This window comes from Mchenga conophoros, linkage group LG3 (assembly GCF_057382185.1).
Source record: "Mchenga conophoros isolate Kocher_MC1m ecotype Shallow Benthic linkage group LG3, M_conophoros_male_GT1.1, whole genome shotgun sequence".
NCBI lineage: Eukaryota > Metazoa > Chordata > Actinopteri > Cichliformes > Cichlidae > Mchenga > Mchenga conophoros.
Window position 1 is genome coordinate 18561656 of NC_140528.1, and position 71262 is coordinate 18632917.

At 43.8% G+C, this 71262-nt stretch overlaps 5 protein-coding genes and 1 long non-coding RNA gene across 6 annotated transcripts; 3 read left to right on the top strand and 3 right to left on the bottom strand.

Annotated features, from left to right (window-relative positions):
* Positions 1-1370: 1370 nt before the first annotated feature.
* Positions 1371-7117, bottom strand: LOC146577534 (uncharacterized). The gene is made up of 3 exons (XR_014891439.1): positions 6990-7117; positions 1548-1679; positions 1371-1463 (listed from the first exon to the last, which is right to left on the bottom strand). It is a non-coding gene; the product is annotated as an uncharacterized LOC146577534 (long non-coding RNA).
* Positions 7118-24722: 17605 nt separating this feature from the next.
* LOC146577535 (uncharacterized) lies at positions 24723-33530 on the top strand. Its single transcript, XM_085267669.1, has 4 exons — positions 24723-24850; positions 26543-28706; positions 30129-30239; positions 33354-33530. Exons 1-4 carry the CDS (start codon positions 24723-24725, stop codon positions 33528-33530), a joined length of 2580 nt encoding a protein of 859 aa, XP_085123795.1.
* A 4-nt stretch (positions 33531-33534) lies between these two features.
* LOC146577536 (protein AF-9-like) lies at positions 33535-43821 on the top strand. Its single transcript, XM_085267670.1, has 3 exons — positions 33535-33926; positions 43648-43717; positions 43808-43821. The coding sequence occupies exons 1-3, from the start codon at positions 33585-33587 to the stop codon at positions 43819-43821; spliced, it is 426 nt and encodes a 141-aa protein (XP_085123796.1). The 5' UTR covers positions 33535-33584.
* Positions 43822-46239: 2418 nt separating this feature from the next.
* LOC146577537 (uncharacterized) lies at positions 46240-54085 on the top strand. The gene is made up of 5 exons (XM_085268437.1): positions 46240-46444; positions 46735-46826; positions 52348-52542; positions 52631-52707; positions 52964-54085. Exons 1-5 carry the CDS (start codon positions 46294-46296, stop codon positions 53937-53939), a joined length of 1491 nt encoding a protein of 496 aa, XP_085124563.1. The 5' UTR covers positions 46240-46293; the 3' UTR covers positions 53940-54085.
* A 223-nt stretch (positions 54086-54308) lies between these two features.
* Positions 54309-55649, bottom strand: LOC146577538 (uncharacterized). The gene is made up of 2 exons (XM_085268423.1): positions 55575-55649; positions 54309-55292 (listed from the first exon to the last, which is right to left on the bottom strand). The coding sequence occupies exons 1-2, from the start codon at positions 55647-55649 to the stop codon at positions 54540-54542; spliced, it is 828 nt and encodes a 275-aa protein (XP_085124549.1). The 3' UTR covers positions 54309-54539.
* A 367-nt stretch (positions 55650-56016) lies between these two features.
* LOC146577539 (uncharacterized) lies at positions 56017-56729 on the bottom strand. Its single transcript, XM_085267671.1, has one exon. It carries the CDS (start codon positions 56620-56622, stop codon positions 56017-56019), a length of 606 nt encoding a protein of 201 aa, XP_085123797.1. The 5' UTR covers positions 56623-56729.
* Positions 56730-71262: the final 14533 nt, after the last annotated feature.

Below are 71262 nucleotides of genomic sequence, written 5' to 3' on the forward strand. Positions count from 1 at the left end.
TGAAACATAAGAGCTCTGGTAAAATAACAAACAGGGCTGTGAGAGCAACTGAAGTGATAAAAATACTGTTTAAAGATAAAAAACACTTTGATGTTCTCTCGTCACCTAACAAAGTCCAAACCCTGTGAACTATTTGAGCTTTAATAATTGTGGATTCAGGTATCCTGAACCCATCTTTGGACATTTGTAATTAAATATTTTAAAACTCCATCAGAGACTCCTGATGTGGCTGTTTGGAGAAGGAAAAGAGGGACAAAGTGCAGCGTCGAGCTGAGGCTTCATTCACTGCAAACCTACAGTTATGTTTTCTTATTTCTGCTGTTTGCATGTTCACAGCTGAAATAAAGCTGCCTCTTTGACTTCATCCTGTTGTGTTTGGGTCCAATCCTGCCTGCCACACAGCGCTACAGGACAAAGTCTAATATTTTTATCTTTTTAATGAATCTTTGGTCATATTTATCCAGGAAAACACAAACATGTAAAGGAGTCATCACAGGTCTCTGACCTCGTTGGTCCAGGTTCACCACTGAAGTGTGGAGGTTGACCTTTGGACCAGTCACTCCTCACAGACGGACAGCTGGATCCTGCAGACTGTGACCTCTGACCTCTGCAGACACAAACATGTTTTATTCAATGATCAATTCTCTGATAAAGTGATTGAAGCAGCTGTGATCACACAGACTGCAGATAATGCAGCTGTTTCCTGTCAGTAACAGTCCTCTTAGATTAGAGTTCAGCTTTTTACAGGAAAACAAATGTCCCTGAATGCAACAGTGAGACACAGTCTGCCTGTGTGGCTGTGATAGCTGCCGTTAGGAGCGCTCATGTGTTTGCAGTTAGACGAGGAGATGTTACCATCATGGACACGTTAACAAATCCTGCAGCATCACGTGGCACAAACACTTTGTGTTCCTGTCATCTGCAAGCAACAGGAAGTTCATTAATAAAGGCGGGATGGAGATGCGACTGTGATGGTTCTCCTTCATCCAGCTGTTACACACATCTGGGCTCACAGGACGAGCCTTTGTCTAATACAGCAGCTGCTCTCTGAACACTTTTCTGAAGAGGAGCTGCACAAACCTTTGTTTGCTTTCTAGAGCAGCGTATCAAAGTCAAACTACCCACTGCTAGCAGCTGTTTCTATCATAGTTTAGGATCCAGATGTGTGAGGTCTAGATTTACACCTCTGATTAAAATACATAGTTAAAAACAGCCAATTGAGTCCAAATGTGTCTTAAACCAGATAAACTGACAGTTACAGCTGAGCCTGTGTGTCCTTGGAGACACTGCTCTGCTACAGAGATGCATTTTAGAAACCAGGAAACATCAAAATAATTTAAATCAGAGAGTTCATGTTACTAACAGCTCACCTCTCTGCAGCAGAGACTTTGAAATTAATGAAGTCATCTTTAGACGCGTCACTCTTACAGGACACAGAGCTGGGTGGAGGTCCAGGCTGGTTCCTGTGAATAATGATGGAGCAGTGATGTGAGTGCTGAGCTGTGACATGGAGAAGAGTCATGGACAGTTAGAGATGGTCATCTCACCTCTGAGCTTTGGTCTGGCTATCATGTTCCCCACACAGAGTGCTTTTAGAGGGAGGGGCTCCCTCCTCTCTGTCCTCACACTGATCCATGCTGCTCAATTCACATCAGCTCACACACACTTTCTACCTTCACCTGCAGAGGAAACACAAATCAGCCCAGCGACACACTGACTGACCCACTCAGCACCCACTGATTGATTCAGACACGTTTTAATCCCCAAAAGTTGATTCTGTTCATCTGGATGTTTTCAGTGGGAGAAACGTTTCATGACTCATCCAGGTGACTCCTTCAGTCTCAGCTGACTGCAGGCTTCCAACCTTATAAACAGGACATTTGCACAATGGCTGGGAAGTCATGACCATTGATCAACAACCACTGATCAATGGCCATGAGTCCCATTCACAGAGAGTTGGGGAATGTCTGCAATCACAGCATTACTAACCTAACCCTTACCTGGATGATTGAGCATCCAGACACTTTTTAATATTTTACTAATTTCTGAAGCTTTTTACCAACTTTGATCAAATTGGTCTGCTGTCATTTTATTGTTGACAAAAAGAGATTTTGAGTTTGACTGTTGACGTTTCCATGTGGGACTGTTGCTGCAACACCAGGATGTTACTACAGAATACACTTTATATTGTGAGCACTTGGATGTTAGTCCAGTGGTCCTAAACTGACACACCTGCACCTGGATTCATTCTGACCAGATTTTAGCCCAACAGTGTTTCATACTTAATACATCAGACACAAACTCTGCAGCTGTCATTGTCATCAACTGCTACTATGTAAGGAGTTGTTTTGATCGAAACTATATGTGACGTAGCAGAAATATATATACACATGCAGCTTGTGATTTTTTTTCAGAGCTGTGGGTGCATGATAGCGCCTAACAGTTCTCCGTTCCCGGGAATGTAAAATAAAGATCATTTTTTGAGTTTGACCACTTTGAGCCCAGTTTTTCTTCGCCGCCAAAAGAATGCAAAGAACTGAATTTAATAAGACGATCAACTGCGCCACAACATTCACGAAAGCGAAAGTAAAAGCGACGGAAGGAAACGCCCAGAGAGGCGTTTGAGGGACAGTCAGAGTCAGGAACCTCAGAAACGCATCAGGCTGGAGTTTAATTCTGTTTTCATCTTTAGAAACATCTGGAAATAGTTATAAAAACGCTGCGTAATAAAGAAAAATAGTGTAGATTAGTTTGAGTTGTGTTTAGCTGAGCTGTGTCTTTAATCTGAAGTTCATTTTGTGGAGGAGCAGCAAGACTTTCAGTGTTACTCTCAGAGAAAGCCTCCCAAATGTCTGTTGTCTTAATAGTGGAATTATCTGGAAAATGAACCAGTTCTTATGAGCTGCTTTTCTGTATGAGCAGTCAAAGCATTTTATACAGCGTGCTTCATTCACACAAGCACTTCTTTTTCTAACAATGACACTATGATGGATGCATCGGAGAGCAAGTCGGGGTTCCACATCTTGCCCAAGGATACCGTGGCGTGCAGACTGGAGCAGCCAGGGATCAAACCTCCAACCTTCCAGTTAGTAATTCTACCTGCTGAGCTACAGTCTGTACTTCCTGAACAACACACCCTCCTTTTGTTTCTTTATTTCCAGTAGCAACCAGGACCATAATGAACCCTGACTCCAACAGACACTCAGGATCCACCTGCCCAGTAAGTCACCCGCTAACTGCAACTACCAGAGCCCTGACCTTCTGCAGAGACGAGTCACACTGAACACAGCAAGTGTCCCTGCTCTCAGATACAAAACCCGCCTTTAAAAGTTCAGAGTAATGAAATCAGCAGTTCTGATTCTAGAATCTGTAGTCTCACACACATGTGCAGAGCACTTTTGTTGTTTTGGTTCACATCAGGTGATATTCTGCTGCAAACAACTAATGAGAACATTTTATGAAAGCTTTGAGTGTCCATCAGGATCCTGTAGAAACAGCTTCCATGTCAAAGATCAATATTCTGAATTCTGTTTTGAAAGAAAAAGATTTCTAGAAAATTCTCTAAAGAATTCACCATCTGTTTTGTTTTCTAAAACAGATGGTGTTTTAGAAGCTACCTGGTTTCTCCACCGGTTTTTCTTTATTTTTTTTTTAAGGAGGTCTGGTTTCCCCACCAGTTTTTTAATTATTCTAAGGAGGTCTGGTTTCTTCGCCAGTTTTTAAGGAGGGTTAAGGATGGTTGCTCCACCGAAAGGAGGTTTTTCCTCTGCCGCTGAGGGCGTTGAGTGTTTGGTTTATCCACCAATATGTAAGGAGGATAGAGCTCTCATTGGTGGGTAAACGCACGTGTGAGCGAGTGCGGGCCAGACGTGGTCTGTGTGAGTGTGACTGATTGTTGTCTTGTAATGGGGAATAAACTGGGTAATTCTGCCTTGAAAGGGGATGGAATACATTGCAAAGTATTCACTGGGCAGCACGTAGTATGTAGATCATTGAAGGAAGAAAGTAATGAATTTGTGCACAAAGCAGATGGAACAGTGAGTGTGACTGTGTCTGACGTCACTGTGTGTGTGAGACACAGAGAGGTGTGAAAGACAAACATCCAAACTCAGCCTGCAGTTCTGTTCTGTGATTCTACATTTGACTATCCGTTGAGTTTGGTGTGCACTTCTGCTTTGTTCAGATGCATTTAGATACATCACCTCCACTCTGGGTGGCTGTAGCTCAGGTGGCAGAGCAGGTCAGCCACTAATCAGAAGGTTGGTGGTTCGATCCCAGGCTGCACCCTGGCTGCATGCCAAATATCCTTGGGCAAGATACTAACCCCGTGTTTGCCTACTGGTGGTGGTCAGAGGGCCCGGTGGCGCCTGTGTCCGGCAGCCTCGCCTCTGTCAGTGCGCCCCAGGGCAGCTGTGGCTACAATGTAGCTTGCTATCGCCAGTGTGTGAATGGGTGGATGACTGAATGTAGTGTAAAGCGCTTTGGGGTCCTATGGACTAGAAAAGCGCTATACAAATGCAGGCCATTTACCATCTCCTGTCTTTCCTTCTCTACCATTGCCTCCTAACTGTGGATGGGCACCGGTATCTGATGTCATTATGGCACCGGGTCTGACATAAACGGTAGTAACCAGACTGAAAAGCAGTGCACATTTTGGTGCTTTTTTTCCTGAGATGTCATACACTTTGGATTCTAGCCAATCATTTTACCTTTCCAAGGATAGTAGGCGGGCCCCGGTACGTATGTTCTTTTAGAGCAGAGCGACAGATTAAAAATGCCCAAGGCTAAGCGGTCAAAGTCTGGCTGTACTTCACAGCAAAAGATGCAAACTCAGCAGCCTGCAACAAGTGCTTTAAGCTGATACTGTGCAAAGGAGGTAACACCTCGAATCTGGTGAAACAGGGAGGCTGTAGCTCAGGAGGTAGAGCTGGTCACCTACTGGTCGGAAGGCTGATGGTTCGATCCCAGGCTCCTCGTGCCAAGTATCCTTGGGCAAGATACTAACCCCAACTTGCTCTCCACATTCGGAGTGTGAATGTACTTAGAAAGCACTGAGTACAGATAAAGTGCTGGTGTGATTGGGTGAATGTGGCATGTTGAGTACTCTGGGAGAGTAGAAAAGCGCTATATAAGAATCAGTCTGTTTACCATGAAACACCCGGCGACGCATAGTGTTTTTTTTTTAAAGCCGAGAAATGCACCGTATTTGATAGCTTCCTGCAAGACCTCACACCGAGCACAACTACTGCGGGTGTGGTGCCTGTTATCGGACACGGAGTTAGCAACATCCCCCAAGAACCTGAAGAGGAGAGTCCTGGCCCCTAGCCCTGCCAGAGGAGCAGAAATGATGAGGATGATGACGGCAGCAGCAGCCGTTCTTCTCTGCGTGTGTAGCTTAATGTTGTTTGTGTGTAATTTACGTTGAGTAGGCTAACCACGTTATTACATTAATGTAAGGTGAACAAGCAAACACCGTTGTAGTTACATGCTGCTGTCTTCTTGTTTGATAGAGTGATACCATATATGCCCTATAGCTGCACAAAAGGCTAACATTGTTATCTTTTTACAAAAAAAACAACAAAACATGAGCGGTTTCAGGACAAAGTTTGTGTTCTCCATTCTTTAAGCACCGGTTCCAACCAAAGGAGGTATCTTGTATCAACAGAAAAGGCTAACTTGGTTATCATTTTGCAGAAAAAAAGAGACTGCTAAAAATAAAAACATGAGAGGTTTTTGGACAAAGTTTGTGTTCTCCATTCTTTAATCACTGATTCGAGCACCGATTAAGCACAGGCACTGTTTCAAAAGTACCGGTTTGGCACCGGTATCGGATAAAACCTAAACGATACCCATCCCTACTCCTAACATGCCTCCTTCCTCCTCTTCCTTTTCTTTCAGCCATCAGTAGCATGACAGTCTTATTCATTATGATCCACGCATTTTATTTGGTAAAGCTTTAGTTCAGAAGGCCCTTACTAATGCAACACTCCCCATTTACCCAGGCTGGCACTTGGAGTACACTGGCTTGTGGCCCCTTGTGCCAGCATTAGTGCTTTCCTCCTTTCTGCTGCTCACAATTCACCGATCACACTTTGACTATTACCATTAAAGGCTGCAGAACCTGCGTCTGAAGCCTCTGGTTTAAAAGAGTTCAAATAAATAATCCAGCTATAGTTGTCAGTATTTCCACTGCTGCACAGGAAAAAACTTTATTATAAAATAAATAATAAGAAATAAACTTTATTTTTCAAACACAAGCTTTACACAACTTGTACGTTCACACAAGCACTTTTTCCATGTGTCTAAGTGTTTCCTGTCGAACATTCACCAGGACACCATGCAGTCTGGCATTAAACCACCAACCTTCTGGTTAGCAGGTGACCTGCTCGACCACCTGAGTTCCAGCCACCTCATCAAAGTGACCAATCACATTAGAATCCTGTCCTGCTTTGGGCTCCGCCTCCAAACCATCCAAAGCGGGTTTATTTGCACCATGTATGCAGGTAAACTTAAACATCCATTCAGCTGCTTCAGAAGGAAAATGTCAGCTTGTGGTTTCAGTCACAGGAAACTCACAGGTTAGAGTCCAGCCAGAGGGCTGCTGTTGTTTATCTGTAAAGTCTTTACATTTACAGAAATAAATAATTATGTGGACACATCTGGATCATCAGCAAACATGAAACCAGGTGACCACCAGGACCAAGCTGACTGCTGACACAGAGTTCATACTCTAACTGCTAGCTGCTCTGCTAGCTAAGTTAACTGATGTTAAAGGTCAGAGTAAAGAAATGACGTGATGCTGCTGGGAGTGACACCACAGACTAGCAGCATTTAGTTACTCAGCATTTAATGCAGTTAATCTGAAATCTCTTTTTCTCTCTGAAACAAAGTGACAGCAGACTGAGTCAAAGACAGAAACCTTATTTAAACACCAAATATTCACCGGCTTCACTTCCTGATCCAGGATTCAAAGAGGACATTGCACTTACTCAGCTTCTTCCCATGAACGTCTTCCCTCTGCAGCTCTGCTGTCTGGACCAGGTCTGTGTAGAAACAGAGACAATCTTCTGCTTCATCAGTCCTCTGTGTCTGCAGGCTGAAGTCACATTAAACACTTCACACCAGCAAAGAGTCTGAAGCTCGCAGGTCAAAGGTCAGCTGCCACACTGTATATAATATTTCAATATGTATACAACCTGACTGTGGGTGTGTGTGCAGCCATAAACAGTTTAAACATTAAACACTGAACCATAAAAGAAGCTTAAGCTGCAGCTCACAGGTCAAAGCTCAGCTGCTGCAGCCAGTTATGACTTTACATAAATCATCATGTTTTCCCTCTCAGCACTTGGGCTGTTTTGACTCAGCTACACTATGGCAAATGGCCAATGGTTCCACAGCTGTTCTTGTTGTGTTAGGGCTGAAAAGCCCGACTTGTTCTCCTCTGCAGGTCATCAAATGCACCACAGAAGTTTGTATTTGCAGAAGCCTGTGTATGTTTGATGGCTTTATTATTCTCTGTTCAAAGACAATAAATGTGGAAAATGTCTCATGTAGTATCAGCGTCATTTAAAAATGACTGCAAACATTTAGAGAACATGTGCTGCTGTTTGTCCTTGTAACAGGGCGGCCCTTAGCGGCTGGAAACACAGTGAGACAGACCAAGGCAAGTGTAGTGGAACAAAGTATTTATTTGCTATATGGCTCTCCTTACAACAATTAACTTGTCGAGCTTCTTCACAGCACAAAAAATCCACCTCTAATGACAACTGGCAGCCTTAAATATGTTCAGCTGTCACAGACTTAACCATTATTCCACTCTCAGGTAAATTCTTAAATCCCAACCTTCCACCACAGTATACAATATATTAATTAGAATAAATAAATACATAAATACATTTCCACATTTACATATTAATAAATATTTCACACTTAATGTTACACCAAACCCAATATTATAAAAACCCAGAAACCCAAGCACAAAAAGATTCACCACACTCTCTTTACCAATGGTCTCTCCCGGAACCTTTAAATGGTGTCTGGACCCCCGGGGAAACATTTGCCCAAACACCTTGAAGAGGACACAGGCAAGAAAGGTGAGTAATCATTAACTTACAAACACTTATTTGCACCACTTTTATCCCTAGATTTCACACACACGTTTGCATTAGTTTTCCTTACTGGTAAACCTTAATCACAATCTCAATCACCATTCTTCTCTCCTGACAGACAACCACCACATTCCTTGATGAGGAGCAGCTGTGCAGGATCTGAAATAAGGCTACCAACTGATTTTAAAATTCCCAATAAATAGTCAATAAATATTTAAACTTCTTGTGTGCAAATCCATGCTTAAAGTGCAATGCTCATAAATTGCTTGATAAGGTGCTTTTAATAAAGTGAAAGGTGTGCTCTAAAGTGCTATACATATAATATAAATAAATACAGTCAAGTCTGTCCCGTATTCAGTAAGTGAAAATGAAATGAACAATAAAAGGTGAATCAAATGGACCATTACGGCAAGGCTGGGATGGTCAATTTGGTAAAGTAAATCCGTTGGGCATCTTTCTTTGCCTTTAGACAATAGTTCTGATGGCAAAAGAGCCAAACGGGACAGGCACAAAAAAAAAAAAAAATACAGTAAGGGAGTCCTCTTCCTTACATTTCCTCCTCCCTCTCTTGAGCGCGAAGTGCTTCAGTCCTCTGTCATCCTAGATAAACAATCAGCAACCACATTTGACTTCCCTGGCCTATACTGGACCGTAAAGTCATAAAGCTGCAAAGACAAGTACCATCCTGCAATGCGGGCATTTGCATCCCTCATGCGGTTCAACCACTGGAGGGGACGATGATCAGTCTCCAGAGTGAAGTGACGTCCCAGAAGATAATACCTCAAGGCCTCAATAGCCCATTTCATGGCCAAGCACTCTTTCTCCACCGTCGAATACCTCGTCTTCCTGTCGAGTAGTTTCCGACTCAGAAACACCACAGGCCTTCTTTCACCATCCACCTCTTGCTGAAGGACAGCACCAAGGCCAACTCCTGAAGCATCAGTTTGCAAGATGAATGGCTTGTTGAAGTCTGGACTGTGTAGAACTGGATGTGTGCAAACTGCTTCCTTGAGGTCTCTGAATGCTTGCTCACAGTCTTCTGTCCAACGCACTTTGTTGGGGGCTGAGCCTTTTGTGAGGTCATTCAGTACAGTGGATCGCTCTGCAAAAGGAGGTATGAATTTCCAGTACCAGCCTACTAGACCCAGAAAACCTCTCACCTTCCTTTTTGTTGTCGGAACTGGGAAGGACTGAATTGCTTCAATCTTTCCAACCTGCGGCTTTATCTTCCCAGAGCCAACTACAAAGCCCAAGTACTCCACTTCTCTCTTGGCTATGGAGCACTTCTTGGGATTGATAGTCAGTCCAGCCATTCTGATGGAGTGTAGCACCTTCTGTAGGTGAATGACATGCTCTTCCCAGGACTGGCTGTTCACCACCACGTCATCCAGATATGCTGCAGAGAATGCTGACACATCTCTCAGTACATGGTCCATTAATCGTTGGAATGTCGCTGGTGCACCTTGAAGCCCAAATGGCATGACTTTAAATTGGTACATACCAAAAGGAGTTTTGAAGGCTGTCAGCTCTCTCGCTTCTGGTGCCAAAGCCACTTGCCAGTATCCTTTACACATTGCTCAAACTCTTATAGCCTCTGGTGCCTCCACCTTATCATAAAAGCCTAAACATTCACATCCTTTCTCTCACACGGCGCCTAAGCTACGACCTTGGCTCCCCGTTTATCTGCTCCTGCTGAGATGGGGCAGAAAACTCCAGTATGTTCTGTTCTCTTCTAATCAGACCAATAAGGTGATGACTTTCTGCAAACAGTATTTCTTATAACTCAGCAGTATAATGCATCATAAAACAATATCATTCATCCACAATAAATCAGCAGTCTAATGTAATGCAAATCAGTTTAACTAATGCAATAGTTATCATCTTCTTCTAATTCAGGAGAATGATGCAAACTAAAACTACATAATAATTCACAATCTTTAATTAGGGGTATAACATGGCATAAAATAATATTATAATCTAACAATTCCCCCTGATGAGCTCGTTAGAATAATGAGCTCACCAACACCCTATAATCCAGTGTCGCCGGGTTCATCTCTTCTCACTCCTGAGGCCCTTTGTCCCCCTGAGGGGCGAACCATATGTGAGATGACCTCTGTGTTTGCGCAGTTCAGATGCAAGAAAAACTATTATTCCAACAATAGCAGGTACAGATGACACTCCCCAGTTCTCCCACAGCTTTATTTTGGTGCTACCTTATACCCTTCCGACGTACTCAGACTAGAACCTCTGTCCAAGGAGCTTTTAGCCTTTATTTTATTGCTGCAGCTACCAGTGTCTTCCAGTTGGGTGATCCTCTGCTCTTCATTCTTCAACCTCAGGGGTTAGACAACCCTTCAGTCGTGGCACAGATCAGGGGATTATTCTGCCCCGATTTCAAACAACGATCTGTGTATCCTCCAGAAAAAGATCAGGAACGCGTCCCCCTTTTTGCCCAAGAGCCTCTCGAACTTCGTTGGTCTGGTGTTCCTGGATTTCCGCCAACCCCTTCATGGTTATTGCTGTGTTTATGGGATCCATCCTTTTGTGGTGACTAGCTGGAGCCCAAACGCCATGACACTTGGACCCAGTTGATGTCTCGGCAGTCACTGTGTCTGTCTCTGCTGCGGAGGATCCTCGCATATCTGTGACCTCGTCTGGTGTCTGTCCCTTTCTCTGTAAGAGACAGAAAACCAAAACACCTCTCTTCCTAACCCTAATAATCTAATGTTGTTATCTACTGACCTTCTAGTGATTCAGAATTGGTCTAAAACATTCAGAAGGTCCCAGGGACTTATTCTAATCATATCCTATGTGTGTGTAAGCGTGTTTGCATTTAGCCCTCTGCACTCAAGGCATTTCCTACACTTTATCAGTCCGGACCATCACGCCGAACGAAGCTTATGACCTTCAAAAGGCCGAGTGCCAACTCATCATAAGCACATTTGCAAGGTGTGTCTGAAACTTATTGAAACCACTCTTTTTAACAAAAGATAAACAAATTGACAAATCTTCTAAACGCTATTCAGTTCATTTCAATGATTGATGCTTACACATGGAAATAATGATTTATGCTTCTCACTGATTCTCTACAAAAGACCGGAAACTTCTCGGGCCGCTATTAGCTTAAGCTTTACCATTCCTAAGTTATTAAAGACACAAATGAAGTTATAAAAATGTTCAAATAATCCTTGTTTGATGTTAAAACTCAACTTCCCCCCCCCCCCCCCCCCTTTTTTTGACACATTCCAATGTGTCAAATCAACGGAGCTAGAACATTCAAAGAAAAGGTTAGGCAGCTACAAGGTTTCCCAGATTGTTAAGTTGATCTGCGTATGATGCTCTGACTCAAGTATATAATCTTAAATGAATGTCATTTAATTAACTGCCACTATTTAAAACTTAGCTTAAAGACATAATTGAATAAAAATCACAAAGAATAACATGATATCAATGTTATGTAAGCGCGTGCGGCCCTCTATGCTCGAAGTCACTCCACACCATAGATCAGCCAAACATCGCGTTGACTGTAGCTTTTAACCCTTATTAACTTGAGCACAACTCTATAATGAGCAACAAACTGCAATATGTCTGAAAATGATCATGGTTACACCTGCAATAGAAGATCGTATGATTATCCTGACACCTGTAAATAGAAAATTAACCTGCGGTTATAACAATCACTGGAACACAAATGTTAGTACAATGTCAAAAACTTCAATAAATGTTTAATGCAATGCTAGTTATATGATTCTGATGCAATAATAAAGCTGATGCCAAAATAAGAGTAAAACACCCCCTTTTATCCCGTTTCACTTGACACATAAACGTTTATAAATGCCTCTTTTAAATCTTATTTCCCCCTGATCTCCCCTTACTGACCACAGCAGGGGAAACTCCGCTATGAGTCAACCATGAATGCAGCTCACCTGATTCATCACTGAGCTCCACCGTCACTGGCGTCTGACAGGGTGGCGCTGCATACTCTTCCTTTAATGTCACTATTTTCAACCTGTTGATTAGAGTGCTTAAACCTGAAGTCGACTACGTCCACAACAAGTCAATACAGCTGTAAATGTGGCCAATTATCAATCTATTACCAATCAATAACAACAGATAAATTTTATTTTTTGCATGCTTTCAGTCAACCACTCACCCAGAGGATCTCCAATCCCAGAAAATTCCTTCTCCTCAGTCAATGAGTCTGTCCTCCTTCCATGGCCTGGTAACTGGTCCATCCAGAGCCATATGATCTCAAAATATACATACAACAAGCCAAACCACACCTTGGTCACACCAACACTTTTCCGCCCTGAAGATGTTCAACGCCATCTTAGTCTGGACTGTCAAAGGTGACTTTAACGCTGGCTGTTCCGACAATCCATTTTATAACATTTCCTGGTCAGATTCGCCAATCTCTGCACCAGGGTTTTAAACGTTTTGCCATCTTCATTAGTTTTTATTTTTATTTAGCTTCGACTCCAGATTTTCAATTTTTACCAGTTGTAATCAGTTTTTACCAATCAGTCGCTAGTTTAGTCTAGTTTTTATTTTCTGAACATCCTTAATTTCAGTTTAGTTTTGATTAGTTTCAGTTATAGTTTTAGTTGTGTTTTGCAAAAATTAAGTGTCACCAAATCTCAGTTCCATCATATCAATCATGCTCTTCCGCTTATCCTTGGGTATTGAGACTATTAACTCTTGCAGCACCGGGTGTTCCTAATTTTGGTTCAAGTGAATTGATAAACTTTTTGAAGGCGATTGACTCACACAATTATTTAGATGTCCCAGTCCTGTTGTCTCGGGACGCATCACGCTGCCTTATCTGGGGTTAGCTGTTTTCTGGGGATGCTGGTTAAGTGGGGGAGCTCTTCAAGGGGGGGGGGGGGGGGGTGCTCCCCCTGATGAGCTCTTCAAGGTAAGCTAGGTTAACCTTCTTGTGTGAGCTTTTCAAGTGCACTTCAAGGTTTGTGGGATTTTTAGTTTTATAAATGTCCCTCATAACCCCCTGATGACCCAGTAATTCATTTTTGCACACTGTAGTACACATTTAGTTTTTTTCTTGTAGCTCTCATACTCTACTTGCCACTCCTCTAAGTCCTGATGTTTCTTAGAGAGGACAACAGTACCTTTAAAATTATATCACATGTGTGGGGGTGTGGCCTTGCCAATTGTTTTCCCACCTTTTCAAAATGGCTGGCATGCCCACCAGCACATTTTAAGGAAGAAAGAAAGGTAAGCTTGATATTTACATTTAAAATGTTTTGTTAAACTCAGATTTTTATTAATTTTCAAAAAATAAACATCTAGTAAATAATTTGAGGGGTCTTTAAGAATTAGGCTTATTGAGTTTCACAGAGAACATGACTAATTTATTAATGTGTACTCTAGTGCACGTCGGGACTTTGTACTTATATTTATTTCACTTTTTCCTAGTAGACAACTCTTTGACAAAGGCAGAGAGAATTCTTAACAGAATAATTGAGCGAGATTCAAACAGAGATTTTTCAGAAGATGAGAGTCATGTGAGCCAGATAGGAGAGGGTGAGAACCCAGGAGGAGCCACACAAAGATTATCGAGATGCAGTGGCAGATGTGATAGAGAAAAACACAGGGCCACCTGAAATCTGTCGTCCTATCTGGTCCAAAACCAACATGTAGGAGAATCTGGAATTTTTGCTTTGAGTTAAAAATAAAATATGGGTAAAATGCAGGAATGATTTCCAGTATAGTAAAAAATAAGAGTCGCATTTATAGCTGAATCCATGACACCTGATTGTTTCTACACGATCACGTCTTTGCTGAAAGTTATCAATGATCTCAATGTGCAAAAAGAACTCCCAGTATCTGGAGTTCAAGCTCCTCTTGGCTGAGAAACCAGGGACAAACATGTGAACAAGACCTGAATAATACCAGTAATGAAGAGTTCTCTCCAAAAATCAAGAAAAGGAGGCCCCAATCAGATGAGAGTGTAGCAAAATATGGTTCCCTCCACTTGCCTGAGATGGTTAACAGTCCAAGGCATTTCAGTTGTAGAATGGTTGGGTGCAACAGTAAAACATATGTGAGATGTGGGAAGTGCCAAATGTTGCTTTGTGTCTCCAAATAAAAAAATCACAGTACTTCCTCAGATATCATAAATGAATTGATTTTTGTGAAATAGAAAGCCCAGTGCAATCACTTGTTCCTGAACCAATGGCTTACAGCTAGTGAAGTGTCAGTGACTTCTAAGTTGGTCCCTGATCTACATTTTTATTATTATATTGTTATATAAATAAGTTTTAATATCCTGCTTTTAATTTTCTTAAATAGCTCTTGAATTTTGTTAGTTTCACATTCGTGATCAATGAACTCCCCTTGTGCACTGTAGTGCACATGTTGTAAAATTTAAATAAAATTAGTTAAAAACAATTTTGTTTTTGTAATGTGTTTTTTTTACCGTCCCAACACTTGATTTATCTGAAAAAGAAAAAAAAGAAAAAGGAAAAAGGAAAATGCTTTTCCTTTTTTTCTTTTTTCTTCCTCCCTGGGTCTCAGGAGGACATTGTGTCTATCTTACTTTTAAATTGCTGACTATTTCAAGAAAGCACCCAAAAGACGGGGACCAGTGTTTATCATTACATATCTCCATTTTGAGTGTGGCAAGTCTATCATTCCCCTGTTATTCATAGACCTCAGTGGAGGTTTTTGTTTTTTTTACCTCTATAAAAGTTAATTGACTCTTTACAGTGACCTGCTATGGTTAATAATAACCTGCTCCGTCATGAGTGGAATCAAACCTTTTCTTCACTTTAGCATTTAACATTCCCAACCATATAATATGATACATTAATCGAACTACAGCTACTAAAAACACAATTTTCTTAATGCAAACATCAGTAACTCAAAATTAGCAACCAAAGGGTTCAGTCTGCAGTTCACACTCATGTGAAGCTACAGCCTCCCCCCTTAGTCTCTATCATCCTTCTGTTCTTGCAAAAACAAAACAAAGCAAGACAAAACATCCACCCTTCTTTTACAGGCTGGGTGAATTGTTGTGGACATTCACTAATCCTAAAGTCGGTACCGTTTTTGTCTCAATATCAAGTCAGTTAAACTTTTAGTCGTCAGTCCGTCACAGTCCAGTCACATGCATACATCCACACACATTCATACCAGATATTGCTGATAATGGAGTCTCACGCGCAACCTATTCGAGCCTCCATCACCAGCAAGATGACGTCATCATTTTGAAGGAAACAGTTCCTTGTTTTTGGACTGGATTGACTCGCTGCAATCCTTTTAGGCTCGGGACTTCTCATTCGATCAGTGTCCCATATAAGTGAATTACTCCCAAGCTCATTATAATCATGGAGAAAAATACTTTGCGACTGTTTTCAGTAAGAATATTTTATAGCGCTTTAAAGTTCAATCTCTCAGGCCTGGATTAAAGAGCTGATTTGTTAAATCAGGAACTCACAAAATACCAAAATATCACCACCGGTGGATCATACAGTGGGGCAAAAAAGTATTTAGTCAGCCACCGATTGTGCAAGTTCCCCCACTTAAAATGATGACAGAGGTCAGTAATTTGCACCAGAGGTACACTTCAACTGTGAGAGACAGAATGTGAAAAAAAAATCCATGAATTCACATGGTAGGATTTGTAAAGAATTTATTCGTAAATCAGGGTGGAAAATAAGTATTTGGTCAATAACAAAAATACAACTCAATACTCACCAAATACCAAACAGGTAAGGTGTAATTGAGCCATAGTGCTTGGTCTCTTTGTCCGATGTAAATCAATTGCAGTTAGAGGCTACATTAATTTTCTTTCTGTAAGCACTTATTGAAATCATCTGAGCACATTACAAGTACATATTTGCTTACTCTGTATGCTCAAATGTGACCCGTTATGGCCACTAGAAAAAAAGAGGAGGCCCGAAAAACAGGTGGGGGTCCTCCACCACCACCACTCACAGAGCCTGGCCACTTGGCTTCCACATTTGTGATAATGTTGGCAGCATCACATATGATCTTCACAGTGCAGAGAACACAAATTAGCATCCATTACTATAATGAAATGATTTGTTAGTTTGAAATGCTACAGGGAACTATGTACCTGTACATTAATGCTGTGGAAAGACTTCCTGTTCACATAGTCTCCTTCATTTACTGAAGGAGCAATGATTGGAATGTGAGTGCCATCTATACAGCCAATCACGCCTGGGAACCGTGAAAATAAATGTACAATTTAAGTAGTAGTTCAAGTATCACCACATCATGAATTAAGTTTTGTTCATCCTGCTACCTGCAATTTTGTGGCATCCCTCTTTGATAAATCTTGTGGGTCTATGACCGGGGAACACCACAAACGAGTACAGGAGACGTTTCAGTGCAACTGTAACATTCCTGACTGCCCGACAGATGGTAGCCTTGGAAACGTGCTCAGCGTCACCAATATTATACAGAAAGCTCCCGTTTGCAAAAAACCGAAGTGCAATACAAATAATATGTACAGAACTGAGAGAATGTCCACGATGTGTCACATGAGCAATATTAGGCCTGAGGATGTTATTCAAATAACTTATAGATTGTGCTGAAAAACGGTAACGTTCACACAGGAAATCATCAGGAAATGATAAAATGTCCAAACGCGCTCTCATCACTCTCTCCCGGCGGAGAGCTCTGCGGAGAATTTGGGCTTCAACATCTACTGGCTCTTCAAGGAAGGAGCACGCCATGTCTGACACTTCCTACAGTCAGGTTTCCAACACAGAGGCGGAGAACGTCAGGGTTAGTTGAAGTAAACCTGCTAGGGAGCAGGTTAGCTTCACGGAGTGTGTCGTCATAGTAACTCACTCAGGATTAATCTAAACTCGCTTTGTGAAACCGAAAAAAACCCAGAGTTTTCGTTAACTCAGGGTATACTTACTCAGAGTTTGCACTAAACCGGCTTCCTGAAATAGGGCCCAGATCTAAATCCAATCATGAATCTGTGGCAAAATCTGAAAACTGCTGTTCACAAACGCTGCCCATCTAATCTGACTGAGCTGGAGCTGTTTTGCAAAGAAGAATGGGCAAAGATTTCAGTCTGTAGATGTGCAAAGCTGGTAGAGACATAAGGCAAACCGGATTATAAGGAGCACTGTCGATTTCCAGAAAAATCAAAGGACTGATTTTTAGAGTGCCTTATTTTCCGAAAAGCACAGTAATAACATAATAACAACGGCCCGCTAGCATGCTCTTGGTTGCTGAGGGCTATGCTGTGGCTGAGCTGCAAGATTAACTCTGCAAAACCAACTTTCATCAAGTAACAGGGCTCTAGAGTGCAACCAATTTGGTCGCAAATGCGAATCCGTGTAAATGAGAGCAGGTACACTGATTCCACACAAAGACGTAAACACAGAACGGACCGACGCATCAGAATCAGCTTTGTCTTTCTCGGCTTTCTCACCCGACGGCTCGTAGACGGACACGCTGTCGGAGCTTAGCGATCCTGATGCGACCGGTCCGCGCTGCGATTACGTCTTCTTGCGCTGATTCTGAGCTGCAGGTTTTGTCTCTCCAACCAAAATTCAGAGCCAGCAGCAAAAGAAGCAGCAAACTGCGCTTCACATTTGATCAATGTCATTAATTTTGCTGTTTTGCTTCCACGACTATTAAAATCACACTCCATGCACAGCTAGCTCTCTCTCTATCTGTCTCTGTACTTCAAGAACAGTTTCCCGTCTCCAATCTCTGTTTTCTGTATTATTCATTCGCTTATTACCCACCAGTCTACCGTTGTTTTTTCCCTGCTAATATTAGCATCACACGGCACAGCTTCTGTATCACGTGGTATAAGGCTCCGCCCTTGTCATTTGTTGAGCAGGAAGAGTGAGCACTTGGCTTCATGCAGAGTACGTCCTGGATCAAAATGCGGTACAATCGTCGTCGTCTTTTTCTTTTTCTTTCTTTTAAATCGTCATTTGGAAATGAGATCGCACATAAGTATGAATCGAGATCGCGATTTTCTAACGATTAATCGTGCAGCCCTAATCCTATTAGTCGACTAATCGCAAAAATAATCGGTGACTAGTCGACTATCAAAATAATTGTTTGTGGCAGCCCTAATGCACACAGGGAAAAGTTAGAGAGGAAAAGAGAGAGCAGGAAATTACTCTTACTCTTAGGACGTATATGGCCCAACAGGCCTCGTGATACAGATGAGCTACATCCTCCTGGAAAGCAGCTGCCAATACAGTCTCCCCCATCTGCTGGAAGGCAGATGCTTCAAAACAGAGTGAGAAGTAAAGAGAGAGGGAAGGAACTCAAACAAATTAACACTATATTTTATCTTTAATAATCATATATATTGCTTTACCAAAACAGCTTGTTTTTGTGTTTTTTAAACTACCATCTCTCTTAAACCAACTTGAATTGAACAGTGAGCACAGCCACTAAGTTCTATGTAACAAAAATACAGGGATGGGAGGGAGGGAGACGGTACCTGCACTGACGTTTAAAAAGAAGGAATAGGAGGAGGAGGGGTGGAGGTGGTGGAGCTCTCCGACAGGGGGAAAACTGAGATTTCAGTAAAGCTCAGTCCAAAGCACTTTCCTAATGATTTCCCTGTAACATTAGTCCTCGAGGTCCCCGTCACAGCAGACTACTGTGAGCGCCACCAGACAGTTAATGAGACAAAAACGAGACGCTCTTACAGCCAGGAGGATGCTTCCAGATGACGCTTGATTAATTTGATTGATTATCTGTGAATAAGTCTTGAGCCTCTCCTCAGTTCTTTATATTTTGCCTGTACTGAGCCAGATGTTCTTCTTCTTCCTTTCTTTAGACTTTCTGAAGGTCATTTAAAGTTTTTCTTTGGACATTAACTGCTTTTTCACCCATTTTCAGTCCAGTCTTTGTACCTGATCGCTTTCAGAGCGATATTTTTGTTTTTTGGGGGGGTTAAACCACTTAACCTAACTCAAGGGGACAAACCCGAGTTGTCAAATACAATACAAAACACACAACTTAGCAAAGAACCAATTTTAAATTTTATCTTTAGGGACTTTGTTACTAGCAACCTGTCACAGAAACACACTATTTAATTTCTTTGGATTGGGAAAGTAGAAGACAGAAAAAAAGGGGACAAGCTGAAAAATCTATCTACAGTGGAGGAACAGTACCTGAAAGTCATGTCAAAAAAAATTCAGCAAACACCTGACACAGGACCTGAAAGATGCACTTGGTCCTTCAGTTGATCCATCTAGTGTTCACCAAAGCCTCATCTCATGGTGTCAGTGAAGGGTGGCTGTCAAGAAGCCATTATTAAGGAAGGGAACAGGGAGAAAAGGCTGAGGGATGCCAAATTACACAAGAACTGGACTGAAAATCAGTAGCAGCAGGTCTGATGGAGTGATGAACCAAAATTTGACAGTTCTGGTTCAAATTGTGGTAATATGTCTACAACCACCTGTAAACTACTGTACAGCTCTGCCATAGTTTGGGTCTGCATTTCAGCCAGGGTGTTGGGGATTTCGTCAAAATTGATGGAATTATGAAAAGTACCACCAGACTTTGATGCACCATGCAATACCATCTGGAAAGCGTCTGATCGGCAGCAGCTTACTAAACACATCGAAACACCATCATTCATGGACTGACCTGAGCCGTGTGGGATCATCTCGGCAGAGAATGGAACAAAACGGCAGCTGATATCGAAAGAAGAGCTCTGAATGTCCTTAAAGAAGCTCGGAGAACTATTCCTGAAGACTACTTAAAGGAATTCCAAAGAAATGTGCCTAAGAGAGTTCAGGGCGTGCTGAAGATAAAGATGCTCAAGCTCATTACCTCATTATATCAACTCTGTTTTTGCCTTTTATATTGTATTTTCATGTAAACTTTTCAAATTTAAACTGTTGCACCCGTTTCCCATTACCCAGCAAGTTATATGTTAGAATTAAGGTGTGGCTCAAACTTTTGCACAGTCCTACATTTCCCATCTATAAAATGATTTGACACCTGATGAACCTTTAAAAGCACTGACCTGCCTCTCCAACTATCTGTTTTAAACAACACGCACTTACCAGCAGTTGTGTTGCGTTTTCGTCAGGTTAGTGGCTCAGACCTAAAACAGCCCAACATTATCTCTAATTCAGGTCTGGACCCAAGCTGACCCATTAAAGTACGTGGTACTCCTTTTATTTGTACTTGTGTACTCAGGCATAAATTAGACTTTTCAGGTACAAACTAAATAACACAAAGAGGAGCTTATGAATAAGAATGAAACTGAGAGGCCCACTGCAAGAAGATACACACCCAAGTGCTGAGATTGTAAAGATGAAAAGTGAGCAGAGGAAAACGAGCGTTTCAGGACAACCAGGCGGTTTCCTCTTCTTCCCATCTGGCAGCCTCACAGCGGGGAGTTATGAGGTAGCCCCAACCTACCTCACATCTCCCCGCTGTGCAAGAACGAGCTCAGCAACACAAGCATCCTCTCTCTTTCGCGAGTGCATACGTGCACATCTACAGTGCTGCATGCCAATGAACCCATTTTCTTGGAGCACCTACACAAGCTGCAATCTACAGATCGTGTTTCACAGCGCTACAGCGAGAGGCAAACACCTCCCTCTGTTTGTGCTTCATTCTAGCTTCGCCCTTCTCTTCCCAACCACACACACCAACACCTTCCTCTTGTGAATTTTATTTTAATCCTTAACATAAAGACAGCTATAAATTAGGATAATCAAACTTGATTTATTACCTCCTGCACCCCCCCCCCCCCCCCCCCCACTGTGTGTTCAACAGGAAGCTAAAGACTGGTGCTGTTAAAGTGTTCAAAAAACAGCAGGAGCTCGGTGTGAGGCCACAGTGGGCCAAAAAACACAAGATGACCTCCAGCAAGGACAAAATGTATCTGGACGTCTCTGTGAGCATCTGTCTCACTGTGTAAGTGTAGCACAGTGTCTGTGTGTGCATGGCTGGGCAAGAGAGACAGCACAACTGAAAGCACTCAGACGAGGACCCGGTGCATCGTCTGTCTCATCTCAGCCAGTTTACTTACAAACTCTTTAAGTTTGAATTTTAAAGCCGACAATGTGCACAGGGCAGTGATATTTAAAATGAAGGTAAACTATTCCAATCTCTGCAGCCCCAATTGTGTATCTCACACACACACAGTCCTGAATTCATTACTGAAGTCTCATCCAGACGTTCAATGTGTACACAAAGGAATTCTTCTGCAGGAGGTGAAAGAAAATGGCCCACAAGTTAATCCAAAATGACGCTTTTATCAACAATGGCCACCAGCGGTGATTTTGGCACCTGTGACAAGGTTGAAAAGAACTGTGGGTAATTTGGTCTCACAAAATGCAGCGCGCACACACACACACACACTAAGTTCTCCTCCTGCCTTCAGCCCAACCGTTGAGCGCGATGACAAATAGAGTCGCAGAATTTTGCTGCTGTGTAATTAAATTGAGACGTGGGGTCAAAATTCCCACCTAGATTGAATGAGATGAAATAGAAATCGGCTCTCCTCTAACTGACTTTATAGAAATAATTACATAAGCTGCATTTATAACTGTTATTAAATAACAGCAGCACACGAGAACTAAAGTGTAATCCCAGCACATTTCGCTTCGCTTGCACTGATTCTTTAGAGATGACGACCGTGGTGGGTAATTAAGGGCAAACAATATACAAGTCGCGTGAAAAATGGAGGCTGCATTACCTTTCCAAAGCTTCCTTTCCCGATGGCCCGCAGTATCTGGAAGTGGTCAAAGTTTACTGTGGAGAAAATGAGAAGCAGTTAGTGAGAACGTGTCAGTTTGAGCTGAGCTATAAAACAGGGAACATGACATGTACAGCACTGTGCAAAAGTCTTGAGCCATCCCTCATTTGCTTCCAGGGATCCGGACTTCCCTGTAATCTTTAAAGTGGTATTAAGGAATAGCTCTCCAGGCTTTTTAAAGTGTTTCTGATTTTTAATCCAGGGCTTGTATTTGACCACTTTTTGTCTGTTAAGACCCTTCACACTAATCTCTGAAACATTCAAACATAAACAGACACCTAAGTCATGGAAAGGACCAGAAAACTTAACAAAGAACCAATTTTAAATTGTATCTGTACACATTTACTTGCAGCCTATTGCAAAAAAACAAAAGCCCACATCATTTGTTCTCACTTCTTTAGTTGAAGAATGCAGTTAATAACACCGTTAACACAGACTGACCTGGCAAAACACGAAAAAATAAGGGGGTGGTTCAAGACTTTTGCTCGGTACTGTATGAGAAATGGAAATGTGCACTTCACAATGTATCGCTGCACTTCGGCAGTACTGTGCAGATTAAATGTTTTTTCCTTCCCGATGCATGTGAAAGGTTAAGACTTACATCTCCAAATGTACTGGAACTGATTTGAAGCAGAGGACTCAGCCACACTGTTACTATGTACTGCATAAACACGTTTACCGATGAAGGTAAATCAGACGCTGTCCTGACTGTGTGGCTAAATTTTGTGCTGAAAGCATCAAATCAATTGAATATGATTAACTTGCTATGAGAGGTTTTTACTCCAAGTGTGACTTTTTCTGGCTTCATACACCTTTCAGGGTCAAATTCAAGCACTTTGTGAGCACGTTTAATGTCCATTTTCAACATTTTCCAGCACATTACCATAAAAAGGATGCATATTTCACTTCGCATCACCTGAATAAGACTACGTGAAAGGCCAAATTAATAAGTCTTCTCATCAGATATTGATGCTTCTTTCTTATGTGACACAAAAAACAGGAGGAGACAGATCTTTGCTTGTGTTGTTTTTTAAGTTCATTCATTCAAAACTAACTGTAAGACGCTTAACTACATTGCAGTCTGTGTTATTGTTGTAGACCTAATTATCACCTTTAAAGTGTTTGTGCTAATAACATCATGTAGAGTAAGACAGGCATAGAGAACAGCACTGACTGGGAGAGGCTTTGAACAGATGACATACTCAGATCAATTCAACACTTTAGACTTTAAAAATGCACAAGCGTCTTTCAAAAACCCATTTATTTAATCTATCATCATTGATATTATTATGTACAGTTATAATGTACTGTTCATCTCCCTTAAATAAACAGGCAGCCTTAAAGTGTGAAATAGTCACTTGTCTACTGTCTCAGTGGCTGATAGTGCCCCACAGGCCTCAATGTCAGCTTGAAGCCATTATGTTTCAATTGTTTAATGAGAAACAGATTTTGAATGAAAGCGAGGAAACTTCGGTAGCACAAAAAAGTGCCTATTCTTTGTTCCCATATGGTTCAGTCATATTACCGTCATTTCCCCCTAAGCTGTTCCCAAAGACACCAGGTTAATACTTGAAAAGGCTGCAGCGATACACAAAAATATCATCAATATTCTGTTTACTTGGTGACAACGTCGCTTTTAGCCTTCAATCAGAAAGCCTGACGTTGGCTAGTTAAGCATCGGGCTAACGTTTAACGCTTTCACTTGAGGGAAGTAACTCGTATTACTGCTACTGCTGTGTAATCTTGGTTCAATTCACAGCATATTCTACAAGTTACCCTGCAATAACTAACTGTTAGAATAGCGCCACCGTATTGTATCGCACTGAGTGCACTTCAATCCTTTATCCCGCGAGTTTGCTAGCTAGCAAAATAATAATACCAATTTTAAACAAATAACATGTGTAACGTACACACTCGAGAAAATTATTTACTAGTACTTACGCAAACTCCCCCGTTGTGAAAACGTACAAATCCTTCTTGTATTTTTCGTTTTCCAGCAAACACTCATTAAAACGGCCTCCAGGCACATTAGCGCACTCACCCCCGACTGATCAGGGAGGGGGTGAGGGGTCACACACTGAAACAGACTAACGTGCAGAGGTACAGCCCAGGCAGAGAAATGTTGCTTTTAGACTTTGCGACTCGTTTTATTTCTCTATCTGATAAGAAAACTATTCAATCAGATAGTTATTTGTGGTGAATGAAATACGGTTACAGTTTCAAGAAGTTTTAAGCACCAAATCCGAAATCCAAGCACTGCAATATTAAAATCCAATTCAATTTCTTGTTTGCTCCGAAATCTACGACATGACTATATACAGAAAAGCTTGACATGGTATGCAAAAAAACCCCCGAAGACAATACAAATACAAATACATGAACAAAAAATGTTTTAACTGTCAGTTATGTCATTTTAAAATTTTCCAAAACTAACATTTTCTTTGATTGACTGATATTAAATTGATTAGGGTCAAGTTTAGTGTGAACAATATTACACAAACAAGCACGTGTGTGCGCATGCGCACATATGAGAATCCCTTCGATCGCTTCTCATATGTGCGCATGCGCACATATTAGAATCCCTTCGATCGCTTCTCATATGTGCGCATGCGCACATATTAGAATCGCTTCGATCGCTTGTGACGCGGTAACTTTGCTTTGATCCTTTCTGACGTCATAACTTTGCTTTGATCCCAAAACCCATAAATAGGAGCGCTCACCTGTTACTTTATGCTTAACGGACGTTGACCTGCAGCAACTAAAACCCTTTCGAGAAGTTTTGAGAGCAATTTACGAGAGAAACCAAAACAAGTTCAGTTTTGTTTCTCACCAATCCACAGCGCAAACAGACACATTACACCATGTCAGCCAACCCATCCTTCGGCTCAGATGAGCTTGGAATATCTAAAGGGACCATTTTGGGAGATCACCACATGGTGGAGGCTTTCCTTGGAGAAGGAAGCTTTGGTGTTGTAACGAAATGTCGCGATACAAAAAACCAGAGGTGTGGACTCGAGTCACATGACTTGGACTCGAGTCAGACTCGAGTCACTAATTTTATGACTTTAGACTTGACTTGAAAAAATGTTCTAAGACTTGTGACTTGACTTGGACTTTTACACCAATGACTTGGGACTTGAATTGGATTTGAACCGGTTTACTTGAAAAGACTTGATATTTCACCCCAAATATAAAATTTAACATGCATATTATATAGAGATTGAAAATGTGACGTCATTCACGGGTAGAACCGCAAAGGATTCTGGGAACTCGTGGCAAGCGGTACTAGCGCGCGCAGGCTTTCAATTGAAATCAGTCACACAGCGATAAAAAGAAACACAAAAATGTCAAGAAGCTGTTGTATCATTAACTGCAATAGCCGGTCGCATGACAGCCACGGGAAGCCGACGGGTAAAGAGATCGGTTGTTATCGGATTACGTCGTTGAAGAGAAATTGTTCGAGCCATGTTTCCGAAGTAACAAAGATGCGACGGATGGCCTGGATTGCAGCCATTCAAAGACCAAATATAACGTCCCAGAACACTCCAGCTCACAGGTTAGTCTGCTCCAAGCATTTACACAAAGGTCAGTGTTTTTTAGTAGTTAATACGTCATTTTCATAACATAATTGGTGATATAGGTTACAAGCAAGTCTGGCGCTGAACAGAAATTGTCGCGCTATGCTCCTTTATTTATTGTGCATAAATAGTGAATTGTCCTGACACAATATTGCGTTTCGCTTCTGTTATTATGGTACATTGACAAAAACATATGCTTTTATTCACAGGATAAAACAGTTGTTTTGTATCACTAATTGCCCAGTACGATTACAGCATACAGTATTATTGTCACTGCTACATTTCTGTGATGGGTACCAGAAATTATTTCCACTACTAATTAATTACCGTTGAGCTCAAAGGTCCTATTAATAAACGGTTAACGAATGTGTATTTATGACGACGATTTGTGAGACTGGTAAACTTATGATATGTACGATGGTCTTTCGTTCGACACGGTGCATTTCAAGGTCCTGCACCCATCCGTCGGTAAACTGTACCTGGGCTTGTTGCAGTGACCTGAAGTTACTAAACTTCATGAGTGTGTGCACTCACTCCAAGAACCGTATAATTATAAATATGCATATAAATATGCTACGATGAGATAGCTGACTTCATCTAACTAGCAAATGTTTTCCAGGCTACGTTGGTGATACAGTTTTTTTTTAATGTGTATGATATTTTTGTCATGCGATTTTAAAGCCGGTCCTACAACCGCATCCAAGAATAACATGCAGCTTATCTCAGAACTGTCAGTGAAAATTATTCTTGGAGCTAAGTTTATTTGAGCTGCATTTTATAGAGGTGCAATTTCACAATTTGTGTATATTTTCTAAGTTCACTATTTTGTCATGTGTTGAGAAAAACACAGATTTTAAAATTACATGGTCTAATATTTACATTTAGCATAACTGCAACATTATTTTTTCGTTTGTTTTTTTTTAAAGACTCGAAAGGACTTGAAATTCAAAGTTTCAGACTTGTGACTTGACTCGGACTTTTACACCAGTGACTTGAGACTCGACTCTGACTTGCCTGACATTACTTGAGACTTGACTTGAGACTTGAGGATAAAGACTTGAGACTTACTTGAGACTTGCAAAACAATGACTTGGTCCCACCTCTGCAAAAAACAACAAAACTGTTGCTATTAAAGTCAACAAGAGCGACCCTGAAATTCTGCTCCAGGCAAAACTGGAAATTTTCATCCTGGAGCAGCTACGACGCTTGGATCCAGACAGGTGCAACATTGTCGAATGGAACGGCTATTTCCTCGATGGAGAGCGCATTTGCTTGAATTTCGAACTCCTCGACCAAAGCCTGTCAGACTACATAGGGGACCGGAATAACCAAGGTCTCCCAATGAGAGAAATCAGGCCAATTTTGCATCAGCTCGCAAATGCTCTGTTCCACCTGGGTTCTGTGGGAATAGTGCATGCTGACCTCAAACCTGTCAACATCATGGTTGTGAACCGCAGTGAGTCTCAAGTCAGAGTCAAACTTATAGACTTTGGCATCGCATGTAACACCTCTGCAGTGATTCCTGGTGACTGTGTGGGGACAATTGGTTATTGTGCACCTGAGATTATGCTTGGCACTCCATATGATGAAGCAATCGACATGTGGTCTCTGGGGCTGGTAGCTGTGGAGCTTGCTACAGGGGTGCCTCTCTATCCTGGGGAAGACGATTATGACGTTTTGAAATTCATAATTGAAACCCAGGGTCAGCTACCAGATCATCTCCTAGAGTCTGGCTTGTACACTGACAGCTATTTCATCGAGGATAACCACAATGAACAGCGCTGGACATTTAAGACCCAAGAACAATTTCAATACGAGACAGATTATCGATCCAAGGAAACTCGATCGATAAAACTTAAGTGTCTCGATGACCTCGAAAAACTGCTGAAAGTTAGGCGAGGACCGGAAAATGGCCAAACATTATTTGTAAGGCTAATCAAAGAAATGTTGGCCTTGGATGCAAATCAGCGCATAACACCCTCGGAGGTTCTGAAGCATCCCTTTTTCGACCCTGGCCTCTCAAGGAGAACCCCCTGCACGGACATGAATAGTACAGGGGGAGAACTCCTTGTGCTCTCTCAGCAGCCTTCAAGCTGGAAAAGTCATGGATCGCAAAAATTCAGCTGCAGTTTCCAAAACTCAGTTGAATTTCCTCAAAAAAGAGACATCAACATCTCAGCCAACCCATCTGCCTCTGAAGATGATCTTCAAATAACGGAAGGGACCATTTTAGGAGATCACCACGTGGTAGAGGCCTTCCTTGGAGAAGGAGGCTTTGGTTTGGTAACCAGATGTCGCGATACAAAAACCAACAAAACGGTTGCTATTAAAGTCAACAAGAGCGACCCTGAAATTCTGCTCCAGGCAAAACTGGAAATTTTCATCCTGGAGCAGCTACGACGCTTGGATCCAGACAGGTGCAACATTGTCGAATGGAACGGCTATTTCCTCGATGGAGAGCGCATTTGCTTGAATTTCAAACTCCTCGACCAAAGCCTGTGGGACTACATTGGGGACCGGAATAACCGAGGTCTCCCAATGAGAGAACTCAGGCCAATTTTGCATCAGCTCGCAAATGCTCTGTTCCACCTGGGTTCTGTGGGAATAGTGCATGCTGACCTCAAACCTGGAAACATCATGGTTGTGAACCGCAGTGAGTCTCCCGTCAAAGTCAAACTCATAGACTTTGGCCTCGCATGTCCTGCTTCTGCAGTGATTCCTGGTGACCGTGTGGGGACAATTGGTTATTGTGCACCTGAGGTTATGCTTGGCATTCCATATGACAAAGCAATCGACATGTGGTCTCTGGGGCTGGTAGCTGTGGAGCTTGCTACAGGGGTGCCTCTCTATCCTGGGGAAGACGATTATGACGTTTTGAAATTCATAATTGAAACCCAGGGTCAGCTACCAGATCATCTCCTAGAGTCTGGCTTGTACACTGACAGCTATTTCATCGAAGATAACCACAATGAACAGCGCTGGACATTTAAGACCCAAGAACAATTTCAATACGAGACAGATTATCGATCCAAGGAAACTCGATATATAAAACTTAAGCGTCTCGATGACCTCGAACAACTGCTGAAGGTTAGGCGAGGACCGGAAAATGGCCAATCATTATTTGTAAGGCTAATCAAAGAAATGTTGGCCTTGGATGCAAATCAGCGCATAACACCCTCGGAGGTTCTGAAGCATCCCTTTTTCGACCCTGGCCTCTCAAGGAGAACCCCCTGCACTGACATGAATAGTACAGGGGGACAAAACCTTGTGCTCTCTCAGCAGCAATCATCGTTTGGGTGGCCAGAATTCTAGGGGAGCTAGAAATTCTTGTGGAAAAAAAGCCCAAAACAATAACATCAACAAAAACAACCAGTGAATGTGGTCTTAAACTTGGGCACAATTTGGCTTGAAATCCATCAACTAATCTCTCAATATTCAAAGCGGAGCAGCAGACAACTTACCATCACATCAGTCCTTCAATCAGACCTACAACAAACGTCTTCCTTCTCTCACCCCAACCGGTCGCAGCAGATGGCCGCCCTGACCTGAGCCTGGTTCTGCCGGAGGTTTCTTCCTGTAAAAAGGGAGTTTTTCCTTCCCACTGTCGCCAAAGTGCTTGCTCATAGGGGGTCATATGATTGTTGGGTTCTCTGTATGTATTATTGTAGGGTCTACCTTACAATAATACATACAGCCTTGAAGTGACTGGTGATGTGATTTGCTGCTGAATGAATTGGGAACTAATTGGAAATCTGGATATTAATTAAATAAACCTGCTTTGAGCATCAATTAATTGTTGTTTGAAATTCTTTATAAATATATAAATATAGTGCCACTCTTCTACTGTTCTACCTGTTTTTCAGGTAGTTGTTTACATTATATAATTTATTGTGTTCTGTATACGTCACTACAATGTGATACCGACAACAGGCACTTCCGCGGCAATCTCTTCAATCGGAGGACCCTTCACGTCAATTCCCGACGCGAGAGGGGTACCCTGCGCGTCCATAAGTGAAGCAGAGGGAGCCTGACCATGCGTCACACGTTTGACGAGTTGGGAGTGAGAACGTGTTGAGTAAGATTTCAGACCACGTGAGACGTTTCATGAAGAGGGGCATGTGGTAGCACATGATGACCTATATAAGCATTCGTTTGGGGATTGGAGTTGCAGTTGGAGCGGTGCTCACTTGTTGTGCTTCAGGTGAACCTCGAGTGCAGCCAGTATAGTCTATGGTCATATGGTTTTGTGTGTGTTTGGTAACTGTGTGGCATTTATGTGTTACTCTAAATCTTCATGATATCCATCTTCACTTGTACAAGTGAAGAATCCTTTGTTGTTCTTTCTTTGATTGTTGTTGTTGTTTTTGATGCAGTTTTTTTTTATGGGAATGGGTTTGAGCCAAGTCAGTTACATGTACATGTGATGCACTGGTGTCACTGGGATGACTGGGATGAAATCGATGTAATATAGAACAAATATGTACAAAAGTGCTCACACAAGCTGCTTGACAGTAAAGCTGAACATTCTTTACTGATGTCCTTTTTTCTGGTACTTGACTCTACAAACACAGTGATATTACTCAGTAAATGACTGATTTATTATCAGCTGTCCTGGTAGAGACTGAACACTCTACATTTACTGAAAGCAAAGAACTCTGCTCATTTAAGCTGCTGATTTTCCTTTGGCAGGTGATGATAATGCAGGAGGGCTCAACCTCCCTGTTTGGCTCCCACCTCAAGCTGGCAACACTTCCCAACAGCTCTGACACAAAGAAAAGCAAAGGCTTTAATGCGTCCAAGGTCAGTGTCTCTGCTCTTTACCTTGTTAGCTTATAGCACTGCTGCTACAAAGGTCGCTCGTTTTGCAGCAAAGACCAGCTGCTGCAAAAAAGTTGTAGCACAAGCATGAAATTTTTTTTAAACCTCAGGGTGATTCCGGCTTGTACTGCACTAAACGCTTTGGCCTGTCAGGGCCTGGAGCCTCTCCCAGGGTGCACCGGTGTTTGGTACTAATTTATTTATTTTGTTTTAGATGAATCACTAAAACTACAATATTGTTAGTTGATATACTTAATTAAAAAAGTAAAAAAAATCAATCAATAAATAATAATATGGTGGTAAAGTTTATATATGCTAAAAGCTTGTTGCTAGGCAAAATGAATATGTCATAATGTGTATAATTGAGCTGTGGTGAACAGAACTGAGATGGTGTTGTATGTGGATAAGAGTTTTCTCTGTATCTGTTATTATAGGATATACTGTACAATATAAAGCTTGTTGTGATTTGGCTGTATAGATAAAATTGAATTGAACCGAGGTGCTTCGGCCTATTCTTAGCAGGAATGTGCCTGAATCATCAGAGCTGCTGTCATTAGACGTATCAGAAGGACTAGTTGTTTAATGTTAACGTTTTAATTGGTGCCCAATGGGAGAAAATTGTGTCTCCCATACGCAGTCGTCTGCCAGCAAATGGCAAAGCAGCCATCGCTTATAAAACTAGGCCTGTTATTGTTACTCACTGCTGAAGTGCAAAGAATGAGATCGCAGATGCAAGACGTGAGCTTTCTCTGAAGGTGGGCTTTTGCTTTGTGATAGGGTGACGAGTTCAAGAGGGACTCGGACTGCAGTCGATGTCCTTCTACATCGAAAGGAGGGCAATCGTGGCTCAAGAGTTGGGAGTTCGCCTTGTACTCGGAAGGTTGCCGGTTCGAGCCCCGGCTCGGACAGTCTCCATCGTTGTGTCCTTGAGCAAGACACTTCACCCTACTGGTGGTGGTCAGAGGGCCCGGTGGCGCCAGTGTCCGGCAGCCTCGCCTCTGTCAGTGCGCCCCAGGGTGGCTGTGGCTACAATGTAGCTGCCATCACCAGTGTGTGAATGTGTGTGTGAATGGGTGGATGACTGGATATGTAAAGCGCTTTGGGGTCCTTAGGGACTAGTAAAGCGCTATATAAATACAGGCCATTTACCATTTGAGTCAGCTGTCGCCGGGGTGAGGTGTTCAGGGCGTGGCCTTCTGGGAGGAGGTCCCAGGAGAGGTTGCTTCTCGGCTGGCTTGGGAATGTCTCTGTGTTTCCTTGGATAAACTGAAGAAGGCGGTTGTTGTGAGGGAGCTGTGGGCTTCTTCACTATATTTTCATTTATACTGTTTCTAGCACGTCCTTGGGTTTCATGTGAGGCGCTCTGCAAACCAAAGTCATTATTGATATATTTATTTTAATGCAACGACCCGTCAGAGGAAATGGATGATCATTTATGGTGTTTCTATGAATTGCATCAATGTGCATCATTAATAATGCACAGCACAATGTGCCACAGTGTATTCGTTTTGTCATATTTAATAGTGCATGAACATCTTTAGTAGAAAGTTATCTTCACATCATATTTAACCTTTAGATGAGAGACTGGACCCTACAGTCTTCCACAGGTGGGTCACAAATGTTCAAATCAATGTGTTTTTATGCCACTTGTGTTATTTTGGTTACTAGTAACCAAAATGTTTTGTACCATATTGTGCTTTAATGTTTGAAATATTTTCTTTTTAACGTTTTAAACATTTTTTTAAACATTTTTAAAATTGGAAAAAGGGAAAATAATTCCTCAGCAGCAAAGATGTCATCGTCCGTTGTGTGTATATGCATGAGTACATCAGTGTATGTGGTAAGTTTAAAATTTAAATGGCATGATATCAAAATCATGTTTTTATAGCTGGAACATGAAACCAGAACAACTGCTGTTAAAACCAACCTCAGCAGGTTAGTTTGGAGCCTCTGATGCAGCTGAGGGTTACCATCAGGTTACCTGTTTCTGTTCTGGGTTTAGTCTGGTGTTGGAGGATAACGTGTTCATCATGCACGATGTGAGACGCCACACAGCTGAGCAGCATTTACAGTGTTTGTCCATTATACAGCCCTCAAACTGAACCCACAGTGTGTTGCAGTGTTTCTTAGTTTCACAGCAGCCGTTTGGCTTTCCTCGTTTAGTCAGCTTAGAAATGAGTGGCCAGGAACATCCCTCATTTTTCTGAGATTGTTTGGATCCACTTTATAATATCTGACGTACATCAGAATGTCAGGGGCCGAAGATTTACCCGTGTGGATGTTTGTGGACAAAGAAACAGATATTTAGTGTTTTACAGTAATACAGCATCAGTGTTTCGCTGTACAGTTGATCATTGCAGTGTTTGTCAGTCAATATTGGGACACTGCGTGAAATGTAAATAAAAACAGAATGCACTGATTTAGAACTCATATTTACTCAGAAAAACTTGGTTTAAACTATGAAAATGTAGAAAGATATTAGCAACACATTAGCAAACAGAATCAGCTGATCTGTTCCACACTTTGTGTTTTTGTTTCGCCCAATCAGCTTTGGTTTCAACATCAGCGTGAGGGACAGGATTAGAGCCAATCACCTGTTCAGATTATGATCCCACAGACTGGGACGAAACCACACCTGAGCAGTGTGACTGCTTCCTTCATAAAGGAGGCATCTTGAAGCTGTACTATCAATAAAGGTTTTTGTACAAGTTTCAGTTAGTGTGTTCAGCACTTTTCCCTGCATTGTTTTTCATTACTATGCATAACTTAATATGTGCACGTGTATGATGTCTTTGCATGTGTGGACTGAGTGGGTTTCATGTCCACGGCACCTTTAAAAACATCTTTGCTTGTAAAATCGGTGGCGTGTTCGATACTGTATCAGCTGACAGCGGTATGGTCTCATTAGCGCCCTGACAGCGCGAGGAGCTTCCCTTTGCCTTGTGCCTGAACACTCTGAGCTTTACGTGTTTTTCCCGTGTAGCTTCAGTCTTTCTTTCTCTTTTGTTATTGTTTTGCTTGATGTCACTTTTCATCTACAGCTACTTAAATATCCGACGCTACTATCTGATCTCCTGTGTTTGTTTCAATCTGCAGGATGGCTCTACAGGAAACACTTTCCTCATCATGGCCACAACCACCAGCACTGACAACAGCAGCATCTCCAAACTCCACAAGCCATTTAAGGACCATATAGACAAGACCCCAAAAGATTTAAAAGACCCCAAAAGTGCCTTCAGGGACTCGGGCTGGGAACCCGGAAAAGCCCCCTAAGAATCTTCCAGGAAACCCAAAGAGAACCAGCCACTTAGAGAGATCAATCCTAAGATGGGCTTCAAGCAGCCCAAGTCTTTGTCTAAGGAGCGTAGGACTGAGGGGATAACTCATGCGTCGAGGTTAAACAAGCGCTTGTCCGGCCTCGAAGGTGACGATCACGGGACCAAAAGACGCAAAAAGGGGTTTGTGAATTCCTCGGAAATGCAGATTTCAGAGTTGGACGGTCCGTGTTTGGATAAGAAACTACTGAGAGACAGATCGCAGCTGCACAGCAGTAAGCTACGAGCAGAAAGCGAGGATGCAGACCTCAGGAGCGTGTCCACGCTGCCGCCATTCCAGAACCTGGTCGATGCTAATGACTCTGATATGGAGGACCAGTCTGCCAGATCGGATGTGAGTAAACGTGACGCTTTACTGTCGTTACAGCTGGGAATGAGCTCATCTCCTGGCTCTGCTACATAGGTACAAGTATAAGGCACATCTTCTCCTTGATGTGTATAAACTCAAACAACCACCAGGGATGGTTTGGGGGGGGGCACAGTAAACCTGGTGGAAGTTTAGGTGCGTTCGTCTGCTCATTGATTGGTTTGGGAGCAAACAGCTGATGATGATGTCGAGTATCTAACAGAGTGTCTGCGTCTTCTTCAAACCCGTGAGCCAAATTAGGAAAATGCTGCAGCTTCATGAACAGGCTGACATTTGACCTTGTTGCCATGCCCACGCTGGTTTGCAGAGAGCCTCCCCATAAAGAAGTTTTAAAGCCAAATCACAGACAAGAAAGATTTATGGTTTTACAGCACCTGAGGAGAAACGAGGGGCGTAAATAGCACAGCTCCTCTTTAATTCTTTTAGCTTTGAAAGAATCAAATGGCTGCGTGTTTGTGCTTCACAGCATTTCTTTCTGCAGCAGTTTTTATTTCTGTTGTCAGTGATTGTATGAAGTGCAGCTCTTTCATGCATCGTTCTCTGCCGCGTGGTTAGTCAAAGGAGTTCTCACAGAGTGGCACCGAAACCTGTGTTTTTGTCATGAAAGCAGCTTTTGGGGTGGGGGCTGCTGCTGCTACTGGTTGTAAAAAGCATGTGGGGTGACAAATTCCAGGCATTTGATTGTGCCCAGGCTAGCAACCTTGGTGGGCCTGAGGCGACACAGCCCAGCACTCCCATTGCTTCATCTTTGATCTCAGAGTTTGGGAGTGAGTGCTCGGATAAAAACGGCAGAGAAGGAAACGCGGACGAGGTGATGACATGAAGGAAGGGAAACTGGGTGTGGCCTCCGACCAGCACACGTCTGTTTAAAACGAATCAGTTTTATTTCCATGGCGCCGCATCGTCGAGGCGCTTTGTGCTGGATGGTCAGGACCCCACAGAGATGCTGGTGTCTCAGGCTGCTGACGATGTCACACTGGTGACGTTCTGGTGACAGATAAATTTAGTAAAAGAAAGTTTATCATCTATTTGATTTAAGTGTCTGTTGTGATATTTTGATACCATGGTAGCATTTACAGGATATTGTTTTATAGTGATATTATACAGGAAAACTGTTACTCAATAAGGCCCATTTACTAGTTGTTTTTCTCTTTCTCTGTGACCTAAGAATTAATGTGTAAGACTCACAGGATGGTACCTCAAGGTTGAAAACACCACAGAGATCACTTCCTTACTCCCATCTTCCCTTCTTTATCTCCTAGAAAAGGCTTGTTAAAGGCCAGGTGGTTTGTTTCAGAATTCACTAATGAAAGAACTCTGTATTCTATGTCTAGGAGTGTATTTTGCTGGGATGATCATAAATTGTAGCTGAACTGATAAACTACACAAAGGATACTTCTTTGCTCAGAAGGCAGGAAGACGTTTCCTTATTTGGTCTGTACCGGTTTGAACTGAGAACCTGCTGACACACGAACCTTTTTTTCCTCTATATAAACTGTTGTCTGATGAATAAACCTTTGAGTTGATTTTGGAAGAGCAACCTGAAGCAGTTTCTGTGTCATTTTGTTCTCCCAAGCTACTCCCGGCGCTGTAACTAACCCGCTGAACGGCATACCTGAGTGTTACTTTGAATAATTAGGAGTCTTATAAGGAAAGGACAAAACTCTGCTTATCGCTCACGCCACGGAGGAAACCCGGGACGGAAATTTCCTTCAATTTGGTGTCAGAAGTGGGATCCTGACGAAGGTAAATATGCGTCTTTTATATTTATATAAGACCGTATTATACCTCTCTCAGTGATCAACCTATAAAAGAAACGGGATATGCTGACGAAGTTTCACTTAGTGATCCAGAGAGATACACTGACGACTTCCTTAGTCCCGGAATAAAGTAAATTAAAAGCAGAAAGACACAGGAAGTTGCCTGTTGTATTGCGAGAAGCTGCTCGTTAAGTGAGAAGTTGCTCACCCAAACAAAAATTGCTAGCAATAAATTTAAAGTAACCTCAGCTGTGCCACAGCAAAATACTAACATAAATCCTTCAAAGCGTGTAAACCCCTCTGGAAATCACTGAACATGGGTCAGAATAATTCAAAGACCACAGACAGGTCCGAGAAAAAAATCGAAAGTACCTGTAAAACCAAAAAATAAATAAAATAAAATAAAATATAAAGCTACAAATAACGGCTCAGTACGACTCCCACTTCCGGTTACGTGTAACCCACGTCCGCGAATCGGTGAAGACTTCCATGATTACGTATCCAGAACATGTGGAAGTGCTTATGTGACTGACTTTGTTTACAACTTAAGAACTGTAAGTTCAATGCATTCTAATTTATTTCCGGAGCCCTATCCCGAACGATTATCGCCAGAAAACAGGTCAGTAGAAATGTTGAATATAATTTGTGATAAGAAAAGTAGTCTGCTTAAACAGTCCTGTAGAAAATATATGATAGAATGCCGCGACGTGATACATCGAATGTTACCGCTATGGAAAAAGGGACCGGAACCAGGTGTAGATGCTTTAACATCAAATAAAACTAGTGCAGGCTCTAGCATAGAAAATAAATCTACCGCAGGAAAAGCTAGTCTTGCATGCTCAGCCGTTCAGCCTACAGCCCCACCCCCTTACGAAGATGAGACCGGATTAATAGTCGCTGTAGCAGCTGCACGCACACAACGTCAGCATTCTGATCTAACCAGCTCACAAAAAAGTGACAAAAAAACCTGAATCATATGCAACGGATCTCAGCCGTCTCTTTGAACAAGATCAGGAAAATCAATATATACGCCGCGAGGAAGAATTAGCAGAACATAGAAAAAGAGAAAAACTTTTGAAAGAAGAATGTGAGGAACTTATGAAAAACAATTTAGACGACTATAAAGAAAAACTTTTGCATCAGGCAGTGTCCACAATAGACACCCACATGAAACGCCACGATATCGTAGCTAGAGGTTTAGAGGTAGCTAAAGAAATACCTGTTACCCGAACTTTAACAAAGCCAGAATGACAAAGGTCCTTACGCCAACACTCGCGGTAATAAACAAACAGAACCAAAATCTAGTGACGTCAATGACACTTACCCCTTTATGATAATAGGAGATCAGTGTTGTATTCAGCCCCCTAAAATCTCAGAATTAGTGGCAACTATTAAAGAGCTTCCCGATCCTCTTAAAAATCCTACAGCCTTTGTCTCCGCACTACAGAGAAGTACCAGATATCACCATTTGGGTGGTCCGGATTACAGGTACATATTGTGTCAATGCATTCCTGGAGTAACCGAGTCACAACTCATAAGAGAGATAGGTGAATTAGACCCAAAGCATGATAAAGCATCCACAACTGCAGAGTTTTTGTGGGTAAATAATGACAAAATCACCGATTTCTTTAAGAATCTAAAGAAATTCCTGCTAACAATGTCCAGAGACAAAATTGACTTAAATGCAGTAACTATGTGTAAACAGAAGCCTGATGAATCTATCCTAGTATTCATAAAACGCTTTATGCACTGTTGGACAAGCTAGAGGTGCAAATTTAGCTCAGTTTTCCAGCAGCCGCAGACACCCAGAGCAAAAATGAATTTGTGTATTTCATTTAACACAAAGGGTGAAATGTTTGCTGACACTGATAACAGCTTATGTTTTCTCTGCCCTATGTACCGACATGATGGAGAAGGAACAGCCTCTGTGTCAGCTGGATGCCTCAGCAGAGAATGAACTCAACATCTTTTTGTCCGGTACTCTATGTCACACACTGTGCCAAAAAAAACCGTGTACAAATACAACAAGCCACACTTTTGTTTCTCTCACACTGTTCAACAACATGATAACTGCTCACACAAGTGAAGGTCAAACAGTGGTTTTGTCACATAACTCAGACATAGGTTACGACATAACTAAACCATGTCGACACATAGATCTAACCTACCTTATATTGACTTTACACCTCATCACGCACAGCTCATGAAATGCAACAAGCCAGTATATGTCAAGCAATGTCCCATTTCTGCCGAAAAAGCCTCAGCCCTAGATGTCATTTCTTTGTGGCTATTCAGTGGTGACATTGCCTGACATAATACTAGAGGCTCACTCATTACCATTTCACTCAGCACAAAAAGCAGAGCTCATGGCTTTAATACGCGCCTGTGAGCTACATTTGGATAAGCATGTGGCAATTTACACAGACAGCCGCTATGCGTTTGGCGTTGTACATGACTTTGGCACATTGTGGAGACAAAGAGGATCTGGATCTGCTGATGGAAAACCGATTGCTAATTCTGATCTTGTGCAAAGACTTTTGCAGGCTATACAGTTACCATCGGCCGTTGCAGTTGTGAAAATGAAAGGACACAGTACAGCTGACACAGACGAAGCAACAGGTAATGCCTTAGCAGACGTGACAGCCAAGGCTGCAGCTGCATCACAGCTCCCACCTCCACAGGAAGTATTATCTGTGCCCCTACAGCTGCCACTTGTTAAACTCCCGGACTATTTAGAAACAAATGTTGATTTAAAATTCATACAAGAACAGGCCTCTGCATGTGATTACACCTATTGGGAGAATAATGACTGTACCTTAGATGACAAGGATGGCCTATACAAAATCTTGAGGGTTTGATTGCCCTCCCATATTCCCTGATGCCAGTCCTTGTCCGACATTTTCACTGTGTGAGTCATGTCGGACAAAGAGGGGTAATAGGGGCAATAAAATCAAGATTTGTAATTGAGAAAACATCACATGCAGTAAAAAGCATATTAGCAACCTGTCTAACATGTGCACGAACTAATATAGGGAGACCAAAAGCGAAACATCAGCATTTATCACAACCAGATTTCCCATTTCATACATTACAAATTGATTTTACACACATGCCAGCGCAAGGAAGCATCAAGTACTTACTAAGTTGATCCACTATTACCAGGATCAATTTAGTAAATGAGTAGAAGCTTATCCAACCTCAAAAGAAACTGCAGAAGTAGTCTGTCAAAAGTTGAGCAATGAAATAATACCCAGATTTGGAATACCTCACCAGATTAACAGTGATAGAGGACCTTCATTCACATCAGAAGTAATTCAAAAGTGTGCTAAAACTTTAATGACCTGGATCAAATTACTTCCTCAAGTCCTCTGTGAGATTAGAATGACTCCATCTGCAGTAACCAAATTATCTCCATTTGAAATAAGACCGTTTCCAACACCATGGTCAGCTTCCAGAGGGGCACCGCTATTAGAAGGTGATGTAGATATTGCATTGTCCGACTATGTTCACAATCTGGTAGAAACACTGAATAATAACTATCAGAAAGTTTGTCTCTCTCAGCCTCTCCCCTCCACAGTTCCACCAGTGGAGACCAGGAGATGCGGTGTTGGTGAAGCCGCTAAAACCAAGGACACTCTGGGAGGCCGCGCGTTTTCCAGCCCCCAGGCTGTACTGGCAGTGACGAGAATCAGCATCCTTACGGACGGACAACCTCAGTGGATTCATGCCAGCAGGGTTAAGACCAGCCCAATCGGACCATCTCAGGCGTCGGATCAAGCAGACGACATCTCCGGCGGGCCAGCGCCCGGATCCAATGTACATACACACACGCAATTACTGATTAACACACAACACCTGAAAGAGCCAAGGCTCAGAGCTCTTTGATCCTTCACGTGAACAAGAACAAGGTACTCAACATCCAGCAGGAACAGAAAGCCGAGAGTACCACAGGATGTCTAATCTGATAAAGCTAGACTCATTCCATCCTGATAATGGAGAAAATGAAATGCCCATTGTCATCACACGACGCTTATTCAATGTCTCTCGAACCTGGGACCAGGCCAGAAGACGACTGAAGAACTGTTTTTCCTATATATTTTCTTATATATTTAGGTTATTTATCATATCTATCGCATTAACTTTAGGATTTTTCTTTGCTATCTTGTATTGTAGACTGCAAGCATGTTCACATTTCTGCAGATCATATTTTGCTGACGATACCTCATGCTCTATTTTGCAAGACACCTACTTAATGCACTCCCTAAAATCAGTAAATGACAACATAGACGCCACTAATAAACCATTTTATGCACCCTCTAGAGCAGGAGTCAACTTCTGGTATGAAAATGCCAGAACAGCCGCTCGTGATTTAGGAAACAGTAACTGTTATGTCTGTTCAAAGGGTAATCCAGAACAGGTTATAGTAGGATACCCCATATCCGGTTTCCCCCTCACTGAGGGACTAGAGAAAATCGGCGGAGATAATGCTCTCCTTAAAGACACTTTACAGTTGACTCTGAGCCCTCTCGACTGCTTACTTAGACACACACACACACCAACTAACCCTGAGACCCCATTAGGCGAATTATTGAAGTTATCTAATGACACCGCAGGGACCTGCGCCCCAATGAAACGCCCCAAGAATAGGTTAAAGCCCTCACTGCCCTTAGGACAGATCCCTTTCCATTTTAATACTAGTATGATATGTCTGCGCAGACTAAAGTTAACTGGCCCAGACACCCACATAGATTATACAAAGGATAACTATACATTCTTCTCTGATTCCCCAGGTGCACGCTGTAATGAGACATGGCTAGCTGTCTCTGTGGCTGAAGTTTTATCATATCTGGAGGAACACACACACAGTTCAAGTTCGAGCGGAGAATCGATCATTGTTCCCCCAGAGGGTGTATTAAATGATACTGACTGGGGGGAGTTAGTTAAATCACACATGGTCACGCGCCTAACTAGAGCTATCCCTAACGGTTATTGGTTGTGCAATAATACCCTTAGATTAGCTTTACCTGTTAATTGGACCGGTACCTGTGGTCTAGTAACCGTTGATGTTTGCTGTACTTTCATTCCCAATAACACCGCCCCTAACGGTTCATTCACACAAGCTATGAATAGACTTGAAGCATTGAAGATAGAACTAATTGCCAATACAGGCCACGGTCAGTGGCTAGATAAGTGGCTACAGGACACGTTTGGAAAATGGAAGGAACTAATTGTAGCCTTTGTAACCGTTGCAGCATGTTTTCAATGATTATTGTCTGTTGTGTGATACCATGTATACGCTCTCAGAATTTTTGATATTAAGCTTGCTCGAAGGACCAAGCATGATTTGTTTCACATTTATGATTTGTCTTTATATTATGTTATTACATTCTGTCTTTATACTATGTTATCATTTCATGATAAAAGGGGGGAACTGTTGTGATATTTTGATACCATGGTAGCATTTACAGGATATTGTTTTATAGTGATATTATACAGGAAAACTGTTACTCAATAAGGCCCATTTACTAGTTGTTTTTCTCTTTCTCTGTGACCCAAGAATTAATGTGTAAGAATCACAGGATGGTACCTCAAGGTTGAAAACACCACAGAGATCACTTCCTTACTCCCATCCTCCCTTCTTTATCTCCTAGAAAAGGCTCGTTAAAGGCCAGGTGGTTTGTTTCAGAATTCACTAATGAAAGAACTCTGTATTCTATGTCTAGGAGTGTATTTTGCTGGGATGATCATAAATTGTAGCTGAACTGATAAACTACACAAAGGATACTTCTTTGCTCAGAAGGCAGGAAGACGTTTCCTTATTTGGTCTGTACCGGTTTGAACTGAGAACCTGCTGACACACGAACCTTTTTTTCCTCTATATAAACTGTTGTCTGATGAATAAACCTTTGAGTTGATTTTGGAAGAGCAACCTGAAGCAGTTTCTGTGTCATTTTGTTCTCCCAAGCTACTCCCGGCGCTGTAACTAACCCGCTGAACGGCATACCTGAGTGTTACTTTGAATAATTAGGAGTCTTATAAGGAAAGGACAAAACTCTGCTTATCGCTCACGCCACGGAGGAAACCCGGGACGGAAATTTCCTTCAGTGTCCACTCATCATCATCACACAGCACGAAGAGAAGAACATTTAATTATGGAAGAGTGTCTAAAAATTCAAACATGATAAAAATAATATCTTTATTTTGAATGACAGTATTCATGTTATCCTGAGTCTGTGCAGTGTTTTTCTACATTCAGCTGTTTTAATCACATCCCAGATTTGTTTGCTCTTCATGAGAGTGATGTCGTCTGCTGCTGTGGACAATCCTCTCACTCTTATTTTCAAACTGAAATGAGTGCCAGCCATCTGTTGTCATTAGCTTTGCAGGTTAGCGGGATTCATTATTGTAGGCTGAACAGATCACAGATGGGATATTGATCTGTGACAGTGGACGCGTGGAGGAGCGAGCGGGTTGCTCGCTGTGCAGAGCAGCGGGGGAACCGTAGCTGAACCCATTGTTGGGAACTAATCAGAGGAAATCCAGAGCAGATGAATCGGATGGTTCGAGCGTGAGGAGCAGAGCTGAGGCAGAGCGCTGCGAGCTGTGGATGTGAGAGCGGCTGCAGGCATCAACTTTTCCCATTTTGTTCCCCGTGGTTTCTAAACTAGACCGTCAGACAGTTTCCTGGATGTGCTGTCGGTTTATTGTCTCTTGATGTGATTGGGTTTGCTTACTTGGAGTAAAGGAGAACAAAAGCCGTAAACAGGAGTGCCGGTCAGATTTATGACACTTTGAAGAAGCCTGTAAACCAGCAGAGCAGCTGTGTGCTCTTTCTCTCACGTTTCTCCTCACCATGTTTTGCACTGTGAAGGTTTCCTTATGTATCTGTGCATGTACATTGAAACACGTTTAAACGTGCACTGTCATTGTTTAAGTCCACATCTCAGTCAATCTGAAAGAGTCAAACATCCTCACTCTGGGCTGTGTGAGCCTCTGCTGCCTGTGGGCAGATGCTGCTTCAAGAAAGGGTTTAAAAGAACGATTTTCATTTTTGGCTTTTATGAATCCAAACTACAGACGTGTCAAACACAAACATGGACATGAAGGGAAGGACTGTATGGAAATGTTAGCACACACTGTTTCATGTGAACTGTGTGTGCTGTTATAAAAGGTACTGCTTCAACCTTGAACATTTACACAAAAATCTAATTTTCTCTTGATGCTTTGCCGACCCAACAGACGATGGATGGCACTATGAAACCAGGCTCCTGTTGGAGCTTTTCTTTTTCCAACTAATGTCAGGACAGATAGTTCTGACATTAGTTGGAAAAAGACATCCAGTGCTCTCTGCAGCCTCGTTTGTTTTATGTTTGTATTTGTTGAAAATAAATACAAACCTTGATAAATAAACATATTTTTAATAAAGAGAGTCCCCCTCACTGTAACTCTTAATTCCTGTCCCTTGGAGGTGGTTTGAAAGCCGAACGTGTTCAAAGTGGGAACAGTGGTGAGTCCAGGTTGGTCCACTCCTGCTGGGTTTGGTCTTCTTTCAGCACATACATAATAATAACAGTAAATGGTAAATGGCCTGTATTTGTATAGCGCTTTTCTAGTCCCTAAGGACCCCAAAGCAATTTACACATCCAGTCATCCACCCATTCACACACTGGTGATGGCAGCTACATTGTAGCCACAGCCACCCTGGGGGGCACTGACAGAGGCGATGGTGTTGGACACTGGTGCCACCGGGCCCTCTGACCACCACCAGTAGGCAACGGCCCAAGGACACAACGACCGAGACTGTCGGAGCCGGGGCTCGAATAGTATTCATTTGCTTCTGTGTTTGCAGAACCGCCACATTCAGTCAAACAGCAGTTTGAGTCATATTTTTATCATTAATCGCTGCCTGTCTCTCTTCTTCCTCCCAGTCTGAGCAGCCCAGTCCAGCGGGTTCCAGCTCCAGTTCAAGCTTTGCTCCCACACCCCACAAACGACAAGGTAACCGACTTGGACCGTGCACACAAGTTACAAAGTTTAGTTTGTGCTGTTTGTTAGTGACACTAACATCATACGTGACACTTCGTGCAGTCAAAGCGATGTAACCAATAAACTGCACCGCTTTGATTTGTTTGTTTTTGTGATTAGATTTATATCATGAGTGCCACGTGAAATTAAACATAATCGTGAGCAAATGATTTAAACTGTACAGGCACATGTGTTCAGTGCCATTCAGCAAACCAGCAAACAGCCGCCTCGCACACATGCGTGTGCTCAGCAGCACCGTAGAAGAATTGAATTCACTTTTTAATGACTTTTCTTTTCAACAAATCAACAACAGCACAGGACAAAGGGGGGTGGGTGGTGGGGTGTTGAGATGTAATCAGATAAATCTGGAATATTAACTGTGATAACAACAATTATCCTAATAGATCTTCAGCTGCTTGTTGGGAGAATCTGGGAGAGGAAAACTAACGTGAGCACAAAGTGTCTGAATGTTTTCCCATCGTCACTTTCCACGATGCACAGAGGACAGGGCTGGGGTGATGTCAGGATGTGACGAGACTATAGTGAGTCCAACTGTTATGTTACACAGGTGGAAGTATTCAGTCTGGCAGAGTGAAGCTTAAACAGTGTTTTTAACATCACTTTAGGTCCAGCTGACATAAACTTATCACACTCACTGGTAGAAATCAAAGAAAGCAAAATGATGCGTCCAACAGTCTGTTGTCATGCAAGCGTAACACCAAGTACACAGTGGTAGCCTAACACTTATTGTGTGCCCTGTAGAGACTGTGGTATGGTTGTCATAAGGTTGCTACACTGTTACAAATTAAAACTAACATTTCCTGTTGGATTAAACGCTGCTTAGCAGCAGGATCGATATTGAACAGTGTTGTTTCACCGCCTCCAGCTGACACGCAGCACCCCTGCACACAGGCAGACACACAACCTCTTTCCTCACTACGACACATGTAGCTGACATTCACAACAATGCACAGCACTCAGCAAAACTCCAATGTAAAGAAAACTGAAGTGTTACACAGTTACCATAATCGTTAACCTGCTTGGTGGGAATTTAACATGCTCACGATTTGAGATAATTAGCTGTTATCATTAAAGTGGACATGAAACTCTACATGTATGAAGGCTAATTTACACCACTGAGCCCTGCTCTCAAAGGTAACGCTGTCTGTGCAGCTCGATTTAAGAAGTAAGTGCTTAAAGTTTAAGTTTATATAACACGTTTACCGACATCAGCATGTGATGTCACTGGGTTGGTTCGTTTATGTTAGCTTACTAGTAACAGTAACACTTTAAAATACAGTCGGTGCTAGTGCCTATGGCTGATTACAAAACAGTAACAATACTGTGGCTCTATGTTAATTACACATGGAGGCGTTTGCCTGAAAAATGTTATGCTCATGTTAACCTCCTAGGACCGGGCGTCCACATATGTGGACATCACATTTTGGGTTGTTTAGACCAAAATACTAAATTTTGCTCTACAAGGGCCTGATATCCACTTACGAGGACATTATACTGCTGCTGTTCTATCAAAATTTTATCAGATGTGGCTGATATTTTTCTTAAAAACAAAAATAAGGTAAAAAACCAAATCTGGTAATTCTTTGTTTTTACATTCATCGGGCCCCAATGTGACCAAATATCAAAGAGAAAGTCTGGAACTGAAGTTAAGAAGTACCCACCGAAGGAAGGATGAATGGCTGGATCATGAAAACCTGACATATCTCTGCATGTTGTGTTTTTCCTCTCGGCTGTAAAAAGGCTGATTGTCATCACCCCGCTGGTCGGATGGTTGGGGTGGAGAGCCAGGTTTGTGCATGCAGTACCTCAAGAACGAGGCTACGTAGGATTTAAGCTAACGACGTCGACGAGTTTGAATCTCGGTGACCTCGAGGTCTCTGGCAGTGGACCCGGTCATGTGAGAAATGTTGTGCCTGGCTCTTCCACTTTAGGGATTACAGCTCCTAACGCGTTCATTCCTACTGGGACCACTTCGTTCTTGACCTTCTACGTTGGCTCCAGTTTTTCTCCTGCTCCCCTTCCTGACATGCTCTCTGCTGGGACTGCCACATCTATCACAACTGCAGCCTTCTGCTCCTTGTCCAGCACCACTGTGTGTGGTTGATTAGCCAGCAGCTGCTGCCAGGTGTTCTTGGAGGGCTGTTTGCCTCTTTAGCCAGTAGGTGTCCAGTACTATCCAGCTCTTCATTGTGGAGTCATTGTTGGATGTCTGTGTTTGTTATGTTGGCTTTTTCTGGGAGGTTCTTTGGTCTGCTGTTGGGTCCTCCAGCCACCTGATGTTGGTGTTGTGTGATGCTACTTTCTCACAGTACTGCTCAGTCTCAGGACCTGGTCATGGCGCCATCTCTGTCTTCCCTGGCTAACAGTAGTCTTGCATTCTTCCAGCCTGTGTGCCATCGCCCCACATAACCTGCACTGTGGCTCCTCCGTCATGGACTTGTAGACTAAGCGGAGCAATATGGACTACTTGCACTAACACTTCCGCGTTCTATGTAGTCCTGCTCCAGTGCTTCCGGTGCGGTTAAACCATGGCGACGTTCTACACTCGATGCCTACAAGAGCTCCCAAAATTGAACATCACCGATGTTCATCGGATTTGCAGAGTGACGACTACCCCCGCCAGCAAATTAGATAAAGGATTTAAGTTATATGCTGCATCATATATACACAACTACGAAGGTAAGAAAACGTAAATTAACCAACAAAGAAACGCTAGCTAACGTCAAATGCAAACACTACGTTACTCCGCTATGTCCTTCATTTGATGTCAGTTCTCTACATTACATGTTTTCTTAACTAATGTCACTTTTGTTGTTAGACACTGTTATATTAGCGTTAGGTAGTTGGCTAACTATGGAGGTAGTTAACTACCTAATGCTACTCTTGCTAAGTGTAAAATATATATGTTTAAGACATGCTGAAATGAGTAATACAGAAATAATGCTAATGGTACTTGTATCTTTATTCAGTGTCCAATAAAGACAGGTTGTCAGGGGAGGTCGGTGTGAGAGCCCTGTGCTACAGGTCGATGAGGAAGAGTGAGGCACCACACAGACTAAGTGTAGGCAGGAAGCTGTGTAAAGTTGTTAATCCCCGTTCTGTGGGGTTCAGTTCATTTAAGCATTAGTTAAGTTCATTCCTAAAGGCCCATCAACTTGAATGTTTTCCTTGTCTCCCTGCTTTATCACTCCTAATTTGACTAGTCAGATAGTTAAATCAACGTGTGTTTGGGTGATCAGAAACATTTGACAACAAGTTAATACTGCAAATATACACAATCTAAGTTATTACAGTTATCAATGTCATGGTCCTGGGTCGTGTGACCCAGTGTGTTATGTTTAGCCTATTTTGATGTTTATTGTTTGTTTAGGTTCTTTAAGGTAGTCCAGCCATTTGTATTTACTACCCTTGCATTAAGTCTCCCTTGCCCTTCGTGTGTTTATGTCTGTGTGTCTTGTACTGTCAAGTTCTTGCTGTCAGTTATGTCATCTCCCCTGTACTAAGTTTCCCTGGGTCATGAGTCCTGTCTGCGTGGTTGTGTTTAGTTCTTGTTATGTCTAATTTCCATGTTTCCTGTTTTACTTTGTAAGTCTGTATTCATTGTCAGTGTATTCAGTTGCACCCTCCTGTCCTGTCGTTAGGTTCATGTGTGTCAGCTGTGATCCCATGTGTGGCCACTTCCCCTGATCATCCCTCATGTGTATTTAGTCTCTGTGTTTCATGTAGTCTGCGTCGCGTCGTCTGTGTTTCTACCCTCTGTGTTTCCACCCTCTATGTTTCCATGCCTGGTCTATTGTATTCTTAGTCATAGCTTTACCTTAGTTATTCCCAGTTTAGGTTTCCGTTTAGCCACGCTATCCCTCCTGTATTTGTATACCTTGTCATCAGCCACAATAAAGGCTCGCTTTTGTTTAAAGTTCACTCCCGCCTGCTCACCTGTGTTCGCACCTGGGTCCACCATACACACCACCGCACGGTCTGTCACAGCGGACCGTGACAATCAAGCATGGTTAAGTTGTTTTAATAGGGAGAGAAGGAAACACTAAGCATTCAGGAGGGTACGTAACCATAACACTGAACTATGTTCCTGTTCAGCTCTTCCATGAAGATGTTACATTTTTAATTTTCGTTCTTTCTTCTTAGATTAAGCTTCTGGATTCATCGCCGGTGATACTGACACATAGCCAGTGCTCCTGTGTACACCATACACACCACCGCACGGTCTGTCACAGCGGACCGTGACAGTGGTGTGTATGGTGGACCCAGGTGCGAACACAGGTGAGCAGGCGGGAGTGAACTTTAAACAAAAGCGAGCCTTTATTGTGGCTGATGACAAGGTATACAAATACAGGAGGGATAGCGTGGCTAAACGGAAACCTAAACTGGGAATAACTAAGGTAAAGCTATGACTAAGAATACAATAGACCAGGCATGGAAACATAGAGGGTGGAAACACAGAGGGTAGAAACACAGACGACGCGACGCAGACTACATGAAACACAGAGACTAAATACACATGAGGGATGATCAGGGGAAGTGGCCACACATGGGATCACAGCTGACACACATGAACCTAACGACAGGACAGGAGGGTGCAACTGAATACACTGACAATGAATACAGACTTACAAAGTAAAACAGGAAACATGGAAATTAGACATAACAAGAACTAAACACAACCACGCAGACAGGACTCATGACCCAGGGAAACTTAGTACAGGGGAGATGACATAACTGACAGCAAGAACTTGACAGTACAAGACACACAGACATAAACACACGAAGGGCAAGGGAGACTTAATGCAAGGGTAGTAAATACAAATGGCTGGACTACCTTAAAGAACCTAAACAAACAATAAACATCAAAATAGGCTAAACATAACACACTGGGTCACACGACCCAGGACCATGACACCACCACGCCGCTTCCGTCTTGAAGTGGACGCAGACGGAACTTGGATTTCTATGGTGACCGGGGAATCCCCTGTTTCGTGTGTTTCTGTTTGCGAAAATAAAGTCACTGTTTCGGAATTAGCCAGTGCTAACTTCAGGCTGGGTAATGCTCTGCTAACCAAGTCACAGCCAAGTGCATTTGTTTCAGAGAGGATCTTGGACAGGCCTAGTGATCTTGTAGGGGCCCCTGACACTACACTTGGGTTGAAAGAGAGTTCCACAGGCCGTGATGTTGCTTGTGTGGGGAGTGGGGTGGAAGTGTTTTCTTCTGTGTCATTTAATGTGCCTGGGGTTCCATCTAGGACTGAGTTACCTGTGGCTAATGCCTCCCTTCCCGAACCCGCTCCGCTCACCAACGAGCTACTTAAAGTAGGCCCCTGTGCTTCCTTAGCACATAAGGATTATTTAAAGGAGGGTCATGACGTAAAGTGTAAAAGTACTGAGTGTGAGATGATGTGTAATCCTGTTTTGCATGCTGCTCCTATTCCCAATGAACTGAAAACTGAGAACGCGGATCATGAACTCACGTTGGAACTTAAAGATGACGACATGGAGTCAAATCAGGGTAACATGAACTGTGTAACATCACCCGTCTCAGCTAGGAATGCTAGCACAGCATTAGCCATACCCATTTCACCATACACACTACATAACACCCTTGAGTTACAGTCCACCTCACGCATGGTTCCTAGTCACTATAACCCTTACCGCCATCATGCTAGTCAGTTCTCATCGCCCAGATTCATTCCTGAACATTTCATGTTTGCCCAGGAGTTTATCCGTGAAGGCTTAAGTCGTGTTTTTCTGGGGAATGTTGCAGTCCTTGTTTTCCCTGTGGCTGACCCGGCTTATCTGGGCCGTCAAGCCCTGTCATTGCTCGAGACTGAAGGGAGGAATATAGAAGCAGGACTTTCTGTTTTGGAGCCTGTTATGTCAGCCTACATGAGTCTTGAAGTGAATGAGCTGGTCTGTGCCTCAGGACATCTGACACCTGTTTACTTCTGGACTGTTAACTGTAAGATGTCAGGTGAATGCGTCCAGCCTCATGTCTCCGCTGGAGGGTCCGAGGGGCCCGTTCAGCCTCCTGTCTCCGCTGGAGGGTCCGAGGGGCCCGCTCAGCCACCTGTCTCCGCTGGAGGGTCCGAGGGGCCCGTTCAGCCTCCTGTCTCCGCTGGAGGGTCCGAGGGGCCCGTTCAGCCTCCTGTCTCCGCTGGAGGGTCCGAGGGGCCCGTTCAGCCTCCTGTCTCCGCTGGAGGGTCCGAGGGGCCCGTTCAGCCTCCTGTCTCCGCTGGAGGGTCCGAGGGGCCCGTTCAGCCTCCTGTCTCCGCTGGAGGGCCCGAGGGGCCCGTTCAGCTCCCTTCCACGTCGGCTGTACAGGCTGCTTCTCAGCCTTCTAGGAATGGCGTGAGCTTTCTCTCCGCCTCAGACTGCCTTCTGCTTCAGCCGTCTCTTCCAGCTGGAGAGCCCGAGGAGCCCGTTCAGCTTCCTTCCACGTCAGCTGTACAGGCTGCTTCTCAGCCTTCTAGGAATGGCGTGAGCTTTCTCTCCGCCTCAGACGGCCTTCTGCTTCAGCCGTCTCTTCCAGCTGGAGGGCCCGAGGAGCCCGTTCAGCCTCACACCATGTCAGCTGGAGGGCCCGAGGAGCCCGTTCAGCCTCACACCATGTCAGCTGGAGGGTCCGAGGGGCCCGTTCAGCCTCCTGTCTCCGCTGGAGGGTCCGAGGGGCCCGTTCAGCCTCCTGTCTCCGCTGGAGGGTCCGAGGGGCCCGTTCAGCCTCCTGTCTCCGCTGGAGGGTCCGAGGGGCCCGTTCAGCCTCACGTCTCCGCTGGAGGGTCCGAGGGGCCCGTTCAGCCGCCACCTGCGGCCGCCTCGTCGTCGCCTGGTCCAGCTTCTGCCTGTGCTTCACCTGGTCCGGCCCCGCCGTCGTCTGGTCCGGCCCCGCCGTCGCCTGGTCCGGCCCCTGCGCCTGCTTCGCCTGGTCCGGCCCCTGCGCCTGCTTCGCCTGGTCCGGCTTCGGCTTCTGCTTCGCCTGGTCCGGCTTCGGCTTCTGCTTCGCCTGGTCCGGCTTCGGCTTCTGCTTCGCCTGGCCCGGCTTCGGCTCCTGCTTCGCCTGGCCCAGCCTCGGCGCCTGCTTCGCCGTCGCCTGGTCCGGCTCCGTTGCCTGTGGCTGCCACGCCACCGCCTGGTCCGGCTCCGTCGCCTGTGGCTGGCATGCCACCGCCTGGTCCTGCCTCGTCTGGTCCTGCCTCGACTGGTCCTGTGCCCACCGGGCCTCGGCCAGTGCGCCTGACACTGGAGAGCCACCGCTGCCTTCCGCGCGGTCGGCTCCCTGAGCTGCTTCGCCGTCCCCTTCGCCGCCGCCGTTGCCTTCCGCACGGCTGGCCTCCTGACCGGCTCTGTCACCTGTGGCGCCCGCCTGGTCGGTCCCCCGACCGTGTGACCCTTGAACTCTTGTGCCCGTGGGCTCCGGGTCGGCCTCCTGAACTGCACCGCCACTGCCTCCCGCATGGACGGCCTCCTGATGGGAGATGGCACGGCCTGTTGGGTTGCCAACCCCCGGGTCGGCCCCCTGAACTCATCGACTATGGGCTGGTGTGTTGCCACCCTCTGGGCCGACCCCCTGAGCTATGTTTGGACTGTTGTCACGTGCTCCAGTGTCTTTTGTTGGCTGTTTTTTCTTTCTTGTTCTGGTCCCTCCGTCCTGGTCCCCCGCCGCCCGCCCGGGCTCGGTGGTCTGTTTCTTTTGGGTTAGGGCTGTCTGGAGCCAGCCCTTGGTGGGGGGGTGGTGTCATGGTCCTGGGTCGTGTGACCCAGTGTGTTATGTTTAGCCTATTTTGATGTTTATTGTTTGTTTAGGTTCTTTAAGGTAGTCCAGCCATTTGTATTTACTACCCTTGCATTAAGTCTCCCTTGCCCTTCGTGTGTTTATGTCTGTGTGTCTTGTACTGTCAAGTTCTTGCTGTCAGTTATGTCATCTCCCCTGTACTAAGTTTCCCTGGGTCATGAGTCCTGTCTGCGTGGTTGTGTTTAGTTCTTGTTATGTCTAATTTCCATGTTTCCTGTTTTACTTTGTAAGTCTGTATTCATTGTCAGTGTATTCAGTTGCACCCTCCTGTCCTGTCGTTAGGTTCATGTGTGTCAGCTGTGATCCCATGTGTGGCCACTTCCCCTGATCATCCCTCATGTGTATTTAGTCTCTGTGTTTCATGTAGTCTGCGTCGCGTCGTCTGTGTTTCTACCCTCTGTGTTTCCACCCTCTATGTTTCCATGCCTGGTCTATTGTATTCTTAGTCATAGCTTTACCTTAGTTATTCCCAGTTTAGGTTTCCGTTTAGCCACGCTATCCCTCCTGTATTTGTATACCTTGTCATCAGCCACAATAAAGGCTCGCTTTTGTTTAAAGTTCACTCCCGCCTGCTCACCTGTGTTCGCACCTGGGTCCACCATACACACCACCGCACGGTCTGTCACAGCGGACCGTGACAATCAAGCATGGTTAAGTTGTTTTAATAGGGAGAGAAGGAAACACTAAGCATTCAGGAGGGTACGTAACCATAACACTGAACTATGTTCCTGTTCAGCTCTTCCATGAAGATGTTACATTTTTAATTTTCGTTCTTTCTTCTTAGATTAAGCTTCTGGATTCATCGCCGGTGATACTGACACATAGCCAGTGCTCCTGTGTGGCAGGCGCTGTTATGTGCAATCACACAGTGGCACTGCTCTTCCAAACAGCACACTACTCACAACTCAGAGTGCCGGTTGTCCCCCCTGTGCATAGCTGCACGGAATCTGAACAGCAATGGCACAAGCCACGGACAGTGGTAATTTAAATGAGGTTAAAGTTTTTGAATTAGTCCATGTTTACATATGAACAGCAACACCATCCATAGTAAATGTGTCTTCTGTTAGGGTGTGAGGCCAGGACCCATCAACTCCATGATCTTCACTAAGCCAGTACCAAATAGGATGGCCCAGACTGGAGTACGGTAATTACATTTGTAAAATTTGGTTTCATGTGTTACAAATGTATGTTGCTATTTTTTTCATACATACATGTGTCAGAATAGGTATTAATTTACATACAACATTACACTTTCTGAAGACGGCTAACTCAGTCATGTACATATACATCCCAGTCTCTAACTTATGCACCACTGTTTTACACCTTTTAGTTTTTAGTTTAGTTGTTGTTCAGTATAACAACCTACTTCCTTACATTATTGTCATTGATGTTTTCTTTAGGAGTGGCTTCTACAGAGGCATGGTGGGTCCGTTACCAGATCCCTGCTTGTTCAGAATAACGGAGGCATATGCAAAATTTAATATTGAGGACAGGCCACTTGTGACCACAATGAACATGAGACCTGACAAGCCCCTTGTGGAAAGTGCCTTTGGGCTGGTGCAGGAGGGCAGTGTTCTGTCATATCAGCAGCCGGTTTTGACAACCCAGTACATCACACTACACCGCGATGCACCACCAACACCGCACTTGCCTCTGGAGGGGTATGACATCTTGCCATCAGATTGTGTGTTTGTGTGCTCAGAAGAAGAGCTTCTGCATCTGAAAAGCTTGTCTGTAACTCTGGAAATGGCTCACAAAATAGAGGAAGCTACACGTGAGCAAAGCTCTTCGTCTGAGTGGCATCAGCTCCGCAGGCCCAGAGTGACTGCCTCTAGGTTTCGGGAGGTGTGTCACATCAGAGGCCAGAGCTCGGCCGAGTCACTAGCAGAGCGTATATTGAAGGGAACAAGGCAGACAGCAGACATGAGGAGAGGAACTGAGATGGAGCCTGCAATAGCAGCAGAGTATAGTAGGCTAATGAATGTTAACTACTCACCCTGTGGTCTGGTCATTCACCCCATTGCCCCCTGGCTTGCTGCATCTCCTGATGGTGTTGTTTTTGACCCCAATGAATACCCCCAGTTTGGCTTCGTCGAATTCAAATGTCCCAATGTACAAAACTTTATTGACTGCAAATATGTGCAGATGGAATGTGGTACCCCTAAACTAAAAAAGAGCCACGCATATTACTGGCAAGTGCAAGGACAACTGCTCATCAGTGGGATGCAGTGGTGTGACTTTGTTGTGTGGGCACAAGAGGACTACCTAGTGCAAAGAATATACATGGATACAGATGTGCACAATGCAATCAGAGAAAAGGCAGACTATTTCTTTTTTTACATATATATGCCAAGATACCTGTGTTTGAAAAAATGAACAGTGAAAACAGCAAAAAGAAAAACAGATCCTTCAGGCTGGCTGGAACAAAATAACTGATGTTTTATTTTCAATATATTTCATGAATTCTTTTGTTGTTACATGTTACTTTTATGTGACATCAATAAACTGTTATTTAAGCAATGGCATCAATTTAATTTTTAAAAACACACATTAAAACGTTGAATTTGTGCAGAACTTATTTACATGGTAAGTATTTAATACTGATATACATTTAGACAATAACACAACTGAACTGTAGAAAATGATAAATGGTATTTTTGATGTTACAAAAGTTCAATGTCACTTATGGTTTTAAAACGATTTAGTGATTTACTTTATAATTTTGATAAATAGTTTTGTTGAATCTGAATAGTAATAATAGTAGTATAATTAAACAGTATTATTAACATTAAACATTTGCAATGAATTTGAATTATCAATAACTGAAACTCAACTATCGGCACTCAAGTACCAGTTCTGTAATCAAGTATTGTCAGCTGAGAAGGAAGAAATGCAACTGTAGTGGCCTCAGCTGCAGGTCATTTTCCATAAGTTACTTGTACTGGCACTGGTGTCTTGGGAAAAATCCATCTTGTCTCACTTAACCCATTTTTTAACTAATGCTGTGTTCTGGTAATTTGACAGCATACATGCCACTGCAAACAGTTGGTTGATATTATAAACATGTGACATGGTAATGATGCTATCAAAAAGTTTGTTCTGTTTGATCCTCCTAATGACTCGCTCCACATGTACCCTGAGTCTGGCTATGGCCTGCGTCTCCTTAACCTGGTATGCTGGCATCTGCTTCTGCTTAGATAGAAAAGGTGGGCAGTACACTTTGCATTTACAACAATCAGTGATTAGGAAGCCCTTATCTACCATCACTGCCATGTCTTCAGTCAACTTCTCAGCAATGCCTGATTGTTTGAATAGTTCCTTGTCACTAACCGAACCAGCATACAGATTAGAGATGAATGTCACTGGACCATGTGGAGCTATGCCAACCAGGGCTTTCATCGTACAGTGGGATTTGTACGAAGAGTACATTTCACTTTGGAGAAGTGGTGAGGATGGTGTCTGACACCTCAGCTCTGTACAGTCAAGGATCATCTGGGTGTCTGAGAAATCTTTGAATTCCTCAGGGAGGTAAGCTTGCACTTCTTCACGTGTAAGCCAGATGCACTGAGACCCCAGTGCAGTGGCAAGAAAATTTGTCCATGTTGCAATAATGCGGCTCACTGTGGACTGGTGTATGTTAAATCGGTGTGCCAGGTCCCTCTCCTTCAAACCAACTGACAGGAAAACCAGGAAAAGAAAAAACTCATCAATTGGCTGTAGCAGCTGCCTCTGGAAGGTGAAAACAAAAGGGAAAATGTTACTCCTTAAGCTATGAACTAGTAAAATTATTATTTTCTTGGCTAAATGTTTTGTAATGGTTAGGGATACCATACTGTACCATGGGGTAAACAATGAGGTGCTGTAGTGCACAGGTGTATGTATGTAAAGGATACTGAGTCTAGCATACATACACCTGTGTATGTATGCTACTGTACATAAAGTAATGTTATTGTACATAAATACAATAACATTACACCTCTAGTTCTAACTACCAACAAACCCATAACCTACTGTTGATGTGCGTGCAGGTGTCAACACTTCTTCGTTCCGATTGGCAGCTGACTTGGCTCTTGAAACCCGGATCATTTTATAGCTGCAAGGCTCAATCAAAAACCAAAATGCCATCAAATGAGCATAGCTTGGAAATCTATTCACGAGAGAGACATACATCATGTCAATCATTAATTAACATTACACACTGACATAAAAATAATGTGAACTGTGACAAATATGCTAATGGTATGCTGTATAAAATAGTCTGATTAAGAGTATTTGGTGTTGTATTTTACCTGTAGCATTAGGATATCGTTTAAATACTAAAGCATCTACATAAAACATACAATCAGCAGAGAAAAAGTAAATATCTATTTTGTTTTCATTAAGACTGGAAAAACTTTCGAAATTTAACTGATGGTGACCTTGGTATATTTTAAACAGTTAGCTTGAATAGAACTTAGATGTACCTGGTGTAGAATCGGATGTCAGTGTCGGAGCCAGCAAAACGCTGTAACCCAAATTCTCGCTGGACACGTAACTCCTGTATTTCCTTCCTCAGAGTCTCCACGTCTTTGGACAGGTCTTCTGCAGCTGATGCAGATATGTCCAATGCAGATGGCTCAGGGACTGAGCAGTAGTCATGATCTCTTGTAAGACTGTGCTCTTCTTGATCGTCAGGAGGAACTAGTTCAGGGCGTCGCTCCGTTCTCTCCCAAACACTACGCCGCGGTGGTTCAACTTTATAGCCATTCCACTCAAAAAGTGTTGGTACAGCACCTTTAATAAGCCGCCTTCGACCATCGAGGGTTGTTGGCTCTATGAGTTGATCACTGGCAAAGTGTCTGCAGCAGACCCTGGTGTGAGAGGTAATCGTGAAATGATCCCGGCGTATATTTACCAGCCATTGTCTTCTCAAGTCGGAATGGGTCGGAAAGGCATGAAAACTTAGTATGCCGTTAAATTTGGCTGAAGCTGAACAAAGTGGGACACAGCAATGCTCGGAGTATTTCTTCTCCTGTTTTTGAAAATGTTCTGTTTTAAATACTTTCCTTTTTATACTCATTCTGAAGCGACATTAGCATAGCTACCGATAGATAAGCAAACGTACCGGAAACGCACAAGCGGTACTATTTGGAAACGGAAATACGTCACATGCCCTAGTGCAAGTAGTCTATTAAGATGTGGAAAGGCTCCAAAGTTAAAGCCAATTAATCGTCTGCTTTGACAGGTCCCACTATGTCCAGATTCCTTATAAACCCAGTTCCGTGCTTTCCTCCTCTAGCTGCCGGACCTCGGCTCGGACCATGCCTCTCCTCAGCCAGGGCTCAGCTATTGCCCATTGTTGGAAGTGGGTGGACCCGAGTCCCTAACGCCCCATGCAGGACTTGCCAATGAGTCTTGGTACTATACCATGCTGGTATAGCCAGACCTTGAATTTGCCTGGTATGCCTGAACCTGCATCTTATGTAGCCACTCTACATCGTGCTCCTGCAGTGGATGAACTCTCATTTCCAGCCCGCTGGCACAGACTTTCCCGGGAAGGCTGAGGAGGGTGATCCCTCCTACATATTCTAATATGAACCATAAGCTTTATTATTGTAAAATGGAAGCATTAACTAGCTGTGTATATCATATTTAGAGCTGGGTATCGTCACTGATTTCTAGAATCGATTCAATTCCGATTCACAAGGTCCCGAATCGATTCGATCCACGATTCGATTTAATTCGATTCGATTTAAATCTGGGAAATTTTGACAGTCAGAAATATTATAATTCAGATCAGTACATTTACATATTTTTGTATCAATAAAAAGGAAGCTGACACACGCAAGACTTTATCACAGGTGTGAGCGTCACAGCAGATGCCTTTGTGTCAAAGCAGCTGAAGATAAAACACAGAAAAACATGAAGGTGATTTTCCTGGCCTGGGATTTTATAAAAATATTCTGCAGTACATCAAAAATGAAAGAAAACCATTAATCAACACATGATTGTAATCTGAAGTTACAGCGGTTTTATTAGAGACACGGTTAAGCGTTTTGCATTTTGAATAATTTTAAAAAGTTTTAATTTGTTCAGTATTGAACAGCAGAAATGAGGTTTTCTTTTCGGAAGAATGTAAAAGGGAAAAAAACAGCGGCCGACAGCGCTGTAAACAACAGTAGACTGGTGCGTAACAAGCAAGCGAATAATGCAGAAAGGGAAACTGTTCTTGAAGTACAGAGAGAGAGAGAGAGAGAGAGCTGCGCATCGCGATGGAAGCAAAACAGTAAAGGTCAGAGTGAATTCATGACGATGTTTATGTGAAGCGTTTGGATCTTCTGGATCTTTTGGGGCGATCGTGGCTCAAGAGTTGGGAGTTCGCCTTGTAATCGGAAGGTTGCCGGTTCGAGCCCCGGCTTGGACAGTCTCGGTCGTTGTGTCCTTGGGCAAGACACTTCACCCGTTCCCTACTGGTGGTGGTCAGAGGGCCCAGTGTCCGGCAGCCTCGCCTCTGTCAGTGCGCCCCAGGGTGGCTGTGGCTACAATGTAGCTTGCCATCACCAGTGTGTGAATGTGTGTGCGAATGGGTGGATGACTGGATATGTAAAGCGCTTTGGGGTCCCTAGGGACTAGTAAAGCGCTATATAAATACAGGCCATTTACCATTTTACCATTTCTTTTGCTGCTGGTTCGGTCAATATTGTTTGGAGAGACATCAAACTAACAGCTTTAGAATCAGCGCATAAAGGGCGTGAACACAAAGCGTGGACCTGCCGACAGATCAGAATCAGCCAGCTGTCGGCTTTCAGCCCCGACTGTGAGAAAGGCGACATGTAACTGATTCTGATCCGCGGGTCACGCTGTGTGTTTAAGTCTATGTGCAGAATCCGTGTTCCTGCTCTCAATTACTGTCTTACCTGTTTGGTGGTTCTTGAAATTTTGTGATCTTTCACCAGAGATTCTGGCATTTCGGGCAAAATTTATATAAAAAAATCGATTCAGGATTTTAATGAATCGATTTTACATTATCCAAGCCAGAATCGATTTTAATTGATGAATCGATTATAAAAACCCACCCCTAATCATATTGTCTGCAATCATACCGGTACAAATTCTTACGTGATACAAAACTGTCGTACTGAGATATCATTGCTATAGCAACACCAGGTGGTTATGATCCCTAGTGCATGCAATTAAGAGACAAGCCTGGGCATGTCTGGGAGTGAGAGCCACATGTGTCAGTCTGCAGTGGAGCAACTTCAGGAACCTCCAACAATCACAGTGCTCTGCAACATATGCAAGAACCTGTTTCAGCCCTTCAGGTAAAAAACTGTGCGCTACAGTCAGGCTGTGTGTGGGGAGATATTAGCTGCTGGTGTCATGTGACCCAAATGTAAACAAATGACTCCACCAAGTGTGGCTGAAGGACGTCATGTGACAGGAAGAGCAAACAGTGGATGAAAGTTACTGATACAGTACATGGTGCAAGACCAAAGCAGCAGGTTAAAAAGCTCAACTCATGACCCAACATCCCAGGTAGAAGAGAGTCTTCAGTTTTATTGTGAAAATATTGTGCAGGTTCCTAAAGAGTCACAAGGTTAAGTTACTTTAGTTACTGTTTAACAAAAGTTTCCAGGCCAAACTACGACTAACACCAACCCTGTTTCTGTACTACATTTGACTTATTCTGTGTTGCAATGCCGTGCCACTTTAATGCTGCTGCAAACGGCACTGTTTTTTATTTTAAGGTTGATAAATATAAAAAAAACATATTTGTTAAATTTAAGAGTAAAGAGAGAGAACCTATCTGTATTTCTTAATTGTAAATGGCACCAAATTGTATTCAAACTGAGCCACACTCATGGAGCTCCACAGTTCTTTTCCTGGTGTTTTGGTTGACATCTCTTGATGTTCCCATGTCACAGAAACAGGCTCTGTGTTTTGCCTTATATGCATCCACAGCTGTGCCACCAATTTACTCACATGGACTCTACTAACCTATCAGAAGCTTCTTCAGCTCAGAATGGAATCGTCTGGAGTTTCTTATTAATTAACAATAAACTTAGTGTATATGTACTCCTAAATTTGATGAAAGTGATAAAAAATAGAAGCTCTGTCTCTCTTTATTCTGACATTTAACTAATTCAAAAGATATTTCAATATTTATTTATCCAAAACAAAACAAGTTTACTCTAAATTGATGTTGTACAGTAAAAAAATGTTCTTGTGTTTTCCATAAAGTGTATGTAAATATCTGGTTTCAACTGTGAATATACTGCTGTGTGTTGAAGTTCCTCTTGTTTTGCATAGAAATATACTGAACAACATCCAAAGCATAATAAATAAAATAACATCTACCAGAGTTTTTTCTTTGAAAGAAGCTCCATATGTCCATTCTTGTATATCAGTGCATTACTGAAACCGATTTATTTAGCCGTGGAGGGAAACAACTGAAATATGAAATAAACACACATGTAAGCTAAGACAAACTCTGGCCCGCGGGCCAAATTTGGCCCGTAGCCTAATTACATTTGGCCCGCGAAGCCATACCAAATTACTATTAGAGCTGGCCTACTGGTATTATACAGCTCATATATATATTGTTTAGTATTAAGCTTTGCTTGTTCCATATTCGGTTTTCCAGCAAAACTTATTTGAGTCCATAAGAAAAGATTCATTCTTATATCTGGAGGAAGATTTGTTTCTCAATAAATATTAATGTTAGCCCGCGACTTTGTTCCAGTTTTGAATTTTGGCCCACTGCGTATTTGAGTTTGACACCCCTGCTCTAAAGAAACAGCATTGTTGTTGTTCGGCTTTTCATTTCGCCATTTGTTGATTCACTCTAAGAAAGAGAAACGTAATATGGGCCAAGTGATCAGTTTGATATCAATCTTTTGTGATAAACCGTCGTATTTACATTATTTGTACAGTACCAATGATTTGCTTTGGTACCTCCAGTTCTCCTCTGTCTGCCTGGCTGCGCTTCTCCAACAGCGCACTCGCCGGTACCAGCTGCCCCGCCCCCTCGCTCAGTCATTTAGTGCCTGAGCTCGGATCATACCAATATTAGGGGGGATTTACGCACAGTCGTAAATTCCCACAGTGTGCACTATGTGCTTCGAATATTGTGTGTAGTTTTTGTTTTATAAAGTTGTCAGCCAGGCATCTAACTATGAAAAAATTACACTCCAAAAGACCCCGGGCTTCTGACAAAACAACCCGGTGTTATGGTTCGTTCGATTTAGGGAAGAGAAGAAAGCAAGCCCAGGCCGAAGTAGGTGTCAAAAAATAGTGACCTTTATTACACACTTTGTGCAGTCAGTGTGGGAAAGACAATTTGCAATCCAATCCTTCGTCAACTGAACCATCCCGACTCCTTATATTGCCATTATGACATCACAGTTGGATCTTTACTGGAAATGATCACAGATGATAACAATTCCCCGCCTATCACAGAGTTTTCCCTTATATAGACATCAACTGCTACTCTTAAGAGAAAAACAAGTGTGTATTACATTGTGGATTTTGTGAAAGTGTATCTATCAGAGAAACTGTCCTCAGACGACCCTCCTATTATTACTAAGTGTGTAGGTGAACGTGCGTGTGTGTTACATAAGTGCGTGCATGTGGTTACAGGCCGGCGTACGTGCAGAACTAAACGCAGGCGGGCCTGGACCCAACAGGACTGGTGGGTCTGAACGATGTGACTGCACTAAAGTGCAACAACTTTATATAAACAGTCAGTGTGCATTAATATTTGCTCAGAGTAACACAGATGTAATTAAAAGATTATTCTGTCAACCGATTCAACAATGGTAAATGATTAATCAATGATAACTGATTATGAGAATACAAAATAAAATATCTCCTGATCACACTCCTCCTCTTTGGCCTTTAGAAAAAAGGCCAACATTTAGAGATATTGTGTCACTCCTCCGTCCAAGCGGCTTCTCGCAACGGCATCATATGTTCCGGACCAGCTGACCCAGCTGAACCAGAAGCTATGGCCCTGCTCACCAGATTACCCAACACCTGCCTCACCAGAGGAATGAGACAACACCCGATCAGCAATAAACCTAGAAAAACTAAAAGAGAAAACATGGCAGACATAAACAATCCCTTATATTGCCCAAAAACAGATGTGAACCAGTCTCCCAGCCTCGAGTTCACGCTTGATTGCTCATGCATGGTTCTAGATAACGCTTTCAAATTCTCCAGCGCCCGCGTGACCGTTCCGTCCGGAGCTGTATTGTTGGGAATAAAGGTGCAACATAAATCCCCAAACATCGCACAGACGCCTCCCTTCTCAGCCAATAACATGTCCAGCGCCATTCGATTTTGGATTCCCATTAACGACGTCGGACCTAATTGTTCTGCAAGACCTTCCACCGCGTCCCTAGTGAGATTAGAGAGTCTCAACACATTATAATGAACATAATTAATGCGATCAACGTTTTTATTTGGAGTCACCCACAAAAACACACTTTCAAACCCGGCCGCTATCTGATCAACTAACTTATACTCATCTGGAACTCCTCTGGGAACTCCTATTGAGTCTATCCAGGTTGGCGAGTCCCGTCTTGGATCATACCTGTGGATACCCCCTGTGGCTCTCCTCCGTCTGGCTGTAGACACATCCGCGCCTTGCTGTGGAACTGTCTCTAGCCTACTGCCTATGAGCATCAAAGGTGCAGCTAGGCGCACCAGAGCACACGTTCCCACACTCCCCAAGGGAACCTGCACCAAAAGGGTATACTCCCCACAATAATAATATAGCCCACCTCTCGCCCAGGTGCCTATAATTGTGCTTGGGTCACTTACATCATTGGTAGTCCTACCTGTGATTGTCCTCTGACACCAGCTTGGATCAATCCTTCCTAGCCTAAATCTCACTCTGTCTGTAGAGAACTCAAAACATGTATAATTATCTCGTTTTGGTGTGAATGAACCTGGTTGTGTACGTTTATCAATTGGCGGATATAAACCTGACAAAGTGGTGCAGTTACCTGTGTCCACCGCCTCTCTAGTTAATCTCAGCATGCAATTATATCCCCACTCATCCTCTGGATACAGAGGAGCGGGTTCAGTAAACAAATGAGGTCGAGCGGTAGCACAACCAACACAATCAACCACTTTCTGCTCCTTAGCATTTTGAGCCACCCAATCTAACCAAAGATTCCTATCTCCAAAACCTGTGGCACGCTCTATCAACTCCTGAGGTTTCAACCTAGTATAATCAGTGGCAACAAACCATTTCTCTTCTGAATCCTTGTAAGTAACTGTCTCTACGGGATCCATTTGCACCGTAAGATTCAGTGCTGAGTCATTTCCCAGCGGTTTAGACCTGGGATTAAATAAATTCACCCGAATTAACCCGAATGGATCTGTCCCTACTTTATCTACCCCTACTACTAAATAAAACGCACCTCCATCAAACCCAGGTTCAGGGAGTTCACTCCATGGTCCTAGGGAAAGAGTAATAGGGTTATTTGTAACAGAATAATCTCTCTGAATAGCTATTCCTTCAAGGGCCGGTGGCACCGTTGGCTGCCATCCTACCCCTGTCCACGCGACCACATCCTGCCAAGAACACCACTGATCCGTTACATAGGTGTAGATGTCACTATCCCATGATGGGCCCCACACCGACTTAGGGTAACACATCATTGGATGATAACAAACCCACACATTATATGTTCTCCAGCTATTCCCGTCACCCGAGCATTTAATTACCTCACACAAATCGAATGTGAACGCTGTTGTGGATCCATTAACATACCCAAACTCGACTCCGCCACTGGCTTTGAGACACCCATCATCCCCACCTGAACCAACCGCACGCTTGACTTTTTTCGACGATTTGATCGGTTCAGGCTCTGGAGCAGATAAACCTCTGTGTCTGGGCAATTCACCTGTCTGCCAAAAAACAAAGAAACACGTTATAACACTTATTAACCCCAACACCCCCGTTATTCTCCAATTTTCCCACAATTTCATGATGACTGTTCCCAGGCTCGTTTACTTTTACTCTATACTAAAAAGATAAAGTTACAAAAAGAAGAGTATAAAGTTATGCGTATAAAAATATGCGAGTAACATACAAAACTATTACGATTCCTTTAAACTATCAAATACTTTAGACTAGAGCCCTAGCCTATTTAAGAGCCTGGAATGGATTCCTCCTTGGCGTGTGACGCTCCTCTTCTTTCTTCGCCTCACTCAGGTTAGACTACTGAGGAGGACCGTGGCACAGGGGGAGAGAGGATTATTCTGCCTCTATGTTCCCCCCTGCGTCGATGGGGTGGAGGCTAGCTCCAGCAAGCTCTCGTCCGCGACTGCACACTGAGACCAATGGAACCAGGTCTCCCCTTTCCCCTTCAGACGGACAGCACTGGTGGTTCGGGCAGTTACTTCGAAGGGTCCGGTCCACCGCGGGTCTCTCCACTTTCGCTTAATGACCTTCAGCCACACCGCCTTGGCATCGGGGATGGACCTGTCCTCCGCTTTCACCCCTTCTCCAACCTGTTGTGTGAAACTAGACACAAGAGCTTTCAATTCTTTCCAACATTCAATATGTTTTCTGTTACTTTTTACACTTTCTTCCGCCGGAACTGTTGTCCAAGGACCTGGAAACTGTCGTCCTGTCAACAGCTCATATGGTGTGAAACCTGTGGATTGATTAACACAACATCTTATTATCATCAATGCAATTGGCAGGGCCGCTACCCAATTTAGCCCCGTGTGAGCAGAAATCTTAGCAATTTTATTCTTCAGGTTTAGATTCATTCTTTCTACCTTTCCCTGCGACTGGGGGTGATATACCGTGCCAAATCTATGTTGCAACCCCAGCTTCTGTTCTACCTCTGCCAAATCTTTGTTTTTGAAATGAGTCCCATTGTCGGACCTAATCCGCTTAGGGAAACCATGCCGGGGGATGTAATGATTGATTAAACACTTAATCACACTTTTTGCATCCTCCCTCTTGGTAGGCCATGCCTCAGGCCAGCCCGTCAAACCATCTACACTTACCAGTAGATATCGAACTCCTCCTGGGCCTGGATCAATCATGTCAGTGAAGTCAATGACAATCTCTTCACCTGGTCTTTCTGGAATGGGGAACTTACCTGCCTGTGGTTTAATCACTGGCTTCGGATTGTGCCTCCCACAGATCAGACACGTCCTAGCCTTCTCCTTGATCATATCCTTCAAAAAGGGATGCCACCAATGGCACAGATGTCTCCCCATCTGTGCGACACCTACATGTCCAAGGCCGTGCGCTTCGGCAATCTTCTGTTTTGCCAAGTTGGCTGTCAACACTGGTCGACCGTCAGGTCCTCGCCAGAGACCTCCTTCTTCCCAGGCTCCTCGACTCTTCCAGATCCCCTTCTCTTCTGGAGCGGCCTCCCCTTGGGCCTTCCTGGCTTCCTCTAGCATGTTAACTCCTAATTCTTCTTCCACCGTTATTTGTACCATCTGTCGTGATGCTTTATAACCCGCTGCCTCTTTTGCAGCTCGATCGGCTTCCTGATTTCCTCTGGCCATCAGGCCGGTCCCTGAGGAGTGGCCTTTGCATTTTATGATGCTCACCTCCTCTGGATCTCCCAAGGCCTGCTCAAGTTCCTCCATTTCCTTTTTGTGGCAGATTGGTGCGTTATCTGCTGTCCTGAATCCTGCTCTTCTCCATTGGGCCAGCTCCACATGAGCCGCTCCAAAGGCATAAGCTGAGTCCGTGTAAATGTTGACTCTTTTTCCTTTTGCAAGTCTCAAAGCTCGACTTAGAGCAATTACTTCTGCTCTTTGGGCTGACTGCTGCCCTTCAAGTCTTCCAGCCTCCTTCACTTCAAATGCAGCCCCTTTGCTGCAAACTACCGCGTAGCCTGCTTTTAATCCTTCGTCATCCCTGTAGCAGCATCCATCAGTGAACCAATCTTCAGCTCCTGTCAGAGGTTCTGCTTTCAAGTCTTCTCTTATCTTCTCGTCCACTTCAGCTCTCTTTGCGCAGTCATGAGGTTCTCCTCCTGACTCCATTAAATCTGCCATGTTAATTCCTTCATGTGTGAAGGTCAAGTTAGGAGCGTCTAAAACTTTACACACTCTCTGTTGTGTAAGAGGTGTCATGGTGAAGGCTTGTGAGTTAACATATGCCACCACACTGTGGGTGGTCAGCACCTTCAACGGATGGTCCCTCACTATATGTGCTGTCTTTTGTATAATTTTTGACACCCCAATGGCATGCTGAGTGCATCTTGGGTGCCTTGTCTCCAATGGATTCAGCCTGATGCTGACGTACATAAGTACATCTCTTCCTCCCCCTTTTTTCTGAAACAACACCCCATTAGCTATCCCGTGTGTTTCAGAAACATCAAGATAGAAGGGTTGTTCATAATTAGGGATAGCAAGATCAGCCGATCTGGATAAGTCCTGTTTTAATGCAATAAACGCCGACTCAGTGGCCGATGTCCATGGCAGTTCAGCCTTAAGATTTCTGACACCTGCCGTTTTTACCAAATCCCTCAACAGGGCTGTTTTGCCTGCATAATTTGGAATGAAGTGCCGGCTGTATCCTGTTAACCCCAAGAATGAGAGCAACTCCTTAACCGTACGCGGTCTTGGATGTGTCAAAATCTGATCACGATGAGTGTTTAGCAGACCCACTGATTTGTGAGCAATGACACGGCCCAGAAATGTTACTTCTGGTCGGACCAACTGCAACTTTTCTTTACTGACCTTGAAACCGCACTCAGCGAGTCTCTTCAGTATGGTAAGTGAAGCTGCCGTGCATGCCGAAGCAGACGGAGCTGCAATGAGCAAATCATCAACATATTGCACTAGTGAACACCCCTCTGGGAGATGGCATGGCGATAAAGCTTCTTTCAACACTTGGTTGAAAATGCCAGGGGAAAGTGCAAACCCTTGTGGCAACCTTGTGTATCTGTACTGTTGTCCCCCATATGTGAATGAAAAAATGTCCCTCAGAGACTCATGCAATGGGAGACAGAAAAATGCATTCGCTAGATCAATACATGTAAACCACTTCTGGTCTGGTGTTAATGCCGTCAATGCTGTGTATGGGTTTGGGACTGGCACCGTGTCAGTACGTAAAATGGCATTGATGGCTCTTAAGTCATGTGCCATTCTGTACTTTCCTGTCCCATGCTTCTCTACTGGCAAAATAGGAGTATTCCAGTAGGATTGAGAGGGCTCAAGCACCCCTACTTTCAATAGCCCCTCAATGGTTTCTGCAATTCCCTCCTCAGCTTCTCTCTTTTGCCTATACTGTGGTTTCCAAATTGGCGTTTCAGACTTCAGCTGGAATAAAACGGGCGAACACGTTGCCTGGCCCACATCCGTAGGCCCTGCTGACCACAAGGTGTCAGGAAGAGTCGCAAGTGCGGCAACTGCATCCGCATGGTCTGTTCTTTCTCTCCCATGGATTCTTGAGATTTGTTCATGCTCCAACATCACTGTGTCCTCTGATTGACAAGTGATACGATAAATTTTGCATTTTGGCGAGTACCAAATGTCTGGAATCTGAGTAGCTTGCCAGCCAGGTTCCTCGAGGGCTCTCTTGACCATCGTCCCCAGCTCCTTCGCCTGATGACTCTCATGGACCGCCAATGTTATATGGGGCACTGAATCAGGTCCCATTTTGAACCAAGGCCGTTGTTCGTCGGTTAATTTTACTGCTGCCGCGACGCCCTCCGGACCGACATAGATGTTTTGAGAACACACATTCCAAGTCTGGCCTTCAAGGTCAGACTGGAACAGGTCCCTGTAAATTTCATCATCATTTCTATCATAATAGAGGGTGACATGGAACGGATCCCTGGGGAGAGAGAAGACTGCCAAGGCCATAATCCAAGGTTTCCACAACTGATATTGTCTTAGTATGCCTTCTTCCACCACACGACCCCAATAGATGTCAGCGGTCGTTTGTTCACAGTCTTTCAGCAAGTACTGGTTCTTTGAAAATGTCCCCAGGCACGGAAACTCTTTTCCTCCTGGAAGTGTAACTGTTAGTCCATCAGCTGAACACATGATGGTGGCCCCCAGTTTAATGAGCAGATCCCTGCCCATCAAGTTCACAGGCACATGGGGAGACACCACATAGCTGTGCTTCAATGTCTGTTTTCCCAGCACCGTCAGGGCTGGATTGGTTGTCGGCAGCGTCATTGGTACCCCAGAGAACCCGACAACACTGACCACATGGTTGGAGAGTGTGGCACTGTTTGGTTTTTGTTTCAGTGTTGAATAGGTAGCCCCAGTGTCCACAAGGAAGGTCATTTCATCTCCTTCCACACTCATTGACAACATAGGATCTGCCACTCCCATGTTGTCTGGTCTCTGTGGGTCCCGTCAGTACAGCTCCTCCTCTCCGCCCCAGTAGCCCAGGGGATACTGAGCCGCTGGCGCCATGCCTGGGTTCGGAGCTTGATGTCCCCTTGTCTGGCCCACTCTGCCTCGAAAAGTTCCCTGTGCCTGGGGTGATGATGGATAACCTGTTTCTGGTGGCCATGGCGTAGGACAATTACGAACCCAATGTCCTCGTCCTCCACACCTTCGGCATACATTCGGGTCCAGCATAGGTCCCCCCAGACCACGGCCCCTTGGTCCACCTCCCCTTTGGGATCCACCACGTCCCCTCAACGACCTAGTAGTCCCCCAATTCCCCGCGGGTCTTCCTTGCCTTGGGAATTCATTGGCGGGCCATCGGTCATCAGGGTACAGAACCGGATTCAAATCTGGCCAATCAGGCCCCGGATCTCCCCGTGGCTGCGCCACCAGCATCTTCTTAGGTCCATCTTTGTTTTCCTTTTTCTTTTCGTTTAGTTTTTCTCTCGCCTCTGCCAATTTCAATTTCACTAACAGCCCTTGCGCCTCCTCCAGCTCCTGTTTCTTCTTGTTCACCTCGTCTTTCTCCAGCTCAAGTCGATGTATAATGTGCCTCTCCCATTTTGCTGACTCCGCCACCGCAAAGTCAGGATTCTTTTGTAAATCTGTTCTTACTCGTTCTGGGAGACCTGCTAATACTGCAGATCGGAACCACGCCCTTGGTTCTCCTTCCCGCCCAGGATGTTCACCAGTTTGAAGAATCCACTGTTCTTTTGCATGCTCCATAAACTCTCTAGGGGAATGTTCTGGGCTCCAAACAATCCTAGGTGTAGTACCAATGTTATGGGTCGGATACTTCTCACGCACTGCGTCAGAGAGAGCATTTCGCACCCTTGCATAGGGGACGTCGTTCGGTTGGCATACAGTTCTTGCTATCTCTTCTACATCTGCGAGGCCTCCTCCTCTGAAGGTCCTCCCACCGATAGCTCGGAAATCTCCCAGGGCCAATTCCTCTCCTTCTGTAAGACTTCCTAGTCTCCTCAACCAAGCGGCTCCTCCCTCCGTGATTGGGGGCAGCTGCTTCACCAGAGCCTCAAGATCTCTGATATTGTAGGGGTGGTAAACTGGTTCACCCCTTACACCCGTCAATAAAGGCATTGTGAGGGGTAATTCCTCCTCTGCGTCACACTGCCCTTCTCCAGTTGGCAATGCAACAGTCTTCCTCTGGTTCTTCTCAAAGATGGACGGTCTTTTATCTCTTGGTTCCTCCAGAACCCTCCCAGAGCGAAGGGTCGTCATTCCTGTGGGAGCCTGAAAATTTGGGGCAAATCCTCCCCGTTGCAGGTTTGACACTTCTCTGGATGTTCGTGTGTTGCTTTTTACTGAGGCCGCCAAGTCCTTTTCCAAGGCATAAAGTGTTTGTGCTACGCTACGTGGTGTTGCTACGCCTTCCTCCTCCAATTTTCTCAAGAGGCGTTCCAGCTGTATCACGGCCTCCCGATTGTCAGATTCTTTTCCAAAAACGTGGCCTTGCCACCATTCTTTCTCAGAATTATCAACCGTTGACCTCTGATTGGTTTTATGGGTCGCCTTTGATGGCGCCCTCTGATACTGCATTGAAGGTGAGTCTTCCTCTGAAGTCCAGACCTCCTGGGATGGATTTTCCTGGCTGGGCTGTTGCGATGTCACCTGACCGGTACTTGTAGACGCCACAGGTTGAGCTTCTTCTGTAGCTCTATCTGGGCTAAAAAGAGAGGGAGGAATCAAGATCAACCCCCGTGTAGTGATTCCTTGTGATGTCCCAGCAACTGGGTGAGGCTGACTTACCTCTGATGCAGCTGCCGCTGATTGAGGCTGCATCGCTTTCTGTGCAGGTACCCCTGATTGAGACTGCACTACTCCTGTGTCTGCCTCCACTGTGGCTGGAGCAGATGTCGATGGTGGAGGATTCTCCTGTAAATTGACAATTCCACCTGTCACGTTTCCTGTTTTTCCTTCCGGCCCCCACATAGTGCCACCCTCCAGAGTCACCACTGGACAAATATAAGGAGGGGGTGGGGCACTCAGGAAGTCCTTCAGGCTGGGATATAGCTTTCCCTCAGCCTCAGCTTCCTTTTTTAAGGCTGGCTTGATGTCGTTCACTTCCTCTTGCATCCAGTGGGAAACACCTTGGGAGATAATCATAAGCTTACAATACTTACTTTGTTTTTCCATCATAAGTTTCTTTTCGGCCTTTATTTTCCTCCCCTGAAAGCGTCCTAAGGGTTCCTCTTCAAGCTCCTTGATCCTCTTTTCACATTTCTCCCCTTCCAGTTGAAAGATGGAATGCAGAGGGATTCTGTCCTCCAATGTCTTCTGTTGATTTTCACATAATTCCTTCACTTCTTTTTCTAAATCCTGACACTGACGAGCAATCTCTTTTGAAGAAGTCCCTTCAGTCATTTTAATGGATTTCTTCAATTCCTGTATTTGCTCCCTCAGTGGCTTGTATCTCTTTCCCCCACCAGGGGTCGCCTTTTCCTCTTCAGCCATTTTGCTTTTTGACCTCACTTACCTTACCAAAATGGCCGGTCTTAGGCTCCTCCCTTAGGGGGTTGCCTCGTTGTATTTTCCTTTCGGCAGTCAGAATCTCACAAGCTGGTCAAGCCGAACTTCCGCTAGGCTCCAGCCTGAGAGAGAGAGACCGCCCACAGACACACATACACTCACACACACCCTCTCTAATCCTCGTTTCAAGCTAAACGCTTGACAAACGTCTAATACAACAGTTTTAAGCACGCAAAGCCAGCGAAAATTCACTCTCACATTCACTTCCCTAACAACTACAAAGTTTTCACATACAAAAATAATCCAGACAATCTACCATGCACCGTTTTCCCTCCTTATACGAGAGACTCAACCAACTTTTAAAAGCTTTATTTACACAACATCAAATAAAGCACAGATCTCTGCCTTTTCCAGGTAGAGAAGGAAATACGACCCAACTAAAAATCTCCCAGCAATCACACAAAGTTCTCAAATTTTGTCAAGATATTTATCCCCGCACTCCTGCCTTACGGGAGTTTTACACAAGGGATCATTACTCATGGAATTCTATTAAACCATAGTCACATTAGGAAATCACAAACACAAGACTACAAGGTTTAGTTTATTTAATATACTGAAATCTTTTAACCATACTTCTGAGACCCCCTTTCACCTAACGAAAAGAAGCTCAGAAGGACAGAAATGGAGAAATAGGGAGATGAAACCAAGGGCCGCAGCTGTACACACACACACTCCGCTCGTACTCGCGCGCGTGTGCCCGCTACCACGCAGCACCACACAACCCCTCCTTTCTCCTAAGGAGAAATACACACACACACTCTCCTCTTCTCTAACAGCG

Excerpts from the sequence above, each read along its gene's own strand:
- LOC146577537 (XM_085268437.1), top strand. The coding sequence starts at position 46,294 with ATGGCGACGTTCTACACTCGATGCCTACAAGAGCTCCCAAAATTGAAC. Across the intron at positions 52,543-52,630 it reads GGCACAAGCCACGGACAGTG|GGTGTGAGGCCAGGACCCAT; the intron begins GTAATTTAAATG and ends GTCTTCTGTTAG. Across the intron at positions 52,708-52,963 it reads ATGGCCCAGACTGGAGTACG|GAGTGGCTTCTACAGAGGCA; the intron begins GTAATTACATTT and ends TGTTTTCTTTAG.
- LOC146577538 (XM_085268423.1), bottom strand. The coding sequence starts at position 55,649 with ATGATCCGGGTTTCAAGAGCCAAGTCAGCTGCCAATCGGAACGAAGAA. Across the intron at positions 55,293-55,574 it reads CACCTGCACGCACATCAACA|AGGCAGCTGCTACAGCCAAT; the intron begins GTAGGTTATGGG and ends TTCACCTTCCAG.
- LOC146577536 (XM_085267670.1), top strand. The coding sequence starts at position 33,585 with ATGGGCTTCAAGCAGCCCAAGTCTTTGTCTAAGGAGCGTAGGACTGAG. Across the intron at positions 33,927-43,647 it reads ACCAGTCTGCCAGATCGGAT|TCTGAGCAGCCCAGTCCAGC; the intron begins GTGAGTAAACGT and ends TCTTCCTCCCAG.
- LOC146577539 (XM_085267671.1), bottom strand. The coding sequence starts at position 56,622 with ATGAGTATAAAAAGGAAAGTATTTAAAACAGAACATTTTCAAAAACAG.
- LOC146577535 (XM_085267669.1), top strand. The coding sequence starts at position 24,723 with ATGTCAGCCAACCCATCCTTCGGCTCAGATGAGCTTGGAATATCTAAA. Across the intron at positions 24,851-26,542 it reads GTTGTAACGAAATGTCGCGA|TGCAAAAAACAACAAAACTG; the intron begins TACAAAAAACCA and ends TGGTCCCACCTC. Across the intron at positions 28,707-30,128 it reads GTACAGGGGGACAAAACCTT|GTGATGATAATGCAGGAGGG; the intron begins GTGCTCTCTCAG and ends TTCCTTTGGCAG.